Genomic DNA, 55755 nt, shown 5'->3' with positions numbered 1-55755 from the left:
CGAAGACTGCCAGCCAGGTCGATCTCGACCTACTCTCAGCTGAGAAGGGAGTTCCTCGCCTTCTCTTCTCGGCATTATGACAAAAAGACAGCGACCCATCTCGCCACCATCAGACAGAAGGAGGGTGAGACGCTGCGGGAATATGTCACTAGGTTCCACGAGGAACAATTGAAGGTCGCACACTGCTCCGATGACTCGGCCATGTGCTACTTTCTCATCGGTCTAGCCGACGAAGTCCTCACGGTGAAGCTTGGAGAGGAGGCCCCGGCCACCTTCACCGAAGTGTTACAGAAGGCGAAGAAAGTCATCGATGGGCAGGAGCTCCTCCGAACCAAAACCGGCCGACCAGAGAGAAAGATCGGCCGGGGCAGAAGTGGAAAAGATGTAGAAAAGGCGGATCCCAAGTCCAAGGACAAGGGATCTTTCTCCAGTGGTCGAGCTGAGTATCGAAGGGCGAGAACGGACCCACCAGGAGCCGACCTTACGAACGCTTCACCCCGACCACGGTTCCAATTTCCGAGATCCTAACGAACATCGAGGAGTCCGGAATGGAAAAACTCCTCAAACGACCTGAGAAACTTCGGGGACCCCCCGGAGAGGCGCAGCAAGGACAAGTATTGCCGCTTCCATCGGGAGCACGGTCATAACACGTCGGATTGTTGGGAATTAAAGCGCCAAATTGAGGATCTTATTCGAGATGGCTACTTCAAGAAATTTGTGGGGAAGCCCAAGACCAGCTCGGCAGAAAAAAAGGAAGAGAGGAAGCGTTCAAGGACGCCCCCCCGGCGCACTGACCGACCTGCGGTCATCAATATTATTTTCGGAGGGCCAAGTGGGGGCCAGTCCGGACATAAAAGAAAGAAGTTAGCTCGTGCGGCCTGGCGCGAGGTGTGCATCATCAGGAAGCAGAGGCCGACCTGCCCAATCACCTTCGACAGTGCAGACTTGGAGGAAGTCCATCTGCCCCACAATGATGCACTCGTGATCGCTCTTTTGATTGTTCATGTGGTGGTCAAAAGGGTACTAGTAGACGGGGGCGCGTCTGCCAACATCCTATCCCTACCAACATACCTCGCCCTGGGATGGACAAGGTCGCAATTGAAGAAAAGCCCGACACCGCTAGTTGGGTTCTCTGGAGAATCGGTCACCCCAGAGGGTTGCATCGACTTGCCGGTCACATTTGGGCAAGACAAAACACAGGTTACCCAAATGGCCGAGTTCGTAGTGATGGACGGTAGATCGGCCTATAACGCCATCTTTGGGAGACCCATCATCCACTCATTTCGGGCCGTTCCCTCAACACTTCATCAAGTTTTGAAGTATTCCACCCCCAATGGCGTGGGCACAGTCCGAGGAGAACAGACCGCTTCGAGGGAATGCTATGCCTCCGCACTCAAAGGGTCATCGGTATGCGCCCTCGAAGCTCACGCCAGTAGGGATGGGACGCTCGAGTTCGAGGCCGACCTGTCGAGCAGAGAGTTTTCCTCGCCCACTGAAGAGCTCAAGCTTGTTCCTCTGCTTAGTCCCGAGAAACAGGTAAGCATAGGAACTAAGCTGGGGGCCACCGACAGAGAGGAGCTGATCCACTTCCTCAGATCCAACTCGGACGTCTTCGCATGGTCTCATGAGGACATGTCTGGCATTGACTCGAAGATTATGACGCATCGAGTCAGCATAGATCCGTCATTCCGACCTGTAAAACTAAAAAGAAGACCTATAAACAAGGAGAGGAGTGATGTAATTGTTGAGGAAGTTAACAAACTATTGAAAGTTGAATACATAAGAGAAATTTTGTATCCCGAGTGGCTCTCCAATGTTGTATTAGTTAAAAAATCTAACGGAAAGTGGAGAATGTACGTAGACTTTACGAACCTAAACAAGGCATGCCTGAAAGATTGCTTCCCACTGCCAAGGATCGATCAGCTCGTGGACGCCACAGCCGGGCACGAACTGCTCACCTTCATGGATGCCTACTCTGGGTACAACCAAATCAAGATGCATGTCCTAGATCAAGATCATACCGCATTCATAACAGACCAAGGTCTGTATTGTTACAAGGTCATGCCCTTCGGTTTAAAGAACGCAGGAGCGACCTACCAGAGAATGGTGAACAAAATGTTCGCCAAGCAGATCGGCCGGAATATGGAAGTGTATGTGGACAAAATGCTTATCAAAAGCAAGTAGTCTAAGTCGCATCTTTCCGATCTGACCGAAGCCTTCGAGGTTCTGAGGACATATCAAATGAAGCTCAACCCAGTTAAATGTGCCTTTGGAGTCTCTTCGGGAAAATTCCTTGGCTTCATGGTGAACAACCGGGGGATCGAGGCCAACCCCGAAAAGATTAAAGCCGTGCTCGAGATGGAAGCACTCAAGACGCTGAAGCAGCTTCAGTGCCTCAATGGCAGGATCGCAGCCCTGAACCGGTTTGTTTCAAGATCGACAGATAAGTGCCTTCCTTTCTTCAAAATCCTACGAAAGAAAGAGCCGTTTGAATGAACAGCAGAGTGCGAACAAGCATTTCAGCAGTTGAAGAGCTATCTCTGCTCGGCACCTTTACTCGCCAAGCCCCTGCCAGGGGACAAGCTCCAGTTGTACTTAACAGTGTCTGACAGCGCCATTAGCTCGGCTCTAATCAGGCAGGAGGATACACGGCAAACCCCAGTCTACTACACAAGCAAGACTATGACCGAAGCCGAGACCAGATACCCTCAAATGGAAAAGTTGGCTCTCGCTTTAGTCACCTCGGCCCGACGGCTTAGACCATACTTCCAAGCCCATACTATGGTGGTGCTCACTAACCTGCCCCAAAAAAACATCTTCCATAAGCCAGAAGCTTCTGGACGCCTGATGAAGTGGGCACTGGAGCTGAGTGAATATGACATCCAGTTCGAACCCAGAACTGCGTTGAAAGGACAAGTAGTGGCAGATTTCATAGCCGAGCTCACACTACCTTCCGAGCTGAGCGAGTCCGACCTACCTTGGACAATCTATGTCGACGGATCCTCCAATGAGAGGGGGTGCGGAGCCGGGGTCCTCTTGCTCGGACCAGGAGGCAAGCGATTTGAGTATGCCTTGCGGTTCGGCTCCAGACTTCTAATAACGAGGCTGAGTATGAAGCATTTATTGCCGGTCTGCGAATCGCTAGAGCATTGTGGGCCTCTTGTGTTAAGGTCTTGAGCGACTCCCAGCTGGTTGTGAGCCAGATCAAGGAAGAGTACCAAGCCAGAGACTCCCGAATGGAGAAGTATTTGGGCAAGGTCAGATCGTACCTCACCCAGTTCCGAACTTACGAAGTAAGCCGGGTTCCCCAAGCAGAAAATTCTAATGCTGACGCCTTGGCCAAGTTAGCATCAGCGTACGAGACCGACCTGGCCAGGTCGGTCCCCGTTGAGATCTTGGATAATCCCTCGATCTTGGAGCCAGATCTGATGGAGATGCGATATGAAGAACAGCTACAGACTTAGGATTTTAGATGTGAAAAGTTCAGAATGATCAAGCCTCTGAACCTGAGGGTACGAGGTGCGATATGAAGAACAGCTACAGACTTAAGATTTTAGCCTTTTAATGTTTTCAAGTTAAGGGTGCGATGTTAAAAAATCCAGAGGGTGCAATGCATTGAATACTAGACAGCGATTCAAATTCAAAATTTCAATTATTTTAATTGAAGGTGTGACCTCAAAAGTAAGAGGTGCGACGTGACATTGGCTACAGTTTAAAGAAAAAGTAAAGAAAGGAACGATGTTGCCAACACCAAAGTATAAACGAATAAAAGTTTCTTCATTGAATGGAGAGCAGAGCCAAGGCTTATAGACCTTGCAGCTCTGCCCTGACACTTACAAATAAAAAGAGAAGAGAAGAAAGACAGAGAAAGGTCTCATGAAGGGTGATCGCTTAAGAGCCTGTTTGAGGAGGGCCCTCCTGAGTGGTGCCGACCTGGTCCTCTTCGAGATCGGAGTAGTCAGAGTCCAGATCTCTGACATACTTATCCACCAACGTCTGGGGGCCAGGGGTACCGCTAGGCCCAGACGCCCACTGCTCGGCATACCTCTTCTTCAGACCACTGAGATCGATCTGAAGGTCAGGCATGTCGGAAGTAAGGCCCTTCATGAGAAACTTGAAGCCCGCGTCAGAAAAATCTTTAGCAAATCCATCAAAGTCAGGATGTTGCCTGAAAGATTCCTCCAACAGGGCCCCGTTGCTGAGACGCTCCTTCGCCGTCTCTAGCTCGGCAGTCGCGCGTCTCAGCTCCTCATCCTTCGCTTCAAGCGCCTAGAGCATGTCGTCCTTCTCCTTGAGAAGTTGAAACTTCTCCTTCTCCAGGCCTTTGGTGGTAGCATGGGCAGCTCGAAGCTGGGCCTTGCGGCTGTCCTCTTCCTTCTTCAGCAGCTCGGCCTTGGCCTCCACCTCGGCCTTCAGAATGTCCACCTCAAATTGAGCCCTTAGCAGCTCATCCTTCATGATGGAGGAAGCAGCCTCCAAGGCAGCAGAGAACTCCTCTTTCTCCCTCGCTGCCAGAACTTCCCTCCCATCCAGCTCGGCCTTTACAGCCAGGGCCAATTGAATGGAAGCAACAAACACCTGAGAAAAACACCAAGAAAAAAGTTAGACCGAGCTACCTGTTAGGTAAATTGAACAAAAATGAAGACACCAATCTTACCTCGGCGGCGTAGTCAATGGTCCTCTGCAGAACGGACCCCGGGTCACTTACAAATTTGGACGCTCTTCTGAGGCAGCGGTCCAAACTTGCAGCCGAGATGCGGGACACCTGGTCCCTCACCCCAGAGCTTGACGGTTCAATTCTGAACCGTGTTGTCACATCGGACGTCCCGCGCATCCTGGCTTCAGGATCGTCCACCCGATCTGCGAAGCTCGCAGGTAGGGCCCCGTGAGCTCCGACCTCCAAGGGGGAGGTGGTCTTCTTCTTCTTCTTCCTCCGCTTCTCCCGCGAAGGACCTCCAGAAGACTCCAGCTCGATCACTGGGGCTGGATCTTCTGAGGTTGGCCCTGCCACAGCAAGAGTTGCAGGTTCCGAACTCTGGGCGGCCTCGAGAGCATGGGCTCGGCCCTTGGACTTGCGTTTCACGTTACTTGCAAATCCGCAAACCATGGCTGCGAAACAAAAAACAGAAGTCAGCACAAAGTTAGAGGAAAGGGGGGGTAGCAAGCTCGGCATACCTAGTTCGGAGTTCGGCCTTGAAGATTCAATGGGACGAATTGCAGAGTTGTAATCTAGCAGCCCGGACTCAAGCAGCAGCTTGTCGGTCACCAAGGTTCCGACCTTCCTGCCCCTCGGAAAGTGCTCCTTGTAATATTTAAATGTGTCGAAGGAGGCTTGAGTAAGCTCGGGGACTGGCCGGATTGATACTGCACAAGACAAAATCCGAGTTAGACCTGAATGACAAGAAAGAAAGCTTATCACAAAAAGTAAGAACTACTCCGTACCTAGGTTCCCAAACCTAGTGGGAACGTCAAAGAAGGAACGACCTGACTCGTCCTTTGCAAGCCATTCCCCAGAAGCGTAGAACCACTTCCTCACCCATCCTTTGATGGAGGTCGGCCCCTTAACTATACCTCATGCGCCTTTCCTTGCGCACATATAGTACCGAACAGGCTTCTTAGCTATCCTTTTCGCTTCGAAGCACGCGAGGAGCTGGTCAACATCCAACAGCTCGGCCTCTTCACTATCCCGAGCTCGTAACCAAAAAAGGATGGCCAAAGCAAAAATGACACCCCACCCATTGGGGGCCACTTGAGCCGGAGCCAGCCCAGTTCGGAAAAGAAACTCTTGGACAAAAGGGTGAAGGGGAAGTCGGAGGTCGTACTCAAACATTTTGAAGTAGAGAGTGACCCATCCCTCTGGAGGATTGTCAGCTTTCTCCCCCTCCTCCGGAATCCTAAGAAGGATGTTTTCAGGGATAGCGAACCCCCTACGGAGGGATCCGAGGTAGTGCTCGGGTATCCTAGAAGGGTATTCAAAACCCTAACCCGAGGTGGAAGCATCACTATCCTCCCCGTCGTCGGATAACCTAAAGTTTTCTATCTCCTCGATCTCGGACTCTAACCTACGAGCTAAATCCTCATCGTATCCTAAGTCGCTACTAAAAGAGGACGACATGGAAACTATGATTCGAAAGGGAAAGTGAGAGGGAAGAGACCGACCTACCAAGGGTTCGAGCTGCCTTCAGATCGAACTCCAAGAATTCAGGAAGCGTAAGGTATGACCTGAAGGATTGGGGGTATTTATGGCTCATCGGAAAAATTTCCCCACCGTACACGTGTAATCAACGAGCGGCTGGGATCTTCCCGAAAATCCGAAGCGTCGGAATATTTGAATATTCCGACGATAAATCTACCGCAACAGTTATATTTTCCCACGAATAGGAAGTCGCCACGTGTCCAAAGCGGGTCGAATGAACTTCTCTGCCAGGTCGAGATCGAACCAGACAGAGAGGGGGCCAATGTTTGGGGGAGAGAATACCCTGGACACGTGGAGGACAGCTATTGGTGTTCCCAGATGACTCATGAGTCATGCCCAGCTCGAACCGCCGAGATTACCACCACTAGCGTTGACAGGTGCTAAGTATGAGGGCCGAGGTGCGACCTGATCAAGGTCCGATCTACCGGGAAGCTCGGTGGGTCCGATGTGAGCAACTGTCAGCGGCATGATTATCGGGTGTAACCGTCGGTCCCGAGATTACTGGGTGAAACCGTCGGTCCCGAGATCACCGGGTGTAACCGTCGCGAGATTAACGAGACTACCACCCATAAGTAGAGGACCTCACTCCACGATCAGGTACGATGATTTTTTACCTCGAACTAAACTGGGAATCTGACCTATACTGACTTGATCGTCGGAGTGCTCACCTTTTTGTGCAGGTCCGCACAAGTGTTCAGATCGGTCCGGAGACCGAGTTCGAGCTGCAATCAGAAATACACTGTTGTGTATATCCTTGCATAAACACTTTCTTTTTTCAATTGTTTCAAAAAAAATACTGGCAATGATCTTTTTCAAAGGGACTAACTTTGATGGAAAGGTTGTCCTCGAAATTCAAAAAGAAAACAGAGACAGAACTTATTCTCCGCGTCTCTCCTTTCTCAATTTATCCACTGTTAGTATTGATATTGGTAAAAAATGAAGTTGTTGATAGTTGAATTGATTCAAATGTGGTGAGAGAATTTGAACACTTCAAATGTAAATTTTATTTTTTATTTTAAGAGGTTTGATAATGTTGGTGTGTTTTTGGGTTTTTAATTTAAAAGTATGGAAGCAACTTCCACCACGCTGGACTCTTTTGTGTATGTACGGATATGGAGACAATACGCGTACCTTTCAGATATAGAGACATAAAGGCCAAAGGATTACTATTAAAAAAATGTACTTTAAAAATTGTTGGGTTCGTAAACCTTTCAGGAAGGTCTTTGAAGGTTAAAAGTGATTCACAGATCTTTAGACTTTTAATTTAAGAAAAAAAAACTTTTAATGTAAAAATAATGTGTATTTAAGGAAAAAAAAAGCTGTACCGATGAATATAGCATCTGGAGAAATATGTATGATAAAAACTTTTGGATTTATTTCATTTTTATACTTTCTAAAGTGAGGTACAAACTTTAGTCTATATTTTTTGTAATTTTTTTTTTAAATTTTTATAGAGCATTGATAGAATTCTTACCAAGTAATTCATTATATAGATTTTGTGTTAGGTTTATCAAGCCTTAGCTTGTATCGAGTTTCAAAATGGGTGCTTTCTCAAATTTATGTTCAGTGTAACCGTATTCTAAAAATTGAAATCATATAATATGACCAACAAAATTATTTTTTTTAAATTAGAATAATACGACTTAATTATTCCTTGAGGGATTAAAATAGTTATTTTTTCTTCAACATCGCACGATTATATTGCTTGGATAATTGAATCTCTCTTCGATTGATCAACGTGTGACCGTCGCTCTCTTGAAGTTTCAAATTCTCTCGATACTTTCCACGATGTAAATAAACTTAGGTTTAGATATTGTTTTGGTCTCTATATATTCAGCTTGGGTTCATTTTGGTCTATGCACTTTCAATTTTTTGTTCACTTTAGTGAATGTGGAAACGTCCATTTTGATCCCTATAAGTGACCATTTTGGTCTCTTCATTTTTATTTTAATCTTAATTTTTTCGGTCACAATTTTAGCATGATACTTCACTCAGCAACAAATTCATATTAAAGGATTTATATTGTGTATAACATTTGTGCTGCAATTTTACAAATAAAGATGAATTAAATTGGTCACTTTTCGAGACTAAAAAAACATTTTGAAAATACAAGTACCAAAATGAACGAAAGTTGAAAGTATAAGGGCCAAAATAGACATTTTGATAGTAAATTGACTAAAGTAACCAAACCAAAAATAGAGGGACCAAATACTATTTAATCCATAAATTTACAATAATCAATCAATAATTCAATTCAATTATGTATGATCTACAACAATTTCTGCTACCACAATAATAGAGAAGGAAATAAAGAAAAAAAGTGTATATGTGAATCTATTTTAATTACCTTTTGTTTTACCCATTGACAATTTCAATTTGTCTTTATGCAAAGTTTATAATTAATTAGGTGCTAAAGATGTTTATCTTCTTCTCATCTATTGATTATAATTGCTTCTTAAAAAATAATTATTACTATAAATTAGTTCCTGTATATTATTGTTGGTGGCTTCAAAACCTCTAAATAATACAAACCTATTTCAATGTTTACGCGAGGGGAAAAATAAATACAATCTGGATTCAATTGTTGTAACTCGCTCATATATCTTTCAAATTTATACTTTTGGGGTTGACACCTAAAACGATACACCAACTCTTTTAAGGGTTTTGAATTATATTTTTTTTTGTTGAAATTGCTAACCGTATGACGGAGACAAAATCGATGATGTGCTCTCGGTTCAATCCAGCCATTTTCCTTATTTTTCACATCTGCCAAAATACTTCCATGTCGATCAGAAATTAGACAAATTTCATTTCATTCGGTAACCAAATTTCGCAAGGCACACAAAAACCACGACCAACTAGAAGTATTTTCCTCTTCCACAATAGCAAAAGCAATTGGGAATATATGTCCATTTGCATCAATTGTGGTGGCAATAACTAATTTTCCCGTATACTTGTCATACAGATGTGTACCATCAATCTGGATTAATAGTCTACAATGTTTAAATCCTTCAATTGCAGGACCAAATGACCAAAACACTCGCCCAAAAATAAGATTTCCAAGTTTATTCGAAGGTATCAAGTCCTAGAGTACTCGAGTATCGGCATTGTAATGCACCAAAGCATTCAACCAGTATGGGAGATCTTCATACGATTTTTTCCAATCTCCAAAAACTTTAATTAGTGTTTTTCATTTAGCTTGTCACATACGTCTGTAGTTCACACAATATCCAAAATCTTTTTTTATGACTTCTTGTAATGAAGCTACAGACGTACTAGGATCACGTCGTACAATATTCTGAATTTCATTGCACATAAAATTTGAGTCGAATTGTGAGTGATCCTGTGTAAGCTCGGCATATAAGCACGAATGAACATCCTCAAGTACACTGATTTCAAACATCCCATGAGATTTACGTCGATGAGCGCGAAGTCTCCCCTTGCAACTATCATTCCACTGTTTGCATTTTACATACCACATATCTTGATTCCATTTCATTACAACAAATTGATAATGTTGTGCAATACAATATTTCTTGACAACAAGTTGTAGTTCTTCTTTGGTCCTAAATTTTGACCCTATACGTATGTTATCCACATTCATTTCTAGAGACATCGATCATTCTTCCAACTTTGAACCTTCTTCACGTATAGAGTCTATAATCTCAAAATCTATTTCAGTAAACATCGGTGAAGGTGCTTCCTCATTTCGGAGTGGAGGATTCAAATTTACTGAAAGGTTCACACACAATTCAATTCCAAACAATTCATCCACTTCCACCTCAATATCAGAAGCGGACCCATTTCCAGGTTCAAGTATCAAAATTTGATCACAATCTAATGACATAATTGTACAGTATTTATAACTATGTTAACGAATTATTAAAAAAAACATATAACAATATTCATAACATATAACATAAATCTAAAAAAGTTAATCATAATCCAATGTTAATCAATCTATGTCTAAATTAAATAATTCATGACAAAAAATATATGTACAAACAAAGAACGACATACAAACAAAATAAAATTAATACAAAAACAAAGACATATACATACAAACAAACAAAAATTAATAAACAAAACAAAATTAATAAAAAGAAAATACATATACAAACAAAACAAACTTAATAAAAAAACATTTACCAACAAAATCAACTTAATAATAAAAAAGAAAAAAATATATATACCAGCGGTCGACGTACGGTCACGACAATGGCACAAATGGAGCTCCAGCAACTGAGGAGGCGGCGGGTGAAGAGCTCGGACGGTTGAGTTCAGTCGGCGGGGGGGGGGGGGGGGGGGGGGGGGGGGGGGGGGCCCATGGGTGGGGACAAATTTGTCCCCACCAAAACCCTAGCAAGTTGCAGCCAGTCAGGAGGGAAGTCGCAGCCATGTGGACGTGGCTACACGTGGAGCCACGTCAAAGCGAAGTCGCAGCCGTCGGCTGCGACTTCAGTGAAATCGCGATCGTTGGCTTCGACTTCAGTGAAATCGCTGTCCACGACTGCGTTTTCGTTCTAAATCGCAGGCAACAGCCGCGATTTCAGCGAAATCGTAGCCAATTGTTGCGATTTACCGACCCTACTTTTGGAATAAGTTTGAATCCTACCCTACCTTTGTCATTTGTTTTTAAAAAGTAATTATTTAAAAAATCGAAATAAATTGACCTAATTTTTGTTGTAGGTATAAGAAACAAAGTAAAGTCTAAACAAAATTATTAGTACAAAAAATACGAATACGATGCATCTATCTGGTAGAAAGAACATTGTATTCTCTTAAACTAATCAAGATTTCATGTTCCATTTTCCCTTTATTTATGGCCGCTTTTGTGAAAGTTGATAAATTATACCGAAAGGTATACTTTTAATAAGAAACAAGTATATAAGAATTAAATAAAATTTTATTATCACACACTCAATTATTTATTATCATTATTCGTCAAAATAATTTTAAGCTAATTTTTGTTGTTGGTATAAGAAATAAAGTAAAATTTAGACATAATTATTAGTGTTGTAGGGGGATAAGAATAGAGCACAGACAAGCGATAAGAAGGAGGTCAGTTCGGGGATAAAGGACGAATCGGGAACCATTGACTCGGGTCAAACCTAAGGGGTGACCCGATTGGCGCCGACCAGGCCTCGGCACCAAGACCTTCTCAGTGCCGAGTTCGATTCTCTCTCAACCTATGTGCCTTTCGACTCGAATCTATCTTATCTGGACCCCCAATTTGACATTAGGCCCACAACGAAACACATGAACCCATAAGCCAATATCACCTGAACACCCTAGGGTTTGACTCATGTAAACCTTAAAGGGATTGGAATTGGATTGCTATAAATAGGAGGATATGAGCTGAACCTTAGAGGTACGAGAAACATACCCTACTCTCTATACTAGACCACTTTGATACTGACTTAGACATCGGAGCCCATGTGGTAAGAACCACACCAGTCTTATGATTGTTTCTGTTTTGCATGTCTCGTTGATCCCGTTTATTCTAGAAGATTGGTGTAAATTTGACAGAATTCTTGGAAGCCAAATTCTGCATCAACAATTAGCACAAATAAATATAAATACGATTCATCTGTAGGGTAAAAAGACATTATATTTCAATTAACTAATAAAGAATAAAGTCCATCAAAGCGAGCATAACTCAACGATAATTGATATATATCTCAAACTAGTAGGTTGTGAGTTTAATCCCCTACCCACATGTTGTACTAAAAAAATAAAGAACAAGGTCGATCTTTCCTTTATTTAAGGTAGTTTTTATTATAAAAAAAATAAATTTTACCGAAAAATATATACCTAGAACACTTTTTCTTATTTAAAATTCAACCTTTGAGAAAAATAATAATAAATTACATAAAAAATAGTACCAAGTCGGAGAACACCTCTTATTGCTACTAAAATTAGTTGCTTTATAATCTATCTCGAATTCATCATTCTCTCCTTTTAGATCAAAGGGAGTATTAAAATTAAAGTTTAAAAATACGTTTAGTCCATGTATTTTCACTAAACTAACTGTTGAGTCCACAAACAATCAAAATTAATGATTTAGTCTCACTGTACTCCTTTAAAATCGGTTACAATTTAGTCTCTGCAATTAAATATTAGGTTAAGATTTAATATAACTCTAACATACTTGTCAACCATGAGTCGATACGAGATTGTATCGATTCAAACTTGGTTCAGTTTAGGGCTTAAACAAGAAAGAATGAATGAATGACAATGGTGATGACAGTATAGTTGATGGTGATGACAGTATAGTTGGCAACCTTGTCACAGTTCTGTAAAATTTTAACATTATTTAATGGGGTGGACTAAATTGTAACCAATTTTAAATTACAGATATTAAATAATTGATTTTGAAAGTTCAATAAAAAAATAATTTCGTGGATGAAAGTACAGAAATCAATCGTGTTTTCTAACTTAAAATTAAATAAAACATATAGTATCATACATCAATTATTTATTACATTGTCATTTATCAAAAACTTATTTTATTTATTTATTTATTATTATTTGTTGTATGCATAAGAAAACAAATTAAAATTTACACAATTAGCATAAAATAAATATGAGTACAATGTATGGATATGATAAAAACGACATTATATTCCTTTAATTCAATAAAGAACAAATGTTCATATTTCCTTTATTTTAAGATACTTTTTGAGAAAAAATAATAAACTATACCAAAAAATAGATGTTATGACTTATTTATTTGAAATAAAAAATCTCTCATTATCGCTCAAATAAATTAGTTGTAATCCATCTTGAATTCACCTTTCTTTCATCTTAGATCGCAACAAAGCCTCTCAATAATTCAATTCGATTATATTGTTGAAATGTTATAGGTTGTTTCATCCAACGATCCTTTGCTAACTTTCTCGAATTTTTATTCTTGTTTCCAAAACTTTATTAAGAAATCTAAGCATTCGACGATTATTTGTGTTTTTTGTTTCTTTTTTAGAAACATTCCCAAAATTAAAATTGTATAGAAATTTTAGAAACAAAAAAACAAAGATTTTTTTTTCTAGCTTAAAATTAAATAAAACATATAGTATCATACATCAATTATTTATTACATTCTCATTTATCAAAAACTTATTTTATTTATTTATTTATTATTATTTGTTGTATGCATAAGAAAACAAATATTTGTTGTATGCATAGAAACAAAGATTTTATTTGTACATAATCCGAGAGAGACACTTGAGTGGTTGCAAGCAGTGTGTGAAAAAATGTATGTATCTCGTGGGTTTAGTCAATGTATTTTCAATTATGTAATCTTAGGTAGTCATTGTCAGGGTACTCAGAATCAAGGTAGTCATTGTATAGTGATATCTTGGGTTGAGATCTCTATTGTAATATTCGAACTATAATCTTAAGATTGGGACGCACCAGTATAATCCCTGTTGTGTTAAGCTTTTCTATCTCTGTGTCTTATTCCTTATATTATTGTTACTTACTTATCTACTTTTAACCTGTGTAAAGGGAAAATCAAATAGTTCATGTTTGAATAAGAACTTACAGGAGGCCGATCAATTGATCTATTTTTTTTTCCACCAGAAAGAAAGGAAAAACGAACGGGAGAAAGAAGACGACCACGTAGATGATTGTGGGAATTATATAGAGAGAAGTTTAGGCTCAGGGAGGAGAGAAAATAAAGAAGACCGTAAAACCTATGTGAGCTTGAGCGAGCGTATACATGTCTCTCTATTGATCATATTGTAATCTTCACTCTTTATTAGTAAAACCTGTACGTACAAAAGGTTGAACGTGTAGTCTCGAGTTCGGGGCAAACCAGTTTAGATAGGATGGGTGGATTCCTAATTTCTCTTTCCCTTTGATCTTGTAATACTTTCATCCCTTATGTTATTATTGTTGCGGATACAATGAGTGTATTCTTAATTTCTCTTTCCCTTTGATTTTGTAATACTTTCACCTCTTTATATTATTGTTGTTGTACCGTCACACCAACGAAATGGGAAATTTGGAGCTTTTTTGGTAACGTTCTCGTTTCTTATTTTAATTTTTTCATTTTTAATAAAGAAAAATAGAATTGCATTGACCAAAGCACCTATAAATTCAAGAATGATAATATCTATTTTTATTTATGTTGGAATAATCGAATTGAATGTCAAATATCCTAATCGTTATAAGAAAATAATATTCTAATTTTTATAAGAAAACAATATTTTAATTTTTATAAGAAAACAATATCTTACACCTGGTAGGAATTCATAATAGTGTTGAAAATCTTTTTTCTAGAACATTGGTATCCTCTTTTGACTCTATTATCCCAGCACTTGATTCTAGCTCTACATTCTAAAATGACTTACATATAATCGTATATATATATAGGAAGCACCAAAAAATTTCTAGCGACTAGGGCATCCAAAAAAAAATGTGAGACAAGACCTCGATGCTAACACTAGCGTCAAGACACTCTAAACTTGGAGTATTCCTTCAACGCTAGAGTGTTATTGTTGGAATTTATACCCTAAATTTAGCATCCAAAAGAAAAATGTGAGACAAGATCTTGATGCTAACCCTAGCGTCCAGACACTCCAAACTTGGAGTATTCCTTCAACGCTCCAGTGTTATTGTTGGAATTTATGCCCTAAATTAAGTCTCTTTGGCCACCTGCCCTTGGTGATGCTGCAACATTGCGCCTAAGTTTCTTTTTTCTCAGGCTTCAATCTAGGCTCCAAATCATTTTTTTCAATACAGGGATTAAATCGTTACAAACTAAAGTTAATGGACTAAGTTGTTATTCAATGAAGTATAAGGACCAAAAGTATTTTTTAATAAATTATTTATAATTATGTTATTGGTCAAAAACATTTGTGGATAATTTTTGTTGTATGCATAAGAAACAAATTTAAAATTTACACATATTATTAACACAAATAAGTAAATATAAATACCACAAATGGATTTGGTAAAAATGACATTATATTACTCTAAAATTAATAAAGAACAAGTCTATCTTTCCTTTAATTATTTTTAAGGCATTTTTTAGAAAATGAATAAACCATACCAAAAAAGAGAGGTAGAACCTTTTTCTTTATTTAAGACACATTCTTTGAAAAAAGAAGAATAATAAATTACACACTAAAATAGTACAAGTTGAAAAGTTATCTCATTATCACTTAAATCACTTACCATACCCTAAGATCTAACTCGAATTCACGACTCTCACTTTATAACCTAACAAAAAATCTCCCAATAATCAAAGTGGGATTTTCATGTATTCATATGTTCGATTATGACATGAAGAATAAATTGACATTTCAATAATATTATAAAAAAATCGACAAAATATAAAAAATATTAACAAAATATCACTAATATATACATAATATTAATATTATTTTTTGACTTATTTTGAAATAGAAAATGTTTATTTGTTAATTTAAATATTTTTTACGATTTTTTAATTTCTCTAAATTTAACAGGAATATTCATCAACATCGACATTTTATCAATATTTCCATGAAATTTAGACGTCAAGAAATTGACCAAGTTATCAAGTCATCACAGTTTGGTCAATGTTTGTAAAGTCAATTACCTGCCAACTCACTCTACAGACCATTTAGTACCATTTTCAAACTTTAGGGACTAAAACTGTCTATTTTGAAACTTTAAGGACCAAATAGACATCTAACTCAATCCTTAAGGACCAAAAATGTATTTACTCAAATTCAATATTAAAAAAAAAGATAGGTTTATTAACCGAAACCCTAATACAAATTAAGTTTATCCCAAAGCTCATTCATATACCTTTTTCCTATTGGGTTTCTAAGTACTTAAAAGCATGTATTAGAGTTAAATGAAACTATAGTATCATACACTAAATTATTTCTTATAAAAAAAATACTCAATTCTTTTTTAAGTTTTTATTTGTCAAAAACTTTTTTAGCTAATTTTTGTTGTGTGCATAACAAACAAATTAAAATTTACCTATTATTAGCCCAAAGAATAAAAATGTATTAATAAAAAGGACATTATATTTCTCTAAACTAAATAAAGAATAAAGTCTCTCTTTCCTTTATTTTCAAGCTACTTACGATAAAAAGAATAAATGTACTATATTGAAAAATAAAGGTTTCTCTTTTCTTATTTAAGACGTCATTTGAAAAATAAATAAATAAATTACATTGAAAAATTGTATACAAGTTGAAAAATAACTCTCATTATATTCATTCAAACAAATTATAAACCATCTCGAATTTGATCATCCCTCCTACTTTAGTTTGAACAAAATCTCTAGAAAGAAATCAAGAAAGTAGAAGATTCCCAAAAAAAATCATTAGAACAAAGAAAAAAACCTCTCTAGCATTATCAACCAATGAAATTAATTAAATATAGTAATTTTCTTCACATTACACCCATCAAATAAGAGAGATCAAAATTATGAGAGGAGAAAAGAGGACAAATTAATTAAGGTGACAAAATCAATATTGTGGATGACAATTTTGGTATAGAAAATAAAATTTTGACAAGAATAATTATTACAAGAAGGGCAAAAAAAAAAACATTAAACCCATTTTAAATCAAAATAACATGAATTAAATGGCTATTAATAATTAAAAAGATTGATGAATATTACCACTTGACTCAACTGCCTTATCTCTCTCTCCCTCTTTTATAACTGACTTTCATCACAGTCGCCGTAACTTTATCATTCCCCCTCTGATTTGCTTCGGAAGGAAAAGACAATTAAATTCCTGACGAGCGCGTGTTCCCCAATCGCCCACTGCCTGGGCCCACCTTATAATTTATATATAATATAATATATTTATAATTAACCTCTTAAATTTACCGAACAACCAAACACGCGCTTAGCATTATGCTGCTTCGACTCCGTTACACCCGCCGTTACAGTTAACGACGGCGATTAACGGAGGCTCTTTTCTTTGCAACTTTCCCTCTTTGTCCCTGATACTTTCCACAATTCCCTCCAAGTCCCGCCGGTGGACGTTCACCTTCAGCCCGTACTTCATGAACAGCGTCAGCGACATTTTCTGCTCCACCTTGTGCCCCGCCGCCACCGTCAGCCGGTGCCGGAGCAGCACCGCCGCCGCGATCGACTTCATCTGCAGGTACGCCAAATCCTTCCCCAAACAGATCCTCGGCCCGGCATTGAACGACACGAATTTGTACGAATCCGGCGGAACGAACTTGTCACCGGCCGCCGACAGCCACCGCTCCGGCCGGAACTCGAGGCAGTCCTCTCCCCACGTGGACTTCATCCTCCCCGTTGAATAGATCGAGTACGTCACCGACGAGCCCGCCGGAACGAAGGTCCCGTCCGGCAGGACGTCGTCGGCGACGACGTGCTTGGAATCCTCCGGCACCGACGGGTACAGCCTTAGGGTTTCGGTGAGAGCGGCTTTCAGGTAAATCAAGCGGTCGATTTCCTCGAATCCCAACGGCTCGTCCAGCCATGATGAGATCTTGTAGCCACGTGTCATGATCAGAACGGTGCAGATCTCGCGGAGGATTTTATCCTCGACTAACGGGTTCTGCGTGACCAGCCAGAAGAACCAGCTCAGCGCGACGGATGACGTGTCGCGTCCAGCTAGGATGAAGTTGAGCGCCACGTGGCGGAGGAAGTCGTCCGAGTAGGATTCTTTCTTCTTCATGAAACGCGAGAGCAAATCGTCGTGTGGGGTCGAGTCCTTGGTCTGATTCAGCAACTCGAGCTTACGTGAATCGATCACACCGGATAAATACTCCTCGATATGGACCAGGCTCCGGCTCAAGCTGACCTCCATCCCAAGCCGAAGCCACTTCTTGAACTTCCAAAGCACCTCCGGCAAAATAAACCGCTGTAGAGAAGCCTCGGTGGCCCGGTCGAATGCTGTGGCGAACCCGTTTTCGGGGAATCCCGGCGCGCAAGTCATCGGGTCTTTCCCGAAAGCCAAGCCGCAAATGTTATCAAAAGTGAGCCGCAACAACACATCCTGAAGGTCAATGGCCTCGGAATTCAGCTCGGCTTGCTTGAGGATCGGGCAGAACCGGAGCTTAATGGCTCGGCTGACCCAGCGAGCCATGGCTTGGCGGAGGGTCCTAGTGGTAAATTCAAGCGCCGCCGTCTTCCTCTGGAAGAGCCACGTGTCGCCGTCGGAATTGAAGATGCCCTCGCCGAGCAATTCGTGAAAAACGGCCTGCCACGTGGGGCCCTTGGGGTAATTGTCGAATCGGGTCTTGAGAATGTGCTCCAGATTTCTCGGGTCGCACGTGACGGTCACGAGGCCTTGTTTTCTGGCGAAGAATGGGATTGCCCAGATGCAGGTCTGGTACGTGCCGCCGCACGCGCGGAGGTTGTCGGCGATCCAGTCGTGTAAACGGTCGCAGTTCTCGATCAGTCCCGGGAGGCTGCCGAGTAACGGCCACATTTGGGGACCCTTTAACGTCCGTGAAATGAACGTGAACCACAGCAGGTACGCCGTCACCGCCGTTACTATAACTAACGCCAAGCCCACGTCCATGGTAATACCCTATTTTCTGTTTGTTTCCTGATAAAATCGTGCCTTTTTCCGGGAAAAATGTAAAGATGAAAGAAAGAAGCTAACTTTTCCTTCTGGGTATCTCGAATTTTCCCGGAAAATCACTCCCCATGAAGTGCCCAAATGAACTACACCCAAAAGAATAAAAAAAACTAAAATAAAACCCTAGAGAGTGAGAGAGAGAAAATGGGGAAGAAAATTTGGAAGAGAAGAAATGTGAGAGTGGAGACACAAGAAAGGGATATTAGAAGTAGGTTTTATAGTTGAAATGGCATTGAAGAGCAATTACTACTAAGGCCAGCCAAGCCAGACTGGTTTTTTGTTTTTTTTTTTTACTGGGTTTTTTTTTTTGGTTGCAGATATTATACACCTAATTCTGCAGAAAGGGGGAGGAGGGTGTTAAATTGGGGCATTAAATGAAGAGGAATTTAATGGGTTTAGTTGAGGAACTAAGGGGAAGAATTAATACAAAATATATAATAAAATAAACACAACTTTTAATTTCTTCTCTCTATTTTTAATCATCCATCCAAAACCAAGGCCATGCAGATGGAGTTTTATTGCATGCATATGCTGCACTGGTTATATATAATATTAGAAAAATAAAAACTTTTTTTTTAAAAAAAAATGGGAATGTGAAGAGAAGAAAAAAAAAAGGAGAAAAAAGAGAGGAAGAATTGAATGGAAATGAGGTTGATCATGTGGGCTATAGGTTATGGTTGGTTGAGCCATAACCCACCAAACAAATCAACCATTTATATATACCCCTTTACTTTTACTACTCAAACTCTTTTATTTTATTTACATATGGACTTTCTTTTTCTTTTATTATTATTATTATTATTATTTTTTTGGTTTTAAGTTAATCCTTATAATGAAAACATTGCTTTACTTTGGGAAAAGTATTCAACGCTATGGTAATTTAGTTGGGGTGGAATTAGAATTTTTGATAGGGATGAGCGAAATTTTAAGTTCTAACTTTCTTTCTTATAAATAATTTTTTAATTCTCAAAATTTAATTAGAGATAGGATTTTAAATTTTAATTGTTTCCTATAACTTTCTTAGTCTTTAATGAACTAAGAAGGGGCAATATTATCCTGGCCAAAAATCTAGCATAATTGGAAAACAATATTACTAAAACAGTAGTTTTTTCCTCATATGGTGATAGGAGTGTATCGTCAACTTAGAACATAATTGGTTAAGACACTTATCTCTCCAACCAAAAGGTTGTGAGTTTGAATCTCGATCGTCACATATTATACTAAAAAAATATAGCAGTTTATTAATATATGGATTGAGATACTAAAATAGACGTGTCAAAAGTACAGACACCAAAAATAGATACTGTAAAAATATATAAATCAAAATAAACCAAAGTCGGAAGTACAACCACACTAAAATAGTATTTAAACTTAAAAATAAAGTAAACTCATTCAAATTTTCATTATAATTGCCACATAGTACTGTTCATAATACAGCCAAAAATATCATTACATGCACACCATAACTAAAACTTACTTTCCTTTGGCAATAATTTCATTTTTTAGTTTTCTATTTCAAAAATTTATGCATGTTTATGCCCAATTCTTTCATATATTTTCACCTTTTCTTAAAAACATTTAAATTTTAGCCAAAATTTCAATAACAAAAACAAATTTTTGAAAATTAATCTTTTTTAGTTTTCAAAATTTGGCTTAGAATTTAAAAGCAATTTCAGAATGGATAAGCAAAACAAAAAAAGATATATTAAGTATTGAAAGTAATGTTTACACACCCAAATTTTAATTAAAAAAAACGTCAAAGAACAAAATAGTTATCAAATGGAGCGTTATACTAATTTTAAGTCTAACGTGAATTGATGTAGCACTAAACAAGAAGATCGTGAATTCAAGCCTGTCCGATATCATTTATATTACCACATTGGTAAAATAATATAAAATTAAATAGTTCATGCAAGGGGGTTTGACTCTCTTCTTCTTCAACCAACTTTTTAAATGTTTTTATTGTTTTGGAGGATAAATCTGTGTGCTTGATGACTGAAGCATGGGGTGAAAGTCAAAAGGGAAATAAAAGCATTTTAAAAAGTCGTAAAATTATTGAAGTTTTTTGAATTAATAGTTTCTTTGTTTCGAGGCAAAGTGTTTAATTGTTATGAGAGCATAAAACTCAGACCACATCTTTCATTTTTCTTTTCTCTGCCCCTTCCACGTGTCTCATGCACTCAATTTCAAGGGATACTTATGTAAAATCAAATCCAATGTTGACCGTGTCTGCTTCAATTTCATGTAGTATAACAAGACTAACAAGAGTGGTCAAATCTCCTATCGTTCTGGTCTCTTAATTTGTTCGTTTAATCTTCTTTATGTTTAACCATTTTCTTATGTAGTAGGGAGAAATGATGAGTAGTTGGTTATCAATTTGAAGTATGCCAGAAAAATATTCGGGTTAAAGGAAAATGAGATTCAGGGGATAATTTTACAGGTCTAAGACTTGAAAGATATAGCTTCAGGGGTAGACTCGTTTCACAACTTGTTCATTGCATGCCATCAATTATGAGCTTAGTTCAACGGTAAATGGCACATGCCTCTAACCGAGAGGTTATGAGTTTGAATTTCTCACCCGACCCAACTCGGTTGTACTAAAAAAAACGAAGAAAAAATTTGTTCGTTGCATTCCGCCCCCTAATTTCTATTCAACCTTCATAGATATTGACCCAATCTTATCTTGTCTTTCTCTATTATATCTTGTAGGGGTGTTCATGGATTTGGTTGGGTTAAGGTGTACTTTCTATACTCGATCCAAATATTGGGGTTGTAAATTCATTCAACTCAAACAACTCATATTAAATAATAAACCTGATTCAACCCAACCATGAAATATTTGGATTGAGTTGGTTCTGGTTATTTAGGTCACCTATGCAAAATATTGTATAAAAAAATAAATAAATAAGTGATAATATCTTAAACATTTTATTTATATATTGTCTAACATTGAATCAAGATCCTTAAGTCGATATTTATTTATATGATGAAAAAGTACACTTCAAAAACCTTAAAAAGTTTATTTTAAAAGTTGTTGTAGAATAAATAACACATGGTTGAATGAAATAAAATTAAAATAGAAATAACTATATATATAATTTTTATGGTTAGTAAAATAAATAGTTTTAAAATTATTAATAGATTCAGGTTGGTTCAGTTCAACCCCAACTTATTCTAGGTGAATTATTGAACCAGCCCAACCTAACCCAAACAAGTTTATAACTCAATCCAAACGGTATGGATTTGGTTGGATTGATCGACCTTTTTCAAGTTTTCAAATTTTTTTATTTTTTGAGTGACAATAAAAACATTTTGGTATGTAGATCTAACCAAATTGGTTAAAAGACTATAATAAAACTTTTTAGATTGACCAAATTAATGCCAAGCTTATAAACTACCAAACTAAAATAAGGTATTTTGGACCAAATAGCTACATAAGTAAATGGTTACTGAACTTATTTATATTAAAATCATAAGTTTGTAGTAATTGGTAGCTTATTTTTGTCGGATTAAAAAAATTATTTATATGATGATTCAAAATTACGATGGATTTTAGATGATACATTAGCCTATCAATTAGATTGACTATACGTTTAAATCCTTAATTAAACTATAGTATATACAATACCAATCCAAAATCAGTTATTTATTTAGAGTTTATATGATATTGTTAGCCTGATTACATTTTAGTAAGATCATTTCTTCTATTTAATAGGTTGATTTGAATAGAAATAATAAGGATGGTTGGATAATGTTCTATTTTTTATTTCTGTTTCCAATTTTGGTTCTCATGTCTTAAGCATTTTCAAAATTTTGTATAGAAATTTTAGAAACAACCAAAACATGTTTCGTGTTTCCAATTTTAATTTATTCCAAAAAAAGTAAATAAAAATATAATTTTATCATCCCTCTCAAATTAACAAAAGGGATATTAAATTTCAATTTGAGATTGATTCGAGTAGAAAGATTAAGAAGTTAGATTGGTTTGATAGAGCAACAAAAAAGAAAAAGAATAATAATAATTAATGTATGTAGATGGGTTAGATAGATAACTTGCAACCCACCCACAAGAAAACCAATTAGATTTTTTCTCCAAAGTTTGGTTAATATTATTATAAATAATATGTTTAATAAATTGGAAATTCCATCATCATCATTCATTAATAAATATAGGGCTATCTTTGTATATTAAAAGATTGAAAGTCAAACACTTAATAAAAGTCAAACTTGTCAATTCAAATTTGGGACATTGTTCTTTAGTACACACAAGAGATATTGTCATTGCCCATTTTTGTTCTTTAGTACACACAAAAGTTAGAAACTCAATTTTTTACAAATGTCTGAAAATCTTCACTTTTAGATTTTCAGCATTTTTCTTGATCATATTGTCCTTTTTTTATTTTAATAATCCACATTTATTGTTTTTATTTTCCATATATATGTTTTTCAATGAACGCAGAACTCATTTTATATTTCATATTTCTAGCGTATATTTTTTCTTCAGCATCTTTTTTATTTTAATAGTATGATAAACTTACACTCCTCTAAAAAATTATATAATGTATACTTCTTAATTGATATATGTTAAAATATTAAATTATGTAATATATTTCAACGACTATTATTAAATCTATTTTTCATTTTAATCCTCTAATATACAGTAGGATAAACATATACTTCTCCAGAACGTTATATAATATATATTTTTTATTTTATATACTAAACTTGAAGGTTATATAATATATACTTTTGTGTCTAGCTTACAATATGATAATATATTATCAGTATGTTATATAATATATACTTACATATATATTTTTTCTCCTTGGTGACACATTTGAAAAGAAAAAGAAAATCCTTAGACACCTCACTCTATTCTTCCTTTCACCAAGCTGCCGCCCCTGTCTCTGCTTCTTCTTCAAGTCACCCCCTTAGTTGTCTTCTCCGCCAACAAGCAACAACTCAGCAACTCAGCAGTGACCTCCTCTACAAACCGTGTGCTACGGCTCGAATCCGTACTCAGCAGTCATGGTGTCACCGACGTTGTTCTCACTGGAAGAAAGAGCGACGGAAGCTGCCTTTAGTGAGAGATAAAGAGAGATTAGGGTTTGATGGAGTGAAGAAGAGAGAGAAAAAGGTATGTGGGTTTTGAGAGAGGAAGAGAGAAGGTTTCTTGAATTTGGGATAAAAATCGAGGTGGCTAGGAAGGGTTCTGTTGAAGGAGAAATTTCGGCTAACCGCTAAATGCCACGTCACACAATTAAAATTATATTTAGGAGCAATCACAAATTTACACATGTCCTAAATTAATTTTTAAATCAACAAATCAAATTGTGCCACGTGTCTAGCTCTCTTATGGTGGTCCGATGAAACCAACTAATTGGATCAAAACCCATGAAGAGACTGGGCCCAACCCAAGCCCATTAAACTCATGACCCATCTAAGACCCACCAAAACTCTATAAATAGAGGGGTCACCTCTTATTTTGGAGGGAAAGAAGAAGCCAGAAAGAGGGGAAGGAAGGATTCGAGAAGAGATCCAGAAGAATTGGAGATTCAAAGACATCAAAATGTTCTGAGTCGTTTATAATTATAGCGGAGCATCCCAAACCAACAAGACTCGAAGAACTAAAGACTTGAAGACGACGAGACTTCAAGAATACTGAATCTTCTCTTCGCCAAGCAACAAAACGTGAAGCCGAAGACTCCATCAAGTTACAAAATTCTTCATCAAGCAACCAACCGAAGAACTTCATCAAGCTTCAAAGTCAAAGAACTTCTCAAACTCCAAGCCGAATAACTTCAGAAGCTGCAAAGTCGAAGAACTTCAACAAGCTACAAAGCTGAAGCACTTCACAAGCTGTAAAGTCGAAGAACTTCAACAACTTGCAAAGTCGAAGCATTTCAAAAGCTGCAAAGCCGAAGAACTTCACGAGCTCAAAGCTGAAGACTTCAAAGATTCTTCAATAAGCTCGAAGCCGAAGACTCCACAAAATCTTCATCAAGCTACAAGCCAAAGAATTTCATCAACAAGTTAAAGTCTTCAACAAGCTCAAAGCCGGAGATTTCAAACATCCTTCGACAAGCAAGAAGTTGAAGGCATCAACCATTGATTCAAGAACAAGCTCGCGAGCACTTGAATTAAAGTTTACATTTGAGAGAATTAATGAAAGGATTATACATTAGAGATTGTAACACCCACATACATAAATACAAATACAAGTTCATAAATTCGAGTTTTCTCTTCGTGAGTCAGTTTTTGCTCTAGTGAGTCAGTTTTAACCTTGGACGTTTTATTTTCGTCCATTTAAACTCTATTAGTTTCCATTTTTAAAAAGGATTTGCGACTAGAAATGGGTGTTCTCTTATTTGCTGATATTGATTATTCCAATTGTGTGTTGAATGCTTTTAATTAGTTGGATAATTATCTCAAGCATAGCTCAGCGATGATTGACATATATCTCCAACAACACGGTTGTGAGTTCCGTCTCCTACTCTATATTGTACTAAAAAAATAATAGTGAGATAATTTTGTGTGTGTCGTTCTTTTTTATCTACTTGATATTACGGCTAAGTTAAGAGTATTTTCATGTTTTGGTTTTAGGTGTTTTTTGCTTAGTCGAATATTCTATGATTTATTTGTTGGCATAGACTTTTGTAATTGTAATTAAGTTTTAAAAAGGCCTCAAATTCCAGTATTTATTCATATTCAGTTTGATTCGATGATATTGAAAATTTAAGGTTCAATTTGATGATATTGAAAATTTAAGGTTCAAAACATCGCGACGTGCCTATATTTCATGATCATATATAGTAACCACCTCGACTTAAACTACAACACGACTTTTCACCCCACCAATATGGACAACCTTTTTCGCTCATGTTAGAGTATTTATACTCAATAACGTGCCATTTAATACTCTTCTCAATTCCCAACTCTACCTCCATGAATCGCTATTTATTTTAGGGTGTGTTTAACGGGTCATTGGTTTTATCAAAATTACTTCTATTACAAGCACTTCAATGAAAAATGCTTAACAATGTTAAACCGAGCATAGCTCAAGTGGTTAAGACACTTAAAAAATACTTAATAATATATCACTTTATTGTTTCGTTCTAATATTTTAAAAATATTAGTTTACCTGATTAGGAAGATTTTTTTTTTTTGGGACGACAAACATTTACCAAACAAATATTTTTAGACTGCACAAATAAACAACAAAATGTACTAAAATGAAAGTAATTAAATTTTAAAAATAAATAAGCGAGAGAAATTGTGTAGAAACAAATGTGCGAGAAGAGAGTGATTAATAAGAGAAAAGCTAGTGAAATTAGAAATTTGTACATCAAGAAATTTGTGAGAAAAATTGTGCATTAGTTTATAAAAATAGAGTTTAGTTGATAAATAATATGTATATGGAGTATGAAATTAAATAGGGGTAGTTGTAAATATGACAAAAATATTTAGTAAAGTTAGCAAAAAATAACCACATCTCGTTTTTTTCAAATATAGCACTTAACAACAAAATGGAGGTTCAATTTTAGAATGAACAACTTTCACATGAACCGCAACTCCACCAAGTAATGATCCCTTGCGTATGTACGGGTATGGGGACAGTGCACATATCCCAAGTATAGGGGCATAAAGGCCAAAGGGTCGCCGACTTCTGGGTTTTAAAAAAATGATAACTTTACCAAAATGATATACATTTGTAATAAATCTATAATATATTTATAATATATATGACTATTGATATATGTATGTGATATATGTCTGATATACTTGCAATATACATGTGATACACATCTGATATATACTATTGATATGAGTGTCTGATATACTATTGATATAAGTATCTAGTATACTGCTAATATAAGTGAAATTTTATGCTATATTTGAAAATTTTAAAAAATAGGTAACATATTTTGAAATACGTAAAAGATTTTTGCTAACCACTGCAATTTCGTTATTAAATATTTTTCGACATGTCGATATTTCTATCAACGTTTCCATGGATTTGATATCGACGTGAGGGGGTAAATCTACATTTTCCTAATATTACAAAAAATGGACAAAATATGAAAAATATCAACTAAATCTACTCATTTCTAACTTATTTAGAAAGAATGAAATTCTTATTTGTTAATTTAGCTATTTTTTACAATTTTTTTTTATAATTTATCTAGAAATATCTGTCAACATCAACATTTTATTGATCAATTTCTATGAAAATTGAGACATCAACATGATTTTTTTTAGTACAACATGAGGGAGTGGAGCATCGAACTTGCAACCTCTTAGTTGGAGATATATGATAATTACCACAAAATATGTTCGCTTTAGCACATTTCCATGAAATTGAGACTTCAACATCTCTATCAATATCGGCATTTAAAACTTTGGTATATATAGAGAGATGAGTTAGCGAGAGAAGTTGCGCGTAGGATGGTACGGGAAGAATGCATGTGAATTGAGAGATTGAAAATAAAGTGTTTAAGCCAAAAGCGTTTGGTAAAGCACTTTGGAGTGTTTTGGCTTTCTTTGAAAAGTGTTATAACTTATTTCAAAAGTGCATTTGAATTATAGCTAAATATAAACTCTGAATTAAATTTTTTTTAGACCCTCTAAAAATATTTTTGTCATTGTTAAGATTACTTTCAAACCCATATCTATTTTGTCCCTCGGTATGCTAAATTATCATTTAGTTAATAGTGTTAAAGAGTAATAAAATCGTAGTCTAAATAAATCTCGTTTAAATTTTAATTAAGGACTAAATAGACATCCAACTAAATTATATACCACTATAGTTAATCATAAAAATCAATATACATTTTTTTAAGTTCAAGACGAAGCCTGCCACATCCTATGACGAGTTGGTCTAATCAAGAGATGTCCTGCCAAATAGATAAATGAGATTAATAATAATAATAATCATCATCATCATCATCATGGTTCTAAATATCCGACACGTCGACATTTCTATCGACATATTCATGCTTTCATAGGTTCGACATCGACATGAAGGATAAATCGATATTTCCATCATAGTACAAGAAAGTCGACTAATATATACATAATATGAATATTAATTATTTTTAATTAGTTTAGAAATATGAAATTGTGTACTTTTTAATTTAAATATATTTTTTACAATTTTTTAATTTTTCTAACTTCTATAGAAATATCCATCGACATCGACATCGACATTTTATTGATATTTCCATTGATAATTCTATGAAATTGAGACGTCGATATTTCCATTGACGTCGACATTTAAAACCTTGATAATAATAATAGTAGGGTCTTCCGTTGCTCCAAGATTTAAGAACACTGTACTTCTGAGTCCTAATAGCAAATAAATGTGTTTTTTTCTTATTTATTAATTTACAATATGTCATCAATATCTCTTATTTTTTCTTTTCCTCTTTTTCTGTCTCCTTATCATGTCTCATCTCTCTTCTGTAATGCTTCACCTTCATTTGTTTTTTCTCTAATTGTATTTTTTAATTCAAATTTATTTTATCTTTTTTACTCTACTTTTCAATACCGTTGTTTCAAAAAGAATATTTTTTCATTGTTACACAAAAAATTCTTATACTTTTCTCCTTGCAACATTCCAAACTTGATATTTTTTTCACAGTACAAAGATACATACACATTAAAAAGTTGAGCTAAAAAAGAAAAAAAAGATATTTTTTTCTCATGTTTTTTAAATGCAAAAAATACTTTAAATTTAAAAAAACAAAAAGACAAAAAGATAAATGAATAAGAGAGGTACTTGTGATTTTATGAAATCTATACTGGATTATGGGAGAAACTTTATCTCCCTATTTTCTCCTTTAATTTTAAATTTTTATTTTATTATTTTGATGACAATTTTGTCATTTCACCCTCTTTCTCTCAAATTCATTCACTTCCCTCCCTCCACATTCCCTCAAATTCCACTCATTCTCCCTCACCAATTCATTCACTTCCCTCCCTCCATATTCCCTCAAATTCCACTCATTCTCCCTCCCCTCTCTCACCGCGCCACCCTCCAATTTTCTTTTTTTTCCTTATCTTTTTAATACCTTTATTTAAGTTAAAATAAACTAGGAAAAAAGTGAGTAAAAAATGGTAAAAGTTTAAATAAAATTGTTGGCAGTTTATTCCTAAAAATTAATTATAAAATTAATGACTTTATCTTTAATTATGTAACTAATAATGGAATTTCAAAAGTTATAATGTTTTAATGGTTAAATAATTGTGTTTAGAAAAAAAAATACAAAAAATTTGAATAAAATTATTGTCAATTTATTCCTAAAAATTAATTATAAAATTAATGACTTAATTTTTAATTATATAATTGATAATAGAATTTCAAAAGTTATAATGTTTAAGGGTTAAATAATTATGTTTAGAAAAATAAAAATATAAAATATATTAAAATGAATAATTAGATGCATTCATAAATTGAAATGAATTGATAAAAAAAATTAAATGATAAAAATGTGAAAACTTGAATTTAAAAATGTTGTCAATTTCTTTTTTAAAAGGATTAAATTTATAACTATTGAAAATAGATTAAAAACATCCCATCTTTTGTAAAATATATTTGGACAATTTTATTTCTCTATAAAATTTTAAATTTAAAAAATGTGTTCGTCATAATTAATTATCAATAATTATTAAATTATATTAATTTAATTTAAATCATAAAATTAATATGAAACATTTTTGTTTTAACCCAAATTAATTGAATAATTATAACCTCTAATTATATTTAATTTTTTTAATATCAAAAGTTTTTGAATTTCTAGATGCAACTCTTTCATTTTCTACCACTATCAAATGACTTTTCACTCCTTCTGTATAATGATTGAGCTATATATATTTTTTTGTTTCTTTACTCTTCTTTCTCTCTAAATTTTTTTTTTGGTAAAATCTCTCTTTTTCACTCTCAAAATATTTTCAATAATAATTTTCTAACTTTTTTTCTTTCATTCTCGCAGTTTCCTTTAATATTATCAACATTTTCACTTTGAACCTAATTTTTGCTATCAACAATGGCTTCATTGTCGTCACAATGATCAATTACTACTACAATTTGACTAAGTTGTGATATATATAGAACTACAAAATATTAAAAAAAAATAGATAAAAAAATTGAGATATGAGATATTGAGATTTATTAGACCGTATGGTGCTCAAGAGGAAGATTCATGAGCGAATTTTGTTCCTTCCACTAAGCCAAGACATACTAAAACTAGACTCGACTAACAAATCAATCCTTATTTGATTAAAATATTCACTTAATTTCTCATCATGGTGGAATAAAAACATATTAAACTTGACATTCAGTAGAGAAAAATAAAATGATCAATGGTCAAGATTTAAGTTAGGATTTTTTTTTTCAATACAAACAATGAAATAGAGACCATCCTCTTTTTTTTTTTAATATCTGTAAGCATCGGAACAACAGTCTGACCCTACAACATTTAGTGTTGAAAAACACATAAAAATTATTAATTCCTAAGATAGTGACCATCATAAAATTTGAACTCAGAGACAATCCTATCCTACTTTAGACGTGAAAGAATACTCCAACAGACATGCCAGCAGAATCAAATAGACAAAATTGATATTAAAAAATTGACATTCTACTACCCACACTACAATATTAAATTCAACTTTTAAACTTTGGACTAAATAATTAAAAACCATTATTTTTCTCCCATACACAAAATAACTCTTGGTACTCCCTCAATTATTTTTGATGGGTATTGTTTGTTTTTTGTTTTTTTTTTTTTTTTCCTCCCAATCAGAGAAGAAAAATTAACCTGAGTGTCAAATCAATGTCATTAATTGCATTTCACATAGCTTCAGCAGTAACAAAATAAAGTATTTCACAATATACTTCAATACAAAATGGGTAAAGGAAGTAATGCATTAAATGAAACAGCATCAACTTTTGTCAAAAGAAGAAGAAAAAAAAAAGCGTCAAAATTAGTTGATAAAAAAACTCCACATTAATTTAGATGAAGAATTAGATACTTGAAGAAAAGTCAAAACTTATGCAAACTTCTAGAAATTTGAAAGAGAAAAATTAGAAAATTTCCTCTCTTATATGGCGTAGTTCTCCCTCTAAATTTCTCCCGAGTCATTAAGCATATTGCCATTACGTTTATCATCAACCAACAACATAAAAATTATAACTCAAAAATATTAATAGAAACTGTTTAAACCATCGAGACTAAATTGAAAAAATACCCAAACATAGTAGTAAAATATATATGGTTTAAATAATAGTTCGTGTACTTTCGACTTTGGATCATTTTTAACTCTTGTGCTTTCAAAATATTTATTTTGATTTCTATACTTTTAATTTCTGTTCATTTTAGTCACTATACTTTCGAAATACTCGTTTTAATCCTTTTATTTTTAAAAAGTGACTATTTTAGTTTATTTTCATATTTATCTCATTTATTTCGATCAAAATTTTATCACAACACTTTACTCACTAAATTTTAGTAAATTTTTTAAAACGTTGTCATAAATTTTTACTAAACGATTTCCATTGTGTACAAAATTTGAGTTAAAACTTTGCAAATATAGACCAAAATTGTCACTTTTTAACGGTACAGAAACCAAAACGAACATTTCGAAAGTATAGGGACTAAAATAAACAAAAGTTGAAAGTACATGAACTAAAATAGACATGTTGAAAATATAGGGACTAAAATGAACCAAGATAAAAGTTTAGTGACCAAAATAGTATTCAAACCGATATATATTTAGCCAAAAAGAAAAGAGAAAACAAAGTTACAAGGAGAGTACCTTAGAACTTTAGGAAGATGGCCCAAAAAGGGGGCAGCAGTTTTGAGCCAACTGATAATTAAAGTACATATCTACTTTGTTGCAGAGTAGGTGAAAGTCTCATCTTTCTTCCCATCCTATTTAATATATTCTCAACCACTGCCGACGGTTCTGAGAGAAATAGAATAAGGGGGTGACCTAAGACACTGCTAAAATAATCCACAGTTTCTTCTCTTTTCTCATCTCTGGCTGTTCTGGTTTTGAAGCCATCCTCCAACAGCTGCTAACAAACCATCATCAATAGTTTTTCCTGCAATGGAAAGTTGTTTCTATATGAATTTCAACACATGATTTTATGATCTAAAGCTACGAGACAGAACATTAATTCATGCCACCTGCTGTTTTTTAAGCTGTCAGGAACACCCCCCCCCCCCCCCCCCCCCCCACTCTCTTTACTCTTTCTACTTTGAACCAATATTTATATCATTTGCACTAAAAGGAAGTTGCTGAAAAGTACTGTAATTTTTCTTCTCTCAAGCTCATCATTGAGCCGCTGCAGTGCCATCAAGTTCAGCTGACCGTGTCGTGTTGTAGAAAATTCGTTTTGACGGTACAATCTGTGAAAGCAAGGATAATGTTACCCATGATCAAAGGAATGGAGAAGCAGAGTTATGGATGATGAGAAAGTATGATATTGGAAGCAGACTTATCGGGATTACACATTAAAGTTCCATCAATAATACACTAGATAACATTTATTGTAATTTGTACAATTCTAAAGAAAGGTGAAAATGGGCAGATTTCGTTTATCAATAAAAAAAATTAGAGAACACGCAAGCAACACAACAACCATGGTGTGTTTAGGTACCAAATTAAATTACTCAGCATCAATAGCACAACTGTAAAAATTGACAGGCAAGCTAAATTCAGTGACTGCACAAGAATGGAATGTCCTACTTGACTACGAATTTCGTTTTCCTTTTCATTTTTACTAGAAGTTGACTAGCCAATGGACTAAAATGTCTCTATGACATCTTATTGCCGGTGACTTTCAAGTTGCTCCAACCCCTGAATGGGGAAATCATGCCTTAGTATAAAAACTTCAAAGTAAGACTTGTATAATAACGCTACACAACCATACCTCTCGTGGAACCAGAGAATCTAGATTCCTTTTGGCATGTTAGGATACATTTCCTTGTCACATGTTATCTTCTGTACATGTACTTGGATAGGGGAAACTTAATACTCCTTGCTACCTGTTGATAAGGATACACAGAGATTACATACAAATAAATAATACTCAAAACCAATTAGATTCTGCAAGGTTATACAACAGAAAAAAATAAAAAATAAAAATTGGCATCATCAGAAAACATTACCTTTAAAGCCATATCTTCAGATACTGTAGATCGATATCGAGTTGAACCTTCTAGCGGGCAGCTTCCTCCTTTGACCACAAAATTTGCGTTGCAGAGGCTGGAAAGTTGCAGGAGAACATCAGACATGAGTTCGCTGTCCTCATTTTGGCTTTCCATTACAACATTTCCTTGCTCATCCTCAAGTGAGGTTTCTGCCACAGACGTAATGCACTGAAATATTGCAAGCAACCTCTCCAATGGAAAAGTTCCAGGTCCTTTCATAAGCAACTCCTGTTCTGAAATCTCCTTCTGCTCGATCGATTTTTCTGATGGCCTAAAGCATTTCAATAAATGGCTATTTTAAATGAACTAGAAGGATTAAAAAAGCAAAGGAGCCAGAAGCTTGAAGAAATTCCTGTTAAACAACTGCATGTGTAATGATGAACCAGATTCTGAAAGAACATTAACATGTCATATAATAAATCTAACTGAATAATATTTACGCATAAAAGTGAAAAAGCCATAAAAAGATTGACATAAGTGGCTTATTAATTATAATCTTATTGATATACTAAGATGATTTTTTTAGTTTTACCAACTGTCATATGTTGTACATAATCGAGTTCTGAACATTATGTCTTCCATTACCAACTAGTATCTATATATTAAATAAAAAGTTGTCCCTAATGTTATGATACAACATCGTCCTTGTCCTACATATTTTTCTAGAAATTTTATTATTTTCTTAGACTTTTAAGAACTATCTTTGATTGAGTCAGCAGCTGACATCGCGAGTTAGAAATTAGAATCCTGCTTAGGAGGAAAGCATCTGGATGCAGAAATTTTGTCCCCAGTAAACTAAAGTCCATTCAAAATTGAAATTCTGACATCTTTTCTAGTTACTAATCCAATTTCGTCGCTGGAAAATTCACCAATAATCATCACCCGAAGAGTAACAATAAATAAATAATATCATGCATGATTTATCTCTTTTTTAATAGTACATAGCATAATGAAACTCATGGGACTAAAAAAGTTGAAATATTACCTCTTCTTCCTTTTTCGACTACTAGAGCCCCCAGTTGAATCAAACAGTGATGCATCAAGTGTAGCTGGATTTCTTGAAGCAAGGAATGCTGAAAGAAGGAGATATTTTGCAGAAGTAGACATGTGAAAGTCCAAGTCCTCAGAAGAGCCAAACCCATCAAACTTCTTACTGCCACCTTTTCTCTTTGGTTCCTTGAAATTATTAACTACAGAAGGCTGAGATGAAATTTTAAATATCTGATTCAAAGCAGGAGCGATATGTGGCTGAAAACGACTGAACCGTGCCCTCTTATTGGACTCATTTGGAACATTGTTCAGATCACTTAAAGCTTCACAGTATGTTTTATACAACGATGAAAAGGCTATGGACAGTTCATTCACTTGTCTAGTAATTCTACAGAATGGCCCCAATACAACACTGTTCACAAGAGACAAAAGCATTTTTAATGAATAAATCAAACAATTCAAACATGGTCATAAAGAAAGGGAGAAAAGGCATCTTACTTCAGGAAGGAAGAATACATCTCTTGATTAGTTTGATTCCTCATAAAAATTTGACGAAGATCATCTTCTGTGTACTCAGAGAAATAAACAGGGATGGGTTCCAAGTAACCCATATTTGAATAGTATGTGTCAGGGGAAGTATTACTGATGAAGAGAAATCCAACTTCACTCATGTTCAAGACCTCATGGAGATTAAACAGAAAAGGCAATACGCTTGAACTCTTGTCCCACTCTCTAACAAGCTCCAGATTGTCAAAAATCAGGTAGACCATATTACCATGCCCTTGTCCTGTCAACTTCTTGGTGCTTGACTTTCCTGGGTTCCCCTGTAGAGTTTTTACAACTTTAATTAAGGCTTCCCGAAGTAAGTTAACAAACTCTGGCGGCTTTTCACAGCGCTTTGCACTCAAATAACTATTGTCTGCATCTTTATGATGAAGTAATAACTGATTCAAGATAGACTCAAATAGGGTCCGCAAATTATAACAAGTACGACAGCTTGAATAGACAAAAGGACGGTTAAGACAACGGAATATCTGAAGAATAGCACTGGTTTTTCCAGAAGATGGGCCGCCATAAACAAAGAGGGGAAGCATGGGAGAATTCAGGGGGCCCAAAAGGTCAAGAAGTTCGAGAATTTGAGTACGACGTCCAGGAAAACTAGAAAAGAGATCTTCCTTACTAATGGAATCTTCTCCAAAAACAAGATCATTAAAAGTTGGAATGTGTGGATCACATATCTTCTTTGTTTCACCAGAATCCTTTAAGACAGCAGCTGAAGTGGACCGCGTTGTCCTTCTGTTAGCTTTTGGGCTTCCTTCTATAGACATTCCTCAAAAACCCGATAACAGCTGCGAGAATTCTGAAATTTTGAGAAGAAAGTTGAGTACAATCTTTATCAATATACTAGTTTCCCAAACATTTCCCAAACACATTTATAACACCAATGACTATCATTCAGTATTTCATTCTCTCTCTCTTTCTGGCTTGATATGTTCTGTTAGAGCTAGTTATGTTGTACCCTGTAACTAATACTCCATTACATTGAGGATTAGTTAACGTGGAGAACAATTTTCTAGGGCATAAGAGTATCTCCAATGTCTTCATCCATAACCGCTTAAAGCAATACAATTTCCTCTCTAATAAGTAGATTGTGAGTTGGTAAGCCAGATTGTCAAAGTCAAACTCAATGACGAACTCTCAAGCATAGAAAAAAAAGAGGTCATAACCTCAAAAATTCTTAAGACAATTTGGACCATGACAAAGCTACAAAAACAATATAATCCACAAATTAGAAAATTCTCACTCATTTTTTAAGAAAACTTTGTCCTTTGAATCTTATCACTAGAGAGCTCTTTAAGGTCCCAAGAAGAGTTGTCAACCCAGTGTAGAGTCACCTATCCTTGTAAAATTTATAGAGTAATATTGCGAAGTATATCTATTAGGACTATCTAAGCCAGAATTTCTGGGTCACTAAGGTTTCTTCAACTTTGGAGATCTAGAGAGGTCAACTTCCAAAATTTGATTGGTATTTGGAGGTGCACACACTCTAGGAAATCTAGAAAAGAAAAGTTCAGTGCCCCACCATTGTCCTCCTAAAACTCAATCTTCTTGCCGTTACCAACCTTGTAGGTCACTCTAAGTGCTAAAAGGTCTTTTGTTTCGTTGATGAGTGTTTCAAAGGCATCTAGCACCTAAGGCTCATGAGGTGAAAGTTAAACCACCATTTTTCCCTAGAGACTCCAAACTTAGCAGTAACAACCTTCATCCAAAGAGCATCTTTTTCATAGGTGAATCTCCAAAGCGATTTAGATAGAAGAGATGACTTTTAAGGCATAAGTCGCCAATAGTTAGGCCTCCACCAGGAGACTAACCTAGTTCAACTAACCAAATGAGAAACACAAATGCCTTCCCAATAGAAATATACCATTAGCTTTTTAATAATAAGAGCCACTTCTTCTATGCTAAAAAAGGTAGACATAAAACATGTAGGGAGATTATCCAGAGAGGTCTGAATAAAGTCAACCTACTACCTTTACTTTACAGAGAAATAGACTTTTTCCAACTTTGGAGCTTACTCTGAATCTTCTCTAAGATTGAGGTCTAGAATCTTTCAGTCCTTGGGTTGCCATTAAGGGAAAGACCAAGGTAAGTGGTTGGCCAAGTTCAAACCATACAACTGGCAAAGGAAGCTAATTCCTTGACTTCTGCCACACTGCAATTAACGCCTCCTACCACTTGTTACATTCAATCCAGAACATAATTCGTAATAATTTTGAAGAGATTGAGGAACTTGGCCTTAATTATGAAAGTAAATAGGCCTGGTCAGGAGATGGTTAGTGCAAGGTTTGGTTAACTTTGGGCTCCCGAGGAGAGTCCAGTTGTCAAGAACTTGGAGTCTCTTGGTCATAATCGTTTAGAGTTCTCAAGTTTGAACCTTCCGGTGAGCTTCTGGTACAAGGAGCAAAGCTTCAATTCTCGGTTTTTTTATCAAAAAAAAAAAAAGGTACGCGTAACTTCAGTTGTAGAAAGAATGAAAAAAAAATTAAAAAAAAAAAAGACCATGATCTTCGGTTGCAATTTTAGGCTCATAATACTGCACATCATAGAATTTAAGCCCAGTATTAATCCAAGATCTTTATAATTAAACCCCATCTCCAGATTCTTCCTTGTTCAACTATAACTGAAAACAAAAGGTTAACTTAAATAGTCACAAGAACTCACTGCATACTAAACCACCATATCAATCACAGTTTAGAAAACTACGAAACAATGAACATAAGATGATTGAAATCAAACAAATCGAACGGCAGAGACAAAAAATTACAAACAGGGGAAAATCGAGAGAGCATAAAACCGAAGAAACACAAATTTCAAAAGTTCCATCTTACCAGTTCGAGAAGTAGAAAGGCGAGAGGGCCGCTTGAATATGGGAGGAGAGGGAAAGTGGAGGGGAGAGAGGCAATATATATTTTTCTAATTTTGAGAAATTAGATTTTTCTTTCTTCGTTTTTCTTTTTTCCTTTTTTTTTAACAGCGCGTGGGAGAATTCGAATCTAAATAATAATAAAAAAAATAATAATAATAATCTATACGGTATATAAATGGGGTTATGGATGATAATGTCTGCCTCTCCATTTTGCCCCCAACTTTTGAATATATACCTTTTTTACCCTTCAAATTTCTAAGAGACGACTGTTCGAGTTAAGGTGTCTGTTGAGATAACAAATCCAAAAAGTTGTGATCATTCGATGAAACAATGAATTTAATCCAAAAGAGTTGTAACTGTTCGAGTGAAAAGGTGTGTTTGAGAGAAGTTAATCGAATGAAAATTACAACTATTTGATTAAGCGATGCATCTATCCACGTATAAGTGTCATAGCAGATAATCTATCAAATGAAAGATTATTTCTTTTTCTTTTATGACCTAAAACTCATTTCCAAAATATTAATGAAGATTTTTCTTATCTTTATGAGTGAAAATTGAACCATGTCAAAAGAATATTTGAGATTCTAGAAACATATTTAATCGATTAAGAGGTATAGTAACAAAATCATGTATTCGTATTATCTTCAACTTTTATTTCTTTTAGTTTATTTTAATATTTTTATGTGCATTGCTTTTAAGTTATATATTAATGATACCTTCGTGTTTTTATATTTAGTCAAGGTTCTTTTCACGTTTTAAAATATATTCATGTTATATTTTAGTATTAGTTTTCTTATTTATCTTAATATGACTTTCTGATTGTTGTTGTTCTTATTTTATTTTTCTTGGTGATGTGATTCTTTATTCCACATTTTTTCAATGATTTCATGGCATACATGGTATTCAGTTTCTCTCTCAAATTTCAATTCTTTAATTTTGGCTCATTCTTCCTTATTACATAATATACAAAAGATAAAAGAATGAGTAAATAATTTAAGAAAACACACAAAAAGATTATTGTTGTTTTCTTAAGAAAGAAAAATTGACAACGAATAATATATTTTATTTGAAACAAAATATTAGTACCATTTAAAAATTCTGAGTGGTTAATTATTCTATATGTTAAATTGGTAGAAATATTATATTAAATATATTTTATTTGAAACAAAATATTAGTGCATTTAAAAGTTCTGTTGAGTGTTATTCTATACGTTAAATTGTTAGAAATATTATATTAAAATGTTTATAACCACGTGCAACGTGAGATTAACTAGTCTATAATCTATAATCTATAATATATTAAAAAGGTACGATCTCTAACAAATATTTTAGGACTATTATACCCCTTTAATTTTTGTTGAATTACAAACCAATAACTCAAATTAATTTTATTGTAAATTTTAATTTATATTAAAAGGAGCATTTATTTGAGAATGAGAGAAGTTTGTTAACCACCATTTGAATTTAATAATAAAATAAAATAAATTTTTTATTTATAATTTTGTGAAGTGACGAAGCCATTTTTTTAAAATAACATTATCTATAAAATATTTGTAAGTATGAAATAGTAACAAATATACAACTTATAGTTTTAGTTTTTTTTTTCATGATATCAAATATAAATGGAAATATTAATTAATAAAAGTTTGTTTAATTTTTTTAGTAAAATTACTTTTAAAAATTTAATTGCATACAAAAATTATAATTATTATAAAAGAAAAAATAATTCTACTTATTATATCAATTTATGTAGAAAAACTAGTCATGCTTTCTCTTGGACAAACTAATATCAAAATATATAAATTGACATCAATATATATCAATGCGTTTTAAATTTTCTCTACACGAATTTGAGTCCCTCGACGTAAAGTTTTGATGTGCCATGGTAGACGCCACTTTGGTCATTTTATTTTCAACTTTTATCTATTTTAGTCGTAATTTTGATATGTCTATTTTCGTCCCTGTACTTTTAAAAGGTGATCATTTTGGTCATTTCATGTTTTTTTTATCTTATTTTTTAACACAATTTAAGCACGACACTGTACTTAATAAGTTTGTTAAAACGTGGGCCAAAATTGTTAATTTGTATAGGGACTAAATGAACATGTTAAAAATACGTTGACTAAAAATGAACAAAAGTTAATATGTCAATGAACAAAATGAACCTTTTGAAATTTCATGGACCAAAATAAATTAGAGTTCAAAATATATAAACCAAAATAGTATTTAAATTGTTATTTTACTACATAATATCCACTTACTTAATACTTACCTTCAACCTATGTAGTTTGAGTACATCATTATGTTAACATGTCAGTTCACTTACTCGAAGTTACATTATCAATTTATTAAGAGAAAAAATAAAATAAGAATCAAATTGATCATTTCTAAAATTTTCATGGACTAAAATAGACATTTTGAGACCAAAATAGAACAAATTAAAGAATTTTGGAGGACTAAAATGAATATTTTAAAAGTTCCAGAATTAAAATGGAAATAATCTAAAGTTGATCAGCCAAAATGCAATTTAAATCTATAAAATTTCACTTATAAATTTTTAATATTATTATTTTTAAAAGATGAATGAGTAATTTTTTTCTTTTTATTTTTGGAGCTAAAGATGAATTTTTTCGTGTCCGTAATAGCAGTAGATTCTGGAGTACCTACTCTTTTTGGTCGTACTATACTTTTTTATTTATAAATATTTATTTAATATTAGTAGATCCCACGTCATTCTTAAATTATGCCGACATGACTAACAATGAATCACACCTCCAGTATGATTTTTCTTTTCATAATCCATGAACTTTTTAATCTTCTATTCTGGTTGAGTCTTAATCTATAATAATAATTATTTATTACAAATAGAACATTAGAGATGTATTTTAAAAATATATATTTTTATCATTTTTTAATTAATAGTTTGTTCGAACAAAATTTAATTAATAGTTTTTATAATGCAATCAATATAATTTTTAAAATTAACTCATTATATAAGTTACTTTCTAACACATTTATTTTTTTCTTCAATAAATACAAGAGGAGGAGGATAATCATACTTTCAACGTAAGAGAAGGTAATGTCAATCTATGTATAATTCAATTTGTTAAGACATATATCATCGACCAAAAAGTCAGAAGATGTTCGAATTCTCATTTTCGCATGTTATTAAACTAAAAAAACGTTATGGGAGGTAATAAATACTTTATCTACTATGTTATACTCGTATTCACTATTTTCTAATATGCATGTTTATATTACAAATTATCATATTTGCGATAATATAACGTGTACTTTTTCTAAAGATAATAGATAATTCATCTTGTCTAAAATAATTAAAAATATATATATTAAAACATATAAATTCTAAAATGAAGTAAAAATGTCTAAAAGATGAGGTAAAAGTTATTATTATTACATAAACACCCGAATCTAACAACACATTTAAGTTAAATTTGAAATAGCGAACGTAAAATAAATTTAAGTTAGTAAAAAAAAAGTTCAAACTCAACAATGAACTACTTTTTTGATATATGTGAGTATCCGAACCAACTTACGCGCACCTCGACTAGCAATCACCTGACTCTACAACATGGTGACGGGAAACAAATAGGAATTACTAATTCCTAAAATAGGTAGCTATCATGGGATTTTTCTCCATTCCCTATTAATTAACCCAGTTCGTTTATATAAAATTAAAATATTAAGGTTAAAGTTAATAAACTAGGCCAAATACATGAACCATAACCAAAAATCATATAGATAATATTTCAAATCAAAATCGCAGTAGTCCATGTCATAAAATGTTATGACTTTTTGAGAAGTAATTCACGGCAGAAGATAAACACGTTAAGAGTGAAAATAGATGTTAATGTTGCATTGCTAGAAGATTATCTAAAAAAAATGTTAATTTGCTAGAAGTTATGACCATCCATGAAGGACTTACCGAAAAGAAGATACCGATATATGACTAAAAAAAAAAAGATTTTAACTACTATAAAAAAAAAGCTATAAAAATTGTTTTTATTAACACAATTAAATCATTATAGAAGGCTACAAGTACGACCATCTACTACTAATCTTAAAATATTAAAACAAGTAAATAATATTTTTAACTAAGAACATGGTCCAACTGGTTAAAGCATCGATAACTTTTCTAAATTTTAGAGGTTTACATTTACACTCGCTATACTATAAAAAAAAAGGCAGGTAATAGCACTAAAATCATAAATTCATCATACTTTTAAGATAAAAATAAGTCATGATTAGCTGTCAAAGAGATTCATAGAACAATATATTAACTACCACCAAACTACACTAACAATACTTGCCTAATAAGAAATAAGTATGAATTCTTAATGACTCAAAAATATTTGTTGCATCACTAATTTATCAAAACATTATGAACTATATACATAAATAGAGCTCTTGCTTATCAGTAAGCAAGCAAGATTTTTCTAAAGTGTATTACCCATATACTCAAATGGAGAGAATAGATGTGAGTTTAGCATAACTTCTTGAAATAGTACCATTGCTTCAGTATAGTCATAGTATCTTTTTACTCATCGTCTTTGTAGCTCCTGACGTTATAGAGCCTCCATGTCAATGGTTTGACCCGGCCCCTTCATGGTCTAGTGCTAGGGGTACTATAGACCCTATACCATCCATCGCGACATACTTACACGAGAATAAGCTTAGTTCTTTAAATCAAATGTTGAATGAAATCGATTCAGTTTTTAGATATCAAAATCATTCTCGTACTACGAAGAAGTGATATCCTTCGGCTTGTTCTATCTCACCTCCACAAGTATCTCGACTCCTCGTGCACTATGCGTTGTTGGTAGGAGCCTTATGTATATGAATAACTGTTCCAATAAGAGTTGGAGATGAGTCAAAGAGCAAGGACAATATTAGTGGCTACTTTGCCACCATAAACCCAATCTGCGGCTTCCTTCTCTTTGAGTTACAATCTCCATCTTTTGCATTTACAGTACCTCTTGAGATTGATCTGAAAATTGCATATAATCAGCAGATAGAAATGAACCCCAGATCTTCTGAGTAAATCCACACTCCACAATGCAACCAAACATCAACCATAAACACTGAAAAGGCGACAACTCGGAAACTTGATAAAAAATTAAACCAGAAAAATGGAGTAGATACCATTTGGATTTGAGGATAGGTTGCAACAGTCGGCTCAGTATGAAGATAGAGAAAGAGCTGCATCGGCATCGACCAAATGCCGTGTATTAGATCTAAAAGAGGGAAAGGTATTTCTGTTGCATGATTGGGATGTTTAATCTGTGCCATTAGGGTTTTTTAAACCATTTTGTTATTAAATGCTAGAAACTAGTTATAAAGATAACCCCAAGAAACTAAACTTTGATGAAGAAAATACAATAATCAATGGGAAATGACCAAACAGGGAATTGCACTAATTATCCACAGTACCCAGAAAACGAACATATAGATGTCGATATTACGTTTGAAAGCCAAGTATTAAGTATATTACGAGTAAAAAAATGTTCAACCTTACCTCAGGATGAAGCATGATGGTATCTTTTCTTCAGTCTCCCCATACCAACTCAAGAATCTGCATGCATAAATTATTTGATGAGTAACGTAGATCAAAACCATACCAACTAAAAAATAAAGAAGCCATAGCAGAAGGTGAAAAGAAGGGATGTGTTTCTAACATGACTTTTCAATTTGATAAAGAAAATTATTCTTGATCTTAGCCAACTCTAACAGGAAGGAAGTTGTACAATCACTTATGGTGAAGAATGCTTCTAAGAAATTCTCCCACAAGAAAGGCAGCGATGCATTATCATGAGCAGTAAAAAACGTCACTTCCACAAAAGTGCTTTTATTTTTCTTTTGAAATGAAATCTAAGAATAGCTAAAATGATAACAACTAAAAAGCAAGAAATCGACAAGGCATCTTCATATGCTACAAAAAGCAAAGACGAAAAATCGAAAACTTATTAGGGGGTAAAAAGTTGTATTAGAATGTAAATCCACACCTAAAACACAGATGACTTGCTTCTCATACAATCTCACGGGAGACCTTGGATTTTCATTCCCTTCTTTGTGCTGAGGCTTAGGTTTACCAGCTTGCCTTGATTCTGGTTTCCAATTAGCTTTTGTCAAAGATTGACCTAACAAGTCAGCAATATCCGTTGCCATCACCTCAGCCTTCTTCACATAAGGAAAAGTTTCCTCCTTGAAATGCTGTGACAACCAAAGATACATTGACAATACTTGATGCTTTGTCTCAAGATCCAACAGCTCTGAATCATTTCGAGCAGAACCCTTTGGCATGCCCATCGCAATGTTCACAGGAACGTTGTGACTATATGATGAAGCGAACCTCAAAAGATGGTACATTGCCTTCGGATCTCTAACATTAACAGGGGCAAAACAAAAGTTAAAACGATCTTCAAGAGATAACCCTTGGACCTTCTCCAACATATTTGCAACTTTTTTTATATGATCATGCCGGCACAAAAAGTAAGAACCATCGAGACGACAGTTCTCACTAAATTTTTCCAGTAGCTGGCAAAATGTAAGATTAGAGACTTTCCCAGCAAACAGCTCAACCTGCTCAAAGTAAGGAAAGAGACCGATTTTCTTAACATCATCGAAAGGTTGTTTCAAACACTCAATCAAGTAATCAAGATCATCCAAATTTAATGTGGTTGTAAGTCCATCTGGATAGCGACTTCCTCTGCGCCCAGCTCTTCCAGCAATCTGCTTAATTTGTGAAGCAGGAACAGGCACAACCTTGTCCCCATTGTACTTTGCAAGGTTATAAAACACCACTCTCCTAATATTAAGATTTAGGCCCATTCCCACCGCATCACTGGCAACAAGCACATCAAATTCATTATCTTGATCATTAAACAAATTTGCTTGATGTCTACGAGTCTCCGGTGGTAATGCTCCATAAATAACACAACATCGATGTGTGGTGAGTTTTTCAATTGCCAACTTAACCTCAAATATCTCCCTTCTGGAAAAGGCAACAATACAATCACCGGATCTAACATTTCTAAGATCACCTAGAAGTGTTTTAGCTTCAACAACCAATGGCTTAAACCTCTCGTAGTGATGTTCAAGCAACTCATCCCCAGTTTCTGAACAAATTTTCCGTACAACATTTAGAACACTAGGATCCCCACATAAATGAATCTCATCAGCTTTCAATCCAAGCAAGGCCCTTGTCCATGCATATCCTCTATATGGATCTGACATCATCTGAATCTCGTCAACGACAGCAACATCATACAACTCATCTGTTGACACCATTTCAACCGTACAGGCAACATGACTAGAAAATGGTACAAGCTTCTTTTCTTGCCCAGTGAGAAGGCTACAATAAACACCATGCGCATTCACCTTATCAAACACTTCCATGGCCAATAACCTAAGAGGACTACAATAAATCCCTTTCTTCGCTTCCATAAACCTTTGCAAAGCATTGTAGGTTTTACCACTATTAGTTGGACCACAATGATATATAATTTTACGTTTCATTGCTCGTGCAAACGGAAACCAAGTGTGTGGCTTAGTAAGGTCAGCTGAATCAACCATACTTCGAAACCGCTTAATCTCATCTGGAAACTCTTCTAAACAATATTCAACAAATATTGGGAAAAGGAATTTGACAGCATCATCTGACGGACCAAGAAACACCAAATATTTGCCAACACCAGTACAGCATTTCTTGAAGAAAAAGCTTCGAAACTTATGTACAGCTGTTGGAAAAAATGACATACCAATGTAAATACCAAGGGCCTGATTGCAAGCCCAACCAGAATTGACAAAGTAGCGAAATACTTCTTGAAGAGTTAACCATTCAGATTGTTCTAGCTTTGCACCACCCATTTCAACACTTCGAAGCTCACGATATAATGCAACAGGATCACATGATCTGACGCTCTCATCGCTCCTCAGTTTCGTTAATTTTAGGTCATCATCACTATTTTTTGAATCATCCACAAGGGAACCACAAATACTACCCTCATTGAAGCCATCCCCACCCGTAACCATCATTGAATACCAAGTATCATTCTCAAAGCAAATATTTTTTCCAACATCTGCATCATACTCCCCAACTTCCACCACATTTGAACCATTTACACTATCGTCACTTTCCTTATCTTCCTCGTGCTCACTTATCAATGAGAACTGTCTCACATTGAAATTATTAAAGACTCCAAACTTTGGGCTATGAGAAAGCAATCTAAACCAAACTTGGTTTGCTGTTCTTGAGAAAGGAGGCTCTGGGTTACTTTGGAGAACTCTATGATCATCATAATGTCCAACAGAATGTAGCGACCGATTCCATGTAAAAATCCTAAACCGGTGGGCACATTTTCTTGAAGAGTAAATCCTTAAAATAGTAGTTGCAGGTCCTCTAACCATTGTTTAATAGCAAAAATTGTCAATCTGGATTGAAAAGTAAAAAATTGAAATGAAGTAATAACAAAAATACCCAACAGTAAGCTATAAGAACTTATTGTGAGCACCAGAAACTTGCTAAATAATCAAATATGTCCAAATTTCAATCTCATAATCAAATACTTCAATTGTAGGATCAAGTATTTCAATATTACCACTCGAAATCAAGAGGGAGCAGGGCACAAATATATTATATATTAAATTAAATAACATAACATAAAGTTAAAATACTTACACGTTAACTAGAGATTTTTTAATTTCCTCTGGTTTTTTCTCTCTCTCATTTTCTCAGGATTTGATGACAGTGGTCCTCAGGGAAAGTAGCCATATGAGAACCCTTTACTCACCCCTCCTCCAGTTTACCCTTACTTTTCTTCTTCTTCTAAAACTATTTACATTTTTGTCAGATCTACACCACCATTCTTCTATTTATCTTCTGAATTGAAGCAATGAGTAAAAAAGAGTTATTACAGATCCAAGTAACTTAATTTTTCTTTTTGGTTAGATTTGTTGAATATATGATGTTGTTTCTAAAGGATTTGTTGATTCCTTGTTCAGTTTTCAATGAGTAACTCATCCATACGTTTACAAGAAAATTAATCCTCCATTTTAACTACACGAGAGTGACAGCATAATAAATGAGGAACAAATAAAAACCAGTCTATACGATTTCAATATTCATATTCTTGGATTTATACTATTTCAAACAAAGACTAAGTGGACAGAAACAAAACGCACGAGGAAAAAAATATCATTTTACTCAAAATTGGAGTTGAAAAAAAAGAAGAAAGGGACGTAAAAAGAAAATTGTTTTAAGTAAATGAAAATGAAAGAAAAACAGAGGGTTAGAAAAAAAAAAGTCAGGTTATTAGAGTTTACCTAAGAAGCAAAAGAAAAAAGAAAAACAGAGACAGGGGCGGCGTCTGCGGCGGCAGCAGGGGCGAGCATCAGCGTCGGCGGCGGCGGCAAGGGCGAGCGGCGGCGGCAAAGAAGGCGTGCAACGGCGTCGGCTTCGTGGAGTGGGTGGTGTGTTTTGTTTTCGTGGGTGGGTATTAGGATTTTTATCATTTATTTGTTTTTTTTTAATTACTAATGGGCATTTGGGCCTTTTTATTTGGGCCCAGAATAATAATAATAATAAATCGATTAACATTAATTTTTTTATTACATTATATTTTTTTCAACCAATACATTATTATTATTTTACAATAAATTATTATTTATTACATATATTATTTATTATATGTATAATGATAATTATTATAGTTTTCAATAATAATAATAACTTGATTAACATAAAAAAAGTAGAAAATATGAAAAACGCATCTCTAAATTATTATTATTTTTATTATTTATTACATATATTATTTATTATATGTATAATTATAATTATTATAGTTTTCAATAATAATAATAAATTGATTAACATAACCAAAAAAAAAGTAGAAAAAATGAAAAACGCATTTCTTTGGGCTTGAACTCTAGACTCTCGTAAAAAAGTGAGTTCAAAATAAAAATTTTCAAACTACGATGACCAAAATTAACGAAGTTGAGAGTTCATGAACCAAAACAGTATTTTAACTTTAAATTTATAATTTATAGTTTTTTATTTTTGTTATTAAGTTAAGGTTAAATTACTTTTTTGGCTTTTATACTTTCAATTTTTGTTCATTTTAATCTCTATAATTTTTAAAAGGATTGTTTTGATCCTATACTTTTAAAAAGTGACAATTTTTCGTCGTTTGATTTTATTGTTAGTCTTATTGTTTCTAACACAATTTCAACACTACTATTTTTTGAAATGTAATCATAACTTTATATTAAAGAGTTTCTCTCGTACGTAAAATATATGCTAAAATTTTGCAAATAGGGAAAAAATAATCATTTTTTCAAAGTTTTGGAACTAGGATTAAATTGAATGGTAAAAGTACAAAGACCAAAATAAAGATTTTAAAAGTAGAGTACTAAAATTGAACAAAATCTAAAACTATAGGACCATAATAGTATTCGAAACTTAAATTTAAAAACTCAAAGGAAGGCAAATTATTTAAAACTTTTCATCTTGTTTAGAACGAGAATGATTTCAAATGAATTAAATTAATTTTTTTTTTGTTTGTATGTTTAAAAATAAAATAAAATTTTACTAACTTAGACTTTAATCTAAATTTATTAGTTCTAAATTAAAATATGAGGATGTTTAATAGTAATTTATTTTGAAATTGTATGAAATCTTGCAAAAATCTGATAATTTTGATTGAAAATTTTGTTTACATAAATATAGGATTTGAAATGGCATTAAAAAAAATCAGGACGTAACAAACCACGGAATTCATTTGAAGTCATGACGATTGAAAGGGCTCGAAATCGGAGGTAGCAAACAAAACAAGCAAGGAAAAAGAGGAAAAAAAGAAAAAAAAAAGGAAAGAAAGAAATTGAAATATAATTTATTTATCTATTATCCATTCCAAGCGATTGGCAGTTGCAGAGCCGAAAAACACAGAAAATAGAAAAAGAAAAAAGGAGGAAGAAGAAGATGGGCGATCTCTACGCTTTGGATTTCGATGGAGTTCTCTGCGATAGCTGCGGAGAAAGCTCTCTTTCTGCTGTTAAGGTTCGCCTCTCTCACTTCCCCTCTTTGGTTGTTCGGAAAATGGACTAAAATTCATCACGGAAACTGAAAATTCGTCCCTGTGAGAACTATAATTGCTTCAATTCCATGATTCGAGGTACTGAGCTATTGATGAACTCGAGGTTTAAATGTATTCGATTGCCTATTGTTTGTTTGTTTTGAAATTGTCTCAGAATTCAAATGTGGAATGAGGGTTTAAGTGAGGGATTGGCTTCTTTGTTTCTTCTTCTTTTCAAGTGTAATTCGTTAGTTGATTGATTATGCTGTGTGGTACTGTTTGAATGTTCTTAGGCTGCTAAGGTCAGATGGCCTGGTTTGTTCGACAATGTGGATTCGAGTTTGGAGAATTGGATTGTGGATCAGATGTACACGGTGAGTTGTTCTTGCACTTCAGTTATTTATGTCTTTTTTTTTTTTGGGCAACCAAAAATTTGGTGAATCTATCTCGCTGAGAAGTGTATGACAAACTTTATAGAGTGCGTTTGATACATATTCTGCTAAAAATTAATAAGATTTGTTTTTACATATTGTCTATAATTTAAAAGTTTGTTTGAATTTTTCACCAAAAGTTGAAAACTTAAATTGGTTTGTTTCTATGTTTCAAATATAGCTTAGTTAAATAAAGATTGAAATACAGAAAAAAAGGTAAAATGTATTCTTATAAAGAGACATATTTTGAAAAATTGCAAACAGAGAAGGAGATTACGAAGAGCAAATGATGGGGCAGGAGTTTAAGCGACCTGATATCTCTAGGACCTGGAGTTAATTTCAGACATAAAAATTACCTCTGTTGTTTTGAAAATAACTTTGTGTCGTTTAGAACAAAAATTTAACGAAAACATGTTTGTATTACAGTTCTCTTGTTTTCTTTCGGCTTGTATTCGTGGATGAATCTGTCTTTTATAGCAATTGAAATTGTTTTTTCTTATAAAGTTTAGGATTTAGAGCAATTTTTTGTATACTTAATTTGTTCTGTTTGACTCTTTTTATTGGGTTGTGTTTTCATAATGCCCTTTTGCATTCTTTCATTTTTCTCAATAAAAGTTCGGTTTTCCATTTAAGGGAAAAAATAGAGTGCACAATAACTTAAATATTTAAAGTCATTCAGCCACAGGTCTTAGAAACAACTTCAAAAACAAAAATAGAGAAGTGTTTTTCAAAACAGCTTTGAAATGCTCTCATATCGATCCTCCACATGATAACCCTTCCTACCTTTTGTCCCAAACCCCCTGCATACTTCATAATTATACAAAAAAAAAAAAAAAAAAACTTGAAATGTTTCAGGGGCATTTTACTTGTATTAAAGAGAGAGAAGCGCTAAGAAATTTCATTTGCAGAAATAAGTTTCCAATAAAAAGATTGTTAATATAACTAATGTCCTGTACTGTGGTAGGTCCGCCCTGTGGTTGAGACTGGATATGAAAATTTATTGCTGGTGAGGTTGCTGTTGGAGATGAGATTACCCTCAATTAGGAAATCTTCGGTGGGTATATGTGCCCACAACTCTGGCTTCAGTTTATAAAATGAGTTCTGTTGACATTCTTAGGAAATTCTGCGGACATGATATTTATTTTTTCAATTAGAAAGGTTGCAGAAGGGCTCACAGTTCCTGGAATATTGGAGAACTGGTCAAACCTCAAACCGGTCATCATGGAAGAATGGGGAGAGAATAGAGATGCTCTCATAGACCTTTTTGGAAAGGTTAGAGATCAATGGATGGATGAGGACATAACAACTTGGATCGGTGCAAATAGGTATTATGGACAAGCTTTTCAAATCGAATCGATGCCTTGCTTCCAAATAACGATGGATAAAGCCACCATAAAAATTTGACCACTTCTTTTTGGTAGCTTTCGTTTCTTATGTTTGAGCTCCAGCATCTTGATTTTCCAATTGACCTTCACTCTTTACTGAGGAGGAGTAAGGCTGAGGGCTAGTTGGGAGTTTATGAATCTTTAGGCATTAAAAACTTACAAAAAGATTAAGCTGAAGCCACAAAAGACACAACTATGGATATCTTTGAGGCTTATCCATTGAATTGTGAGGAATTGTATCTGTGATCCCATCATCAAGAGTCTGATATATGAGCCTTGCTATGTTTTTTATTTCGATCGTTACTTGTTTTACAATACTGTAGAATGACTTTAGGCTTACTCAGAGTGGATACTCCAAAATTTAGCTCCTGTTTATGAAATCAACTAAATTTACACCTGAAATGATATTTTTAATATCTATGGGCATTATTTCTCGAAGCTTCAGTAAGAAAAAATCACTTGTGATTTCTAGTTATCCCTTTTACCATTTCTTTTTACTGTTATATGAGCTGTGACTGAATTAATACATGTTAATTGAATCAAGAATGACATATTGTCCACTATCATATACTAATCACTTCCACTTTTCGATTTGGAAGGCTATAGTATCTGCTTAACATCCTGTACAGATTTTATCCAGGTGTTCCTGATGCTCTGAAGTTTGCAAGCTCAAGGATATACGTAGTTACCACAAAGCAGGTTTGGTCCAGACCACACAACCATCCTTTTAAAGTCACAGAAGTTTGTCCACTGACATGCACGCCTTCTCACGGATCTTCTTTTCTTTATCCAGAGTCGATTTGCCGATGCTCTACTACGAGAACTTGCAGGAGTGACCATACCTCCTGAAAGAATATATGGTCTAGGATCAGGGTATGTATTAGTATTCTACTTTAGCATAATCTTTAGAACTAAAATTGGTTCTTTGCTACAAATGCATGCATGTTGCCTTGAATTGTTTAACTTATCATGAAAATTTGTTCTGAAATTAACGATTGCTTTCAGTCCAAAGGTAGAAGTGTTAAAGCTGCTCCAAAAGATGCCCGAGCACCAAGGACTGAAACTGCAGTAAGATATATCACATAATATTTTCACTCATTAATTAATAGCATTGGCTTTATTTATTTTTTTATTTTTGTAGGAGGCCCGTTTAGTGGCATTCTTGTTTCTAGTTTTTCGTTTTTCATTTCTCGTTTCTCGTTTCTCAGTTATTATTATTATTTTTTTTAATAAAGAAGAATAGAACTATATATGGTAACCGTTTTTTTCTTTTTAATTGAAAAATGAAGTATAAACGTGTTTGATAATCGTTTCTATATTTTGTTTCTTGTTCTTTATAATTTTAGATTTAAAAAAAAAAGAGTAAAAGTTTTGTAATGAACTTTAATTTTTTAAATCAAATATTAAAAAATTTTACGTTTTATTTATTTTTCAAATATATATTATGCATTTTATGAGTGAATAATGATAAAATAATGCTTTAATTTATGTTTTGAAAAAAAAAAGTGTCTTAGAAACGAGAACAAAATACAAGAATTTTGATTTTATTATTTAAAAAAAAATTTACGCAATTTCATAAACTTTCTTAAATTAAGAAACGAGAAACATGAACAATTACCAAATGCTTATGTTTCTAAAAGACTTGAAAATGAGAAACAAAAAACAAGAAATAGAAACGTTATCGAATGAGTCCTAAGTGGGTTACTACTCGTAATCTCCTTTCTCGTTAACAATTTATCAAAAAGAAAAGAATAAATAATGATAAAGAGGCAACTAAGAATAGTGTGCTTCAAATGTGGCCAGTTTTGTAGAAGATCGATTGGCTACCCTAAAGAATGTCATCAAGGAGCCAGAGTTAGATGCTTGGAATTTGTATCTGGGTACCCTTTCCTCTCAGTTTTAACAAATTGTCCACTTCAATTTGTTTTAGATTATACTAGAGTTTGCTTCTAATTTGCCCTATTTAATTGATTGAAAGATTATATATACAAAAATTTGCAGCTTTTCAATGCCATCAAGGATTGAAAATGGGCATTGAGTAGTAATCTGGGTTTACTGTTAACAGGGGACTGGGGATATAACACACAGAAAGAGAGAGAGGAAGCAGCAAATATTCCAAAGATTCAAATTATTCAGCTCTCTGACTTCAGTAAGAAGCTCAAGTAGCACCTCATTGTGTTCCCAGTTGGTATTTATATATCCTTTTTGCTGATCAAAGCTAGTCCTTATGAACTAATACAATCACTTGAATTGATATTCATATTTAGTTACTCTCTTATTAAATCATTGTAATGATTCTCTAATTGAGTTGAGAAAAGATTTTGGCATTTCAATGAGTTGGTCTTCTCACTTAGGGATGTTATTGTGCTGCCCAACAATATTATACATTCTCAAACTTCAAAGTAATTGCTCAGCCTGTTAAGATAGATGGCCGTAGGAGTGCACAATGGTCAAAGATCATCGGTTGGAAGATTATGCGAGGCTGACTAACAAACAACACTGCTGGTTTGATGCGAAGTGAGAACTTCCAGTTACGATCCTGGCTTTGACCCACGTAAATTCATGCAGCTTTGTTTAAAAAATAAATTTGTGGATAGATAGACATTAACTGACTAAACTGTTGGTTTTGCGATTCGATCATCAATTCATTCATTTTAGTCCATCAAATAGGTTTTTTGGTTTGGTTTGTACACTCCTAGATGACCCTCCTAAAAAGAGTCCAGTCGTCTAGAAGAATAATATTGTCTAAGAGCACATCTATATTTCAATAATGGATTAATAACTAATAACGAAAAAGAGACTCTATGGCATTTTTAGGATGAACAAAGAATTGTATGCTCTCTATCATTGGACGATAGAAATAAGCAGGAGTGAGATTCGACTCACTCCTAGGGAAGGAATTGATGTAAAAGCACATCTAGCACTTTGATGTCATACGGGTAAATGAATCAAGGTTTTCAAACATAAAAAGTTGGATGTGCAAAAGTAGAATAACATTCATCATTATCAAACTTGATTCTAGTTCTATATTTGACTCCTTGAATACAAATATGATCTTGTGGGATTGATGCAAGTATAGTGACAACCACAAAACTGCACAAAGAAGATAGAACAAAATTGAATCAAGTTTGAACCTCTTTTGAATTCACTTTCTTGCCCATTCTGCAACTGAAAGGCCAACCCTACAGTTTCTCCTCTAAAATCAAAATGTAAATTCCTTTGTTCTTTTTTAAAATACTCCAACTGAAATAAGAGGATTCAAAGAGCACATATCAGTCAAATACTCGGAAGCTTGGGCACTGTTTGGTTAAAACTCGAAGAGGATAAGCTAATGTTTAGGCTAGGTTCAAGCATAACACGAGCCCTCGAGTCTAATGCATGCATTTATTGAAAATATTAACGCCTTCCAAACGTTCAAGACAACTACCAAAATCCACACCTGATGCCATTGTCATGACATTTGAATTGCACCAACCCTACAAAGGGGTAATTTATTTCCTTCACATTTGTGAATATTCAGACTAACTCGGGTGCCCTTCTAAATTCATAACCCTACAACATTTGCCTACAACATTTGCCAACAGAGCTCATTGAGTTCATATTTTTAAACTCAATCCCTCATACCTATCTATACTTTTCACTTGCCTTGCTGTTGCTGATCACTGTGCCAATTCTGTATGTTCTGATAAAGTAATGGAACATACAAAAAGAATCAAAGAACTCTCAGGCCAGAGAAGTTGGATGAAGAAAATACCTCCCATTGGCACAAATCAAAGAGAAAGAATATCTACAAATACCTATTAGAAACAGAGCTCAAAAATCTGGGAAGTTAAATCCAAGTTTAAATTTATATTGCCAATATTTGTAACTCTCATCCCACATTACCAAACAAACATAACCTAAATCTATAAGTCATTGGTATGCAGCAAGATTGAGAACATTAGAAGCCAGAAAGAAAAAATAATGCTTAAAAATCCAAGACTACTCAACAAAAAAGAGAGAAAACGAAACAAACTTAAATCACAGAAACCCTAAAATTTCCAGTTCATGGCGTTCTACTTCACTATTCCTCAGAAGCGGTATCAGCACTCTTGTTGTTGTGTTTCTTGGCGTACCTCTGATTCCTAAGGAACTTCGGATCCATCTACACACAGATTCGATCGACGAAACGAACAATTAAAACTATTCTGAAGAAGCATTCTATAAAAAAGAAAACAGAAGCGATGGTATTAGTGAATTCCATACCCCTTTGGTGGAAGTGTGGCGATGGTTCCTTGGTTTCTTGATGCCATTCTTATGGGCTTTGTGGGACTGATTGTGCGCCGTGTGATTCTTCGACTTGGCCATCTCTCAGGGAACGGCGAACGGCGAACGGCGGCGTGAGAGAAGAAACAGAGAATGGAGATGAGACCCTGAAGGAAGCGGCAAAGTCTGAAACCCTAACATTAAGTAACATTTATATATGTATGTATCGTTGGTTCGGTCGGTCGGATTGAACCGGACAAATTGAGCCAGGGCTTGGGCCATATTCTCATTCAGTTTCTTAAAATGGCTTAAATTTCCAATTTTCAATAAGCTAAAGGCCGGTTTAAAAACATTCATGTTTGTTGTTCCGTTTATAATTTTCTTAAAGAAATCTAAACATTTCGTAATTAAATATATTTCTTATTTCTGTTTTTTTATAAAACATTCTTAGAAATTTGTTCTTTTTTGTTCCAATTTTCAATTTTATTCCAAAATATAAATAAAAATATTGTTTTATCATACTTGAATTCGTGGAGGTTATGCCATGCAGTCATTTTTCATTTATTAAAATGAAGAAACAGAAACAAGAAACAAGAATATTACCAAACGAGCACTAAAAATTTTCAGAAATTTTGTATTAATATTTTACAACTGTTCATCTTCGCTATGGATAGATTTTCAGAATTTCTCTTTTTTTTTCTCTAAATTACCTCCATTTAATATTTTTATATTATATTTATTATGTTATTTTGAATTTATTATTTTTTAATAATATTAATATTTATTAGTGAACTTTTACTTTTCAACAAACAAATATATATGCTTATCTAAAAAAAGGTTTAATATATATTAATTAAACAATTAAATAATTTTTAATTTTATAGTATTAACTTATGTTACCTACTCAATGGCATCATTTGGATGAGAACTATAGATGGGGAGTGTTTAGTGTGCGCATGCACCGTGCATGCGTGCATGTGTAAAAAACGTAAGCAGCAGCGATCGAACACGTGTTTTGTTGCCTGTTGGTTAAAGTTTAGGTACTAATAGTCGATACTAAAAACTTCAGGGGAGCTCCTCGACCCTCAGTAGATCAGCCCTTGTTATGAATGGAGGAGGACCTAGAGGAAGAGAATGCCAGGAACAAGGAAGTGGAAGCGATCGATTTTTAATATATCATATTTATATATAGTATTTACATGT

At 34.5% G+C, this 55755-nt stretch overlaps 5 protein-coding genes across 9 annotated transcripts; 1 reads left to right on the top strand and 4 right to left on the bottom strand.

The window, feature by feature from the left end:
• Window positions 1–16674: 16674 nt before the first annotated feature.
• On the bottom strand, window positions 16675–18969 carry CYP86A8 (cytochrome P450, family 86, subfamily A, polypeptide 8). Its single transcript, XM_088126805.1, has one exon. It carries the CDS (start codon window positions 18706–18708, stop codon window positions 17062–17064), a length of 1647 nt encoding a protein of 548 aa, XP_087982931.1. The 5' UTR covers window positions 18709–18969; the 3' UTR covers window positions 16675–17061.
• Window positions 18970–27549: 8580 nt separating this feature from the next.
• Window positions 27550–37480, bottom strand: ORC5 (origin recognition complex protein 5). 3 transcript variants are annotated; one of them, XM_022302009.2, is made up of 8 exons: window positions 37364–37480; window positions 34473–35334; window positions 33970–34386; window positions 32943–33255; window positions 32705–32819; window positions 32081–32180; window positions 31585–31873; window positions 27550–27662 (listed from the first exon to the last, which is right to left on the bottom strand). In XM_022302009.2, the coding sequence occupies exons 2-5, from the start codon at window positions 35300–35302 to the stop codon at window positions 32769–32771; spliced, it is 1611 nt and encodes a 536-aa protein (XP_022157701.1). In that variant the 5' UTR covers window positions 35303–35334; window positions 37364–37480; the 3' UTR covers window positions 27550–27662; window positions 31585–31873; window positions 32081–32180; window positions 32705–32768. The 3 variants fall into 3 exon arrangements, with proteins under 3 accessions (XP_022157701.1, XP_022157700.1, XP_087982843.1); XM_022302008.2 differs by lacking the exon at window positions 27550–27662 and having other exon boundaries at window positions 31520–31873; XM_088126717.1 differs by lacking the exon at window positions 27550–27662 and having other exon boundaries at window positions 31520–31873; window positions 34473–35323; window positions 37364–37382.
• A 4253-nt stretch (window positions 37481–41733) lies between these two features.
• Window positions 41734–46923, bottom strand: LOC111024354 (ATP-dependent RNA helicase). 3 transcript variants are annotated; one of them, XR_002603316.2, is made up of 5 exons: window positions 46744–46923; window positions 43425–45852; window positions 42938–42994; window positions 42565–42621; window positions 41734–42409 (listed from the first exon to the last, which is right to left on the bottom strand). XR_002603316.2 is itself a non-coding variant. In XM_088126793.1 (5 exons), the coding sequence occupies exons 3-4, from the start codon at window positions 45826–45828 to the stop codon at window positions 42987–42989; spliced, it is 2412 nt and encodes an 803-aa protein (XP_087982919.1). In that variant the 5' UTR covers window positions 45829–45852; window positions 46100–46300; window positions 46744–46923; the 3' UTR covers window positions 41734–42409; window positions 42938–42986. The 3 variants fall into 3 exon arrangements, 2 of the variants coding, with proteins under 2 accessions (XP_087982919.1, XP_022157697.1); XM_088126793.1 differs by lacking the exon at window positions 42565–42621 and adding an exon at window positions 46100–46300; XM_022302005.2 differs by lacking the exon at window positions 42565–42621.
• Window positions 46924–48279: 1356 nt separating this feature from the next.
• Window positions 48280–52643, top strand: LOC111024357 (ribosomal RNA small subunit methyltransferase G). The gene is made up of 9 exons (XM_022302011.2): window positions 48280–48475; window positions 48785–48865; window positions 49887–49976; window positions 50081–50247; window positions 50937–51006; window positions 51101–51180; window positions 51313–51375; window positions 52111–52187; window positions 52373–52643. The coding sequence occupies exons 1-9, from the start codon at window positions 48398–48400 to the stop codon at window positions 52471–52473; spliced, it is 807 nt and encodes a 268-aa protein (XP_022157703.1). The 5' UTR covers window positions 48280–48397; the 3' UTR covers window positions 52474–52643.
• Window positions 52644–54129: 1486 nt separating this feature from the next.
• Window positions 54130–54756, bottom strand: LOC111024339 (large ribosomal subunit protein eL29z). Its single transcript, XM_022301989.2, has 2 exons — window positions 54553–54756; window positions 54130–54451 (listed from the first exon to the last, which is right to left on the bottom strand). Exons 1-2 carry the CDS (start codon window positions 54652–54654, stop codon window positions 54371–54373), a joined length of 183 nt encoding a protein of 60 aa, XP_022157681.1. The 5' UTR covers window positions 54655–54756; the 3' UTR covers window positions 54130–54370.
• Between the last annotated feature and the right edge of the window lie 999 nt (window positions 54757–55755).

The sequence above is a fragment of the Momordica charantia genome (genome assembly GCF_013281855.1).
Source record: "Momordica charantia cultivar OHB3-1 chromosome 7 unlocalized genomic scaffold, Mcharantia_2.0 BLBB01000007.1, whole genome shotgun sequence".
NCBI classification, from domain to species: domain Eukaryota; kingdom Viridiplantae; phylum Streptophyta; class Magnoliopsida; order Cucurbitales; family Cucurbitaceae; genus Momordica; species Momordica charantia.
Note: the sequence above shows the minus strand (reverse complement) of the source record. Positions and strands in the feature narration are given on the sequence as shown.

Excerpts from the sequence above, each read along its gene's own strand:
- CYP86A8 (XM_088126805.1), bottom strand. The coding sequence starts at position 18,708 with ATGGACGTGGGCTTGGCGTTAGTTATAGTAACGGCGGTGACGGCGTAC.
- ORC5 (XM_022302009.2), bottom strand. The coding sequence starts at position 35,302 with ATGTCTATAGAAGGAAGCCCAAAAGCTAACAGAAGGACAACGCGGTCC. Across the intron at positions 34,387-34,472 it reads ATGTATTCTTCCTTCCTGAA|TGTTGTATTGGGGCCATTCT; the intron begins GTAAGATGCCTT and ends TCTTGTGAACAG. Across the intron at positions 33,256-33,969 it reads AGTCGAAAAAGGAAGAAGAG|GCCATCAGAAAAATCGATCG; the intron begins GTAATATTTCAA and ends GAAATGCTTTAG.
- LOC111024354 (XM_088126793.1), bottom strand. The coding sequence starts at position 45,828 with ATGGTTAGAGGACCTGCAACTACTATTTTAAGGATTTACTCTTCAAGA.
- LOC111024357 (XM_022302011.2), top strand. The coding sequence starts at position 48,398 with ATGGGCGATCTCTACGCTTTGGATTTCGATGGAGTTCTCTGCGATAGC. Across the intron at positions 51,007-51,100 it reads ACGTAGTTACCACAAAGCAG|AGTCGATTTGCCGATGCTCT; the intron begins GTTTGGTCCAGA and ends TTCTTTATCCAG. Across the intron at positions 51,181-51,312 it reads ATATATGGTCTAGGATCAGG|TCCAAAGGTAGAAGTGTTAA; the intron begins GTATGTATTAGT and ends GATTGCTTTCAG.
- LOC111024339 (XM_022301989.2), bottom strand. The coding sequence starts at position 54,654 with ATGGCCAAGTCGAAGAATCACACGGCGCACAATCAGTCCCACAAAGCC. Across the intron at positions 54,452-54,552 it reads GCCACACTTCCACCAAAGGG|ATGGATCCGAAGTTCCTTAG; the intron begins GTATGGAATTCA and ends ATCTGTGTGTAG.